Here is a 71,274-nt window from a genome sequence, read left to right as displayed (position 1 = left end):
TCTTGCACAGCATGACTAATGCAGAAATATATTTGTGTTTAATGTAATTTTACATATATAATCTGTATCAAATTGCTTGCTGTCTTGGGGAGGGGAAAAAGGAGTGGAGGGAGGGAGAAAAATTTGAAACTAGAATTCTTATAAAAACAAATGTTGAAAACTATCTCTACATGTAACTTAAAAATAATAAAATACTTTCAGGATTAAAAAACAAAAGAACTTGACAATAGCAATGACAATCACTCTGATGCATATAAAGCACTTTGAAAGAGTCAAGCACTTTATAAGGACTATTCTGAAAACCTTACGAATTCTGATCAAAGAGGCAGCTAGGTGGTGCAGTGGATAAAGCACTGGCCCAGGATTCAGGGGTACCTGAGTTCAAATCTGGGCTCAGACACTTGATACTTACTAGCTGTGTGACCTGGGCAAGTCACTTAACACCCATTGCCCTGAAAAAAAAAAAAAAGAATCCATGCTGAAACATGCTACACATGTCCCGACTGAGAGGTGATGGGCTCAGGTTGCAAAATGAGATAAATATATTCTGGATACATGGCCAATACAGGAACATTTTTTTGTTTGACTATGCATATTTGGTACATGCTTTTTATTTTCTTAAATGGGGTTTAAAAGGGAGGGAAATAGGGGTTTTTTTAACTGAAAAAAGAACACCCAATGTTATAAAAAGGACAAAAGATCAAGTACCATGTAAAGTTAGTTTTCTTCAAGGAAATGAAGATACAAAGACTTAGAGAGGTGAAGGGACTCATCAAAGATCACACAACAAGTTGGTCTCAGAGCCAGGGTCCAGGTCTGATCCCTTAATTTAGTGTGAATAAGGAAACCTTGGAAAGGTCCCCCTGAAAGGCTGCCCAGCTTTGGCCTACATTAAACTGACACTGAAGCACAACTCTAGGCCTTGTGCTTGGCCTCAGCTTGAGGGAGAAGCTGGGCAAACCATGATTCAGGAGAGATCCCTGGGGCTCTCTCTGGAGCCATGAGCCTTTCCCATTCTTGAGCCCAGTTCCTAATTTCAGGGTTTCCAGGGCATGTGGTGTCATCCTCAGCTGTGGGGCAATGTGTGTGCCAAGGCCCTGATTTCCCAAAAAGTTGCAGGTATGTGGCCTAATGGAATGTACTAATCAAGTTTGATGGGACCAACCCTTCCTTCTCCATCTGCCCTTATTCCACAACCTGAGGTCAAAAGGGACTTGTGTCAGAGATAGAGAGAGAGACAGAGAGAGAAAAACAGAAGGGCTGCCAGGGAGGAGAGACAGATGGAGGGAGACAGAGAAAGTAAGAGAGAGACAGAGAGACAAAAACACAGAGAGAAAATGAACTATCAGACTGTAGTAATTAGGAGTGCCCCCACAGATGGCTACAATATGTGATCACCTACAAGCTGAGTACTGAAAACTAAGGAAGGTGCCCTTCTGCCCATAAAACCTCTGACAACCTAAGAGGTTACCTGAAGTTTTAATATTAGATCTCATTCCTTTAGCAAAAGATTTTTCCCCACCTATTAAGATGTATTTCCCAATGAGAAATTGCACCCTAAACCATTAACCATCAGTATCTCATGAACTTGGGTTTCTTAGGTCCTTTCCTGAAGGCAAAGTTTGACTGAGGGGTGGAAGGGAGGTAGGGGAGACCAGGAGAATATAACTATGGGGATGAAGAGGTAGAGGGAGGAAGGGGTAAAAAAGGAGGTTGGTCCAACCCATTACTATGAGGAAAAGGTTTAGAGAAGGGAAGCTGGAATGACAAACATTACCAAATTCTGCTTTTAGCTGAGGCTCATGCTGGTCAGAACTGTGGGGCCCATTCCCAGGTGCCTTACATATGTTATCTCATTTGATCCTCATAGCCCTGGGAAGGAGGCATTCTTATTATCCCCATTTTACAGATGAGAAAACTGAGGTTGAGATGGGCAAATGATGTTGTAGGCAAAAAAAAAAGAGCAAGATGTGGCAACAGATGGGTTATGTGGGCTAAGGGAGTGAGGTGTCAAGTACAATGCTGAGGCTGTTAACAACCATGAAAGAATATTCCAAGTCACAAATAATAAGAGAAATGCAAATCAAAACAACCCTAAGGTTTCACCTTAGATTCATAAAACAATCATAATGACCACAGATCAGAACAGTCCAATGTGGAGGGGCACATTTGAAACTGGAACATTCAAATCCGAACATGGGCACATTCATGCATTGTTAGTGGAGCTATGATTTGGTTCAACCAAATTAGAATTGTGTGAAAAGAGTGACTACAATGTCTGCATCCTTTGACACAGAGACCCCACAGCTAGACAAGTACCCCAAGGAGGCAAATGACAAAAAGAAAAGTCCCATATATGTTTAGGACAATCCTTTTTATAGAAGCAAAGGACTAGGCAGAAAGGGGAAGTTGGCCATCACTTGAGGGAATGGCCATACCCGTTATGGTATATAGATATAATGAAATATATAAGTGTGATGACGATCATAGAGCAGCATGGGAAGAATTCTATGAACTGAAGCCATGAAGTAAGGGAAGAATGAAGTAAGGAGAATCAGGAAAACATGCAATGGGAACAACAGCATAGATGGAAACAATAATAGTTATAAAATGACTGAAACTGAATGCAATGAAATTACAGTGACCAAGCTTGTCCCTAAAGAAGAAATATGATAAGACCATTTCCCTCTTTGTCTTCAGACTTGCAGGTTTATGGATGTGGAACACTGCATAAAACATCAAAATTTTGATATCTTGCTTAATTTTGATGAACTCCCTCTGACCTTTTGTAATTCTTTTTTATAAGTAATCACCTTCTGGGAGGGATTCAATGGGAAATATAGGTTATATTAAAAACAAAAAGGGGCAGCTAGGTGGCGCAGTGGATAGAGCACTGGCCCTGGAGTGAGAGGTACCTGAGTTCAAATCCGGCCTCAGACACTTAACACTTACTAGCTGTGTGACCCTGGGCAAGTCACTTAACCCCAATTGCCTCACTTTAAAAAAAAAAAGATATCAATACAATGTATCTTAAATAGTAATAATAATAATAATAATAATGCTGAGGTTGTGAGTCTGGGAGACTGGAAGGATACTGGGTGACTTCAGGATAAATAGGAAAGTTTGGATTTTGGAGAAAAGATGAGTTTATTTAACCAAGTGAGGAAGTCACTTGTAGGTATCAGTTTCCTTGTGTGGAAAAAGAGAAGACTGGACTTGCTGATTCCTGAGGTCCCATCCATCTCCAAATCTAGGAATGATCCTAAATCACTTAAACTGTCTGAGATTCCATTTCCTCATCTGCAAAATGGAGATAATGGTACCAGTTTATCTACCCCACAGGGCTGCTATGAAGATTGAATGAGAGAAAGTTTTATCTAAGTATCCACTAACCTCCCAGAACTATTGTAAGGAAAGACCTTTGTAACCATTAAAGTACTATTAAAATGTGAAGTCTTCTTCTCATCCTATCAATTAGCAAGTGTTTAGGGAATGCTTACTAAGAAGTCATCTATTAGACCAGTGGTTCCCATTTAGGAGTTTGAAAAGATGATCTAGAGGTTTGTGTTAAAAATTCTTTGATGGTGCATTAAACAGTAAATAACTGCCCAGTTATGTTACAAATACATTTTTCCTCTGTGACAACAAGTATGTGCATATCTGAAGCATGATGGGTTTGTTTCTGCAGCATTTCAAAACCTACATGCATGCAATAATACTGGTGCTCTTGCAGGGATTACAGCAAACTCTGACCACTCCTGATTAAATGAAATGTGTTATCACATTGTTTCCAAACTGCCCCAAGGGTATGGTAGAAGGCAAAGAGATTCCCAAGGGATGATCAGATACATGTTCATGCCCTTCTTTGTGTTTTATATACCAAACTAGAGCAGCTCCCTCATTCTCCTTTGTTACACTCTAATTCTACTTCATTAGCTGTGGAATCACGTGATCAAAATGTGATGAACATTTTCATTCTTGAAATGCAAATGTCAGGCTACCTGAAAACCATGCTCACTAAACATCTTGTTGTGGTTGTTGTTCAGTTGTTTCACTCATGTCTGGCTCTTTGTGACCCCATTTGGGGTTTTCTTGGCAAACATACTGAAGTGGTTTGCCATTTCCTTCCCCAGATCATTTGACATGTGAGAAAACTGAGGCAAAACAGGGTGAAGTGCCTGGGATCACACATCTTGGAACTGTCTGAGGCCAGATTTGAACTCAGGAAGATCCCTCTGCCTAACTTCAGGCCCTGCACCACCTACCTGCACTATGTGCATTATAACCATCACAGACTATCACAAATGTTCCACAGAAACAAACCTTATATTGCCTGTCATTGAAGTCTTAGGGCTGCTTTCCAATTGAGATTTAGCCTCCACTTCTGTTACTATTGTCCTTATCTGGCAGATTGTCAAATAACCTGGTTGCCAACAGTGGCCAGTCATGGAGTAGAGTTTTAGTAGAGATATTCTATGAGAGTGTAGCCATTCAGGCAGTGGCAGAAGAGAGGAAAGTCACTTCTAGAAAGCCATTTTTAGTGGCTGTCCTGTGGTACTTGTTACTTCTCCATTTGATTAAGAGAATGATTCATTTTCCTCTTCGTGGACCTTCTTGCCTGAGTGAATGAATGTACAAGTGATAGGATAAAGCTACTAAGATGAATATATAACACATATATGATTGTTTGCCACCTCAGGGAGAGGGAAGGGGAGGGAGGGGAAGGGATAAAAACTGGAACCCAAAATTATAAATAAAAATGTTTATTGTTTTTTTAAAAGATGTCTTTTCAAAAATGAACAAACTCAACACATCATTACCGAATGCAAATAAAAACACATTGATTGTGCAAGACAAAGTATAAAGTGTGATCAAGAAACTAAACTTTGGAACCACAAAATTGAGAATAGTCCTGTAACATTACAAAATTTCTTGGTGACATTACATAGTTTCTTATTAGAAAATGAACTATCTTTGGGTCAGGCTGCCAAGAAAGACAAAAATCATTATTTGAAAATTTTAGAACTGGCTTTCAATGAAGTTTCCTGAAATTTCCAGTAAATTAAGTTGGATTCAAAATTTTTTTGTTCTGCCTTTAACATCTCTGGCTGATGAATTTACAAAGGATGACATTGATATATCAATGGGTTTGGGGCATTCAAAAAGGACAGCCTTAAATATTCTCAATTAAAACTATAAAATGAATGTCCATCAAGAGTGCTTTTAGGGTGCAGCTAGGTGGCACAGTGGATAAAGCACCGGCCCCAGATTCAGGAGGACCTGAGTTCAAATCTGGCCTCAGACACTTGACACTTACTACCTGTGTGACCCTGGGCAAGTCACTTAACCCTCATTGCCCTGCAAAAACAACAGCAACAAAAACAAGAATGCATTTAAAATTCTTCTACTGGTTTCTAGCACATATTTTGATATCCTGTCATGTGAGTGACTTGGATTTAAGAGCTACACAAAGTTTTTAGTCTCATGACTTTGCCCAGCTCTGCCTCACTTAAATCCAGTTTATGTGCTAGTCAAGAACACCCTCTTCACATCATTGGTCCTCTTCAAAAATGAAGGGTGAACTATTTATATGAGAAAGTATTTTCACTTGATTCTTGTTTTAAATCAAAATACAGAAATAAAATCTTCAGGGAAAGAGATTTAAAACTGTATTGATCTAGGGGCAGCTAGATGGCGCAGTGGATAGAGCACCGGCCCTGGAGTCAGGAGCACCTGAGTTCAAATCCAGCCTCAGACACTTAACACTTACTAGCTGTGTGACCCTGGGCAAGTCACTTAACCCCAATTGCCTCACTAAAAACAAACAAACAAACAAAAAAATCTGTACTGATCTGCCTTTGAGCCCAAGATTGCAAACCTCCTTTCTTTAAATAAAAAAGTCCAACAGTGAAAGTAAGTACATAAGTCATTGCTATATTATGTTAAATATCTTCAAACTTAAAAATTATTTCATTAAAATGCTACTTATCTGTGACAAATTTTGTAAAATAAAGAAATTCAATTTGAAATTCTGCAAATAATAGTAAGCATTTGAGACCTTGCAGGATTAGTTCTTTTAAAAATCTTATAGAATGACCTCTATAATTTACTCATAATTATTTTATAATTAGTTTCATCATTTTACATTTGTGTTCATAAATATAAAAGGACAATATTTCAAATTTTATAATTCTAATTCTATATTATAAATTTTAATTTGGAGCTATGAGGGGCAAAAGTTGTCATTGCAATTATAAGCACTTACTGAATAAATCTAAAAGAATATTATGAGTAGTATACAAAATTTTGCTGAAGCTTCATAATACAGAGGTTCAAAGAACAAAAAATATTGGTACCATGCTGTGGACCATTATCTCCATTTGATCAAGAAGGGTGCCCAGAGAAAGAGACTGAATGTCCAAGGTCACACAGATAGTCAGTGGCAGAACCAGGAAGAGAAATTCCAAAGTTCCTGACTTCTAGCTCAATGCTTTTCCACCCTATGGTAGGGCCCCTCCCCCTGCCCCCAGTTCTGGAGAGAAAGAAGAGTCTGTGTGTTGATCATCTTTGTGAGAAGAAGAGAAGCAAGGATCTTAAACATGAGCCTCAAGGACATCAGCCCTCTGAGGTGACATTCCACCAACTTGCATTCACACTGACAAGTTGCATTCCCAGAGGGCAGCTGCTCCTTCTGGCTCTAGGATACTCTGTGGGTCCTCAAACTATGGCAGAGGTATTTGTTTGGGGATTCTGAAGCCCAGGATTATCCCCTCAGATTTCAGTTCTTTGCTCAGCTCCCAGTCAGAGACGACAGATAAACTTCTGTACTCCTTTCTCAACCTCTCAGAAGGCCCTGGGATGTCCTCAAGGTGAGGGGCCTTGAGCCACTGAGGTTTTTGCAAAAGGTACCTCCTTCCTCTTTGCCAAGGGATTAGGCCATGTGGTATGGAGAAAGAAAGCCACAGATGAAACCATCTGACCTGCCCACCTCTGCCCCCCAGGGGCCTTAAAAGAACATCTCAGCTGGACCCCCAGCCATGGTAAGAAATGATGGGGCCCCTGGGGAGAAGCCTTCTGGTGCTCTGTGTGGCCATGAGCATCACAACACTCTGTGCTCAGCAAGGGGAGAGGGTGAGTGACCGAGAGGCTGTGGCCCTGTTGCTGGATGCCTACAACAGAGAGTCTCATGATGACTACATCTTTGGACTCCTTGAAACCAAACCTGCCTCTGACCAGGTGAGTCCCTTCCCCACTTGTCTCCATCTCCCCAACCCCAGATATCATAGAAAAGCTCTCTGCCCAAAAAATATCCCCTGTGACTTCCTATGATATATGAGATTTCCATTTGAATCACTCTTCTTGGTGGATGTAGAGTCTCCAGAAGGCTCCTGCTAAAACACTCCTATGTCACATATTAATTCAATTTTACCTGTTGTCACATGCAGAGAGGAGGAATTGAAGGATTTTCATATTTTCTAGCAGGTCACTATTTGAGGTTGATGCTTTTGATGGGGGGTGGGGGTAGGGAGGGAGAGGAAGAAGCCTGAGCACTGGGTACAAGATCACATAAGAATTAAACGGGGAGCCAGCTAGGTGGTGCAGTGGATAAAGCATTGGCCCTGGAGTCAGGAGGACCTGAGTTCAAATCCAGCCTCAGACACTTGACACTTACTAGCTGTGTGACCCTGGGCAAGTCACTTAGCCCAAATTATCTCACCAAAAAAAAAAAAAAAAGAATTAAGCAGAAAGGGCAGCTAGGTGGTGCAGTGGATAGAGCACCAGCCCTGGATTCAGGAGGACCTGAGTTCAAATCCGACCTCAGACACTTAACACTTACTAGCTGTGTGACCCTGGGCAAGTCACTTAACCCCAATTGCCTCACAAAAATATGACAAAATTAAAAAAAAAAAGCCAAACAAGAATTAAGCGGAAAAGCTGCCTTCAAACCCAGTTCTTCTTAATTCTAAAACCCATTGTACCACACTACCTCCCAATAGGAGAATAGTGGGTCCTGAAAGCTGGGAGATGGCAAAAAGAGGGCAAAGATCTGCATCCTAAACAAACTTTGTCTATGTCACATTGCCCAGGATCATCTTCACTCCTCTCACCCCTGCCACTGATGTTTCTTTCAACTCTCTCTCTCCTAGGCTGGCCGCCGGATCCTGAGTTTCACTGTCCAGGAAACCAAGTGCCTGAAATCAGAAAATCAGAACCTTAACCAGTGTGAATTCAAAGAAGGTGGGGTAAGTAGCCCTAACTGAGCCTGGGATATCCTACCATATTACCTCTGACCCCCAAATAAAAATAATGCCAGCATTCAGGGATTCAGGAGCAAGTTTTAACCCAACCTTGCAAATAGGCTGCTAACCTCAACCATACAGGCTTGAGCAGATATCAAGGGAGTTTACTAACCCTTCTTACTTTGGGAAGGGAAGGGAAGGTTTTCAGGCAGTCAGGCTGGTAACAACTTTGCTGACCAAGGACAAGCTCTGATACAAAATGCCTTTTCCCATGCCCTGTTCTCAAATTAGTTGATTTTGAAAGGAACATAGAAAAGGAAAGGTGTACCTCTTATGGAACTAGCCCCTAAATCCTCAAAAGTAACTCATTGAAATGTCATCTGACCAATGAGAATGTCAGGATCCAGAGCCAGAGGGCAATCTAGTATCAAGACACTGGTTAGCATATCTTATATGGTCAAGCAAACAAGCAAACAAAAAACCCAGCCTGCTGTGACAGTAGTGGCAATAATTCACAATCATTAGCAATTTCTTCATAACAAACCTATGAGGAGGGTAATGCAATATGATTCTCTCCATTAAAGAAAAAAAAATCAGGGGCAGCTGGGTGGCGCAATGGATAGAGCACCGGCCCTGGATTCAGGAGGACCTGAGTTCAAATCCAGCCTTAGACCTTAACACTTACTAGCTGTGTGACCCTGGGCAAGTCACTTAACCCCAATTGCCTCACCAAAAAAACCCCAAACAAACAAACAAAAGGAAAAAAAAATCTTCCCATTTTATAGATAAGGAAATTAAGGGTCATAGAGGAGAAATAACTTACTCAAAGTCACACAGCTAAGAAATATCATGGGTAGGGTTTGAACCTGGGTGTTCTGACTCCATGTCCAAGACCTTCCCCACTCACTGTATTGCTGTACCCTGCAAGAGGACTAGTGTGACACGTGTGTGTTTTGCTCAGTTCAACACACAAGGAGAGAGCAGTCATGTGAGTTAGAATCTAGTCAAGAGGATGAGAACAACTCAGAATGCAATGGCTAAATCAATTGCCAATCAATCAACATTTATTAAGTGCCTACTATATGCCAGGTACTGTGCTAAGTAGATGTCAGGATCCAAAAAGAAGCCAAAAAAACAAAAAACAAAAAAAAAACAAAAGAAAAAACACCCATAGTCCCTGCCCTGCTCATAATCGGATGGGGGAGACAATATGCAAACAAATATACACCAAGAAAGAAGGCACTGCATTTAAGAGAAGCTAGGGAAGGCTTTCTCTAGAAGGTGAGGCATTATTTGGGACTGAAAGGAATCTGATCCCTTCTTGTCTAGACCACACTGGACAGTGAATCTTTCATTAGGCTGCTATTAGCCTTCTGGCCATTGGAGGGCAATAAAAGCTTGAGAATGATGCTAAGAAGTTTTATATATATATATATATATATATATATATATATATATATATATATATATATATATATATATATATATATATATATATATATAAGTCAGAAGAACTTGTGATGGGGATGATCATTATGTTTAATTGGTTATTTATTATATTTGTTATTATATGTCTATGCCTGCAAACACAGAGAGCAGTAAGTGGATAGTTGGTGAGCTGTCAGTGCCCCAGCCCTGAGGGCAGGTCATACTCAGCATCCTGTCTCCACCTACCAGATAGCCCAGCTCCCTAGCATGCCTAGGGGAAAGCATCTATGCCTGGGAGTCAAGAGTCTCTTAAGATGGCCTCATGAGACCCTTGAATTTGGTGCTTCTTTTTTTTCTTTTTCTTTAAAAGAATGTATTGATCCCTTTTTGTTGTTGTTGTAGTTGTTGAGCCAACTGGGGTTAAGTGACTTGCCCAGAGTCACACAGCTAGTAAGTGTCTGAGGCCAGATTTGAACTCAGGTACTCCTGACTCCAGGACCAGTGCTCTATCCACTGTGCCACCTAGCTGCCCCGATCCCATTTGTTCTTACTTGCCAATATATCCCTTCTGAATCCTCCACCAAAAGAACAACACTCTATAAGAGAGAGGGGGAAATTGAGTTTTTCAGAGTGCAGCCAAACTAACCAACTCAACTGAGCATGGCAGTCCATGCCACATTCCTTAGCCTTAGTCCTCCACTTCTGCAAAGAAGGAAAGGAAGTCCATTCATGCAGAGTCTGGCCAAGTTGGGTAACTATTATTACTCAGCATTCACCTTCCATTTCCATGGTTGTAGTCATGGTATTTGGCCTTGCCCCTCTTCTATTTACTCTCCCAGGGTTCAATTCACTTAAGTCTTCCCAGGTTGCCAATCTGAGAAAATTTGATGACCCAAGCAGCTATTTGGCCTAAGGAAATGCCCCAGCAGGCCAGATGGGAAAAGTCAGGAGCATCTGACTCCTGAGGGAGCAGAGTCCCTAATGCCTGAGTGTCCCCCTTTTTTGTTGTCCTTGTAGGTGGTGAAAGACTGCAAAGGAGAGGTTTCCTCTGAGCGACATCTCCCAGTGGTTGTGGTCTCTTGTGACTCTGTGGATGCACAGGTGAGTTTGCACAACCAGATGCTTTTGGATATGCAGGAAGAGTGTGGCCCTGAACTTGACCTTTCCACCTCACTCTTTTCCCAAGGAACTTCCTTCCCCTGAGGGCAGGAAGGAGTCTTGAAGAAGAGTGTGCAGCTCCAACTTCCTGGGATATGTTCCACTTACTTGCTGAAGGCCTACCATGGAGAAAAGGGATTAAGCTCCTTTGCTTGGTCCCAGGAGCCAGAAACAGGAGCAATGGGTTGAACATTCCAAGAATCAACTTTAGGCCCCAGGAAAAGACAGGGCAAAAAAAGCCAGGAAAAGTCACCCTAAAAGGGCTGCTTCAGGGGGTAGGGATCCCCCATCCCTGGAGCTGTAGGGGATTTCTGTGGTCCCTTCCAACACTGAGATTCTGTGTAATGAATTTTCACCATAGCAAAGAAAAGGGGATGGGGGTGGGCAGCAGGGTGGATGATCTGGCCTGGTGAGCAAAAGGGAAGAGAATTGGTTAGGTTGTGGGACCTTTGAAAATCCCATCTCATAAGTGTTTGCCTGTTCTGCCTGTCTTTAAGGTCAGGCCTTTCCACTCAAGGGAAGGGTAGGACCAAAAAGACAGGTAAGTCAACAAAAAGTCCCACCCCCTAACTCATCCTCCCATTCCTCTGAGAAGTCCCACCTATTGGCATGAAATCAGATTCCTTTCTGGGGAGGAGAGACAGTCATCCAGGACCTTCCTGGCATGCAATAGGTGCCAAGATTCATTGTTCAGTTGTAGATCCTGAAGATCTCCACTTGCACTCAGGTGACCAAAGGGCTTCTTCCTGACCAGTGGAGTCTCTCTCCTCCCCTCTTCTTGACTGGGCTGGGCTTGGGTGTTCTGCCTCAGGTGGTCTCCTAAGATCCTTCCTGGCTATGGGCTGTCATGCTGAGACTTCACTTGAAGGACTTGGATCACATACCCCATGTAGTCTTTCTGGGTCATTGTCACTACTTCCTAGGAGTCCTCCCTTGACACTAAACCCCAGATTCTCACTCCTTGCCCTAAGCCCAACATTCATTCAACAAGCATTTCAAAGCAGATCCAAAGCCTGTTCTCACACAGGAGTCTGCCATCAGTCTCTGATCTGCTCACTGTGGCTTTTGGCTTCCTTTCCCTGACATTGGCATTGCCAACCTGAGCACCAGCTGGAGAGAGAAGAATGTGCCCCCTGAAAGCATCTCAAGAACTCTAAGATCAGGAGGGATTTGTAGGGGTCGTATTTTGGGAGGAAGTCTTCCTGAAATGATGCCTCTTAAGTCTAGGCAACTTAGCTGTTCTGCCTATGAGTCAAGGGAGCCCTGGACATTGAGGATACTAGGTCCAGCCCCAGCCATACACTGATAATCCTCAGGAATTCAGCAAGTTCTCCAAGACATCCTAAAAGTCCTACCCACCTGCACACCTGGGAGGTCTTCTGCCTTCATGAACACATAACCACTGTTTGTGTGCTTTCTCCCATAGGGGGCTCAAGCCCAGGAGGAGTCAAATGATGATGTCCCACCATCAGGTGGCCCTGAAGGAAGACTTGATGAAAAGAGAAAACCACCAGAAATCTTAGCAGTCAGGTGCAGGTGGAGATGGTTTCCCCCTGGCATCTGGTGTTAGGGTTAGGTCCTTTCCCAGCTCACCCCTGGCCTGTGTCTTGTTTCTTCTGTGGCACTCACCCTGACCCCAGTTTCCATGGATCTCATCCTGGCACTAATTTCCCCAGACCCCAGCCTAGCCCCAATTTCGCTGGACCTGGCTAAGCTCCCCATTTAGGTTCCCATCTCATGCCCACAATTCCATCCTGAACCTTGCACCACTAAACCTGCTTCTTTAATGAGTTCCAAGATCTGAACCCATAAAGCCAGTAGAAGCAGAACATGCACAAATAGGGACCACATGCAATAAAAAGCCCAAGAATCAAAGGAAGAGATTAGACCATTGACTGTCACGGGGCAGGGACTGTTATACCTTTAATGTAGCATTCTAAGCAGACAGCACTTGAATAAAGGCTTTGGGATATCAAGGATTCTTTTTTTTGGGGGGGGCAATGGGGGTTAAGTGACTTGCCCAGGGTCACACAGCTAGTATGTGTCAAGTGTCTGAGGCTGGATTTGAACTCAGGTACTCCTGAATCCAGGGTTGGTGCTCTATCCACTGCACCACCTAGCTGCCCCTATATCAAGGATTCTAATGGTCTCTTGTCTGGTCTTCTGGTCTCCTGCCTCTCCTGAGTCCTCTCTGTCCTAACCACACAGTCAAACCATTTTTCCTAAAGTGCCCTAGGAGGGAAGAGAGGGAGGGAGAGGGGGACGGCATCAGCATTTATATAGCTCCTACCATGTGCTGGCTAACAAGCCCCACCTGCCCAAAGCGACTGGTTTTAAGGTGCCAGTGACGCGCCTTCGCGCCTTCGCCCCTTCTCCTGTTAGTGGAAACAGTTCCACTACAAGAAGGCCAGGAGTTTGGCTTCAGTTGTCAGAGACTATTTGAGATGCCCGCTATTGGAACATTTTATAGAGAGTGGGAGCTTATCCCCACTCCCACCTGGACATGACAAACCTTGGGGAAGGAAACCCTGATTTTAAACTTCTGCTGCCTTCCAGCTATACCTATATATGGGAAAGGCTTTGGGAGTTAAGCCCAAGGAAAAATCAGGAGTCAGAGTCCCTTAGGCAGTTGGATGTTGGACATCACATCCCTCTGGCAACTCCTGCGGCGGCACTGGTGCCAAACTGTATTGGCTCAGCCTTTCGTTTGGATCCACCAATGTCACAGAGAGGGAAAACCTGTTGCATGGGCAACAGCTTGTTTTCCAATTGATCTGCCCAGGCCAGAGCCCTGGAGAGGACACTCCAGCTTCTCCTCATGGGGTAGATACAACACAGGATGCGGCAGTTACCGGTTATAAGTCACTCAGGAGCTATGGCTCCCGTATCGGACTGCACAGCCACACTGTGGCCTGTGGCTCTTCAAGGCGCTGATCCATGGTCGTCTGCAACTGGTGGAGGCCTACTACTACCATGTTCTGGGCACTGTGCAAACCACTTTACAAATACTGATCTCATTTTATCCTTGGGAGGTAGGTGCTATTATTATCCCCATTTTACAGTTGAGGACACTGAGGCAAACACAGGTGAAGTGACTTGTCTAGGGTCACATAGCTAGTTAAATGGCTGAGGCTGGACTTAAACTCATGCCTTCCTGACTCCAGGACCAGTGCTCTATCCACTGCTGCACCATAGAAGAAATGGGATTGCACTTGAAATCCAAAGATCTGTCTTCTAATTTCAGCTCTGCCCCTGTGTTACTTTAGGCAAGTCAATTAACCTTTGAAGGCCTTCATTTTTGAAAGTCTAAGTGTTCATGTCAAAACAGAAAGTTTCAGGGGCAGCTAGATGGCCCAGTGGATAAAGCACAAGCCCAGGATTCAGGAGGACCTGAGTTCCAATCCAGACTCAGACATTTAACACTTACTAGCTGTGTGACCCTGGGCAAATCACTTAACCCTCATTGCCCCAATTGTGGTTTAAAGAGCAGATACCTAAAATAGTAACTTCTGAGCTGTAAGGGACCAAACAGAACTGGTGAGAAGGTGGAAAGCCAAGCTCAACAAATATGGTAGAAATTCTTTTTTTTTTCGGTGAGGCAATTGGGGTTAAGTGATTTGACCAGGGTCATGCAGCTAGTAAGTGTCTGAGGTCAGATTTGAACTCAGGTCCTCTTGAATCCTGGGCCGGTGCTTTATCCACTGTGCCACCTAGCTGCCCCTTCTGGTGGAAATTCTTGATAGCCTAGAAACAATTCAGAGAAATATAAGCCAGAGAGGCTGTATCTGAGAGGGCAAAGAAGCAATCCAAAAGATGTCTTCTTTCACCATAAAATTGTAGGGTTTGCAAAGCTCTTTCCTCATGACAATCCCATGAGGTTGGCAAGATAAATATTGTAGCCCAAGCTCTGAAGCCCATTGGCATGGGAATCTCTCCTCATTGATAGCGGCAAGTGCCTTTTAGCCTTCAGGAGAGCCAGGGTGGAGTTGTTAGAATTTTTCTAGTCTCCAGCATTGAGAGAAAGATGTATGGAATTTGAATCTTTCTTCAGAGCCAGAAAGGCTCTAACATAATCCAAGGGGTACAAATATAAGTGTGCAAGGGAAGAAAGAAACCATCACTCAGATACTAGCATAGTCCTTTGCCATTCCTGCTTAAAATAACGCTGTTACTAAGTAAAAGGTTCATAACATAAGAAGACATCTTTTGGATTGCTTCTTTGCCCTCTCAGACACAGTCTCTCTGGCTTATATTTCTCTGAATTGTTTCTAGGCTATTAAGAATTTCCACCAGAAGGGGCAGCTAGGTGGCACAGTGGATAAAGCACCAGCCCAGGATTCAGGAGGACCTGAGTTCAAATCTGGCCTCAGACACTTGACACTTACTAGCTGCATGACCCTGTTCAAATCACTTAACCCCAATTGCCTCACCAAAAAAAAGAATTTCTACCACATTTGTTGAGCTTGACTTTGAATCTTTCTTCAGAGCCAGAAAGGCTCCTCATGGGGTAGATACAATACAGGATGCGGCAGTTACCGGTTATTAGTCACTCAGGAGCTGTGGCACCCTTATCAGACTGCACAGCCACACTGTGGCCTGTGGCTCTTCAAGGCACTGATCCATTGTCTTCCCATTGTACACTTATATTTGTACCCCTTGGATAATGTTAAATTGTGGGAGGAGTCATTGTGTATAAATATTTGTGGAACCTGAGGCTCAGCGTTTTGGGGTCCTAGACCTGAGACCAGCTGTATTGTGAGACAGGATCCATTGCTCAATAAACCTATTTTCTTTGGCTTGGAGACTGGATTTTTCTTTGTCTAACATTGCAACTTAGAAATCTTTGCAACAATAGCCAAGTTGCAGAGCTTCCAGTTCAAAGAAAAGATGGTGCAAGTAGTTCAAGTACTAAGGAGATAGAATAAGGATCACACAAGATTTAATAGCCACCACTATAACGGAGTAGAGAAGTTGGAATATAATAGCAGAGAGGTATGGTAGTGGAGTGCAGATTGAGACATATTTTTGGACATAACCAATATAGGAATTTGTTTTGCTGAACTGTACATATTTGTAATAGGAGTATTGGTTTGTTTCTTTTCTTTTTGTCTCAATTGAGGGAGGGGTGAAAAAAGGGGAAAAGATTTAATTTTTTAAAAAAAGATTCAATGAGATAGTCATGGAAAGAGCAGCAGATATGGAATCAGAAGATTTGAGTCTGAATTTCCACTCTGACACAAGCCAGCTGAGTGACACTGAGAAAGTCTCTCAAGCTCTCAAGTCTTTAGTTTCCTCACCTGTAAAATGGGGATAATACTAACCCAAGCCCCAAAGCCATTCCAGGTTAGCAAAAGGATAAATAAAAATGAAACAATAGGCTTTGTTGAACGGAAGGCTGGAACTTTTAGAGGTCATTCGATAAAGGCCTGCAGTGCCTTGGATTAAAAAATGTACTCAAGGGACAGCTAGATGGCACCGTGGATAGAGCACCAGCCCTGGAGTCAGGAGTACCTGAGTTCAAATCCGGCCTCAGACACTTGACACTTACTAGCTGTGTGACCCTGGACAAGTCACTTAACCCCCATTGCCCCGCCAAAAAGAAAAAAAAATGTACTCAAGTAACCGCATTCAGAAAAATACTAAAGATGCACAGAAGTTTGGTTTTTTTTAAACCACAAAACAAAGGCTTTTAGAGGGGAAAATTAGCCCAAACCCACAATTTCTTACAAAACTAAGTGACCAGAAACAATATTCCTAAAGACAAAGTTCCCACATGTAGCAACGGGATGTCTTGTGTGCCTTGGAAGGAGGAAAGAATAGAATTTTCTTCTCCTACAATTACTCTTCTGGAAGGGAGAGTTTGATGGTAGCTAGAGGCCACTGCTCTGCTCTTCTCAGAGGATGGGGATACTGGGTCAGGCTGCCAAGAAAGACAAAAATGATCATTTGAAATTTTTAGAACTGACTTTCAATGAAGTTTCCTGAAATTTCCAGTAAATTAAGTTGTATTCAAAAATTATTTGTTCTGCCTTTAACATCTCTGGCTGATGAATTTACAAAGGATGACATTGATATATCAATGGGTTTGGGGCATTCAAAAAGGACAGCCTTAAATATTCTCAGTTAAAACTATAAAATGAATGTCCATCAAGAGTGCTTTTAGGGGGCAGCTAGGTGGCACAGTGGATAAAGCACCGGCCCCAGATTCAGGAGGACCTGAGTTCAAATCTGGCCTCAGACACTTGACACTTACTACCTGTGTGACCCTGGGCAAGTCATTTAACCCTCATTGCCCTGCAAAAACAACAACAACAAAAACAAGAATGCATTTAAAATTCTTCTACTGGTTTCTAGCACATTATTTTGATATCCTGTCCTGTGAGTGACTTGGATTTAAGAGCTACACAAAGTTGTTAGTCTCATGACTTTGCCCAGCTCTGCCTCACTTAAATCCAGTTTATGTGCAAGTCAAGACATCACCCCCTTCACATCATTGATCGTCTTCAAAAATGAAAGGTATGGGGTGGCTAGATGGCACAGTGGATAGAGCACCGGCCCTGGAGTCAGGAGTACCTGAGTTCAAATCCGGCCTCAGACACTTAACACTTACTAGCTGTGTGACCCTGGGCAAGTCACGTAACCCCAATTGCCTCACTAAAAAAAAAAAGAAAAAAGAAAAAAAAAATGAAGGGTGAACTATTTATATGAGAAAGTATTTTCACTTGATTCTTGTTTTAAATCAAAATACAGAAATAAAAGCTTCAGGGAAAGAGATTTAAAATTGTATTGATCTGCGTTGAGCCCAATATTGCAAACCTCCTTTGTTTAAATAAAAAAGTCCAACATCAAAAGTAAGTGTTGTAAGGGGCTAAAATTCTAGCTATACCCTCTAAAATCTAGTGAGTCATAACCAATAAATTATAAACAATGACAATATGATAAGACCATTTCCCTCCTTGTTTTCAGACTTACATGTTTATGGATGTGGAACACTGCGTAAAACATCAAAATTTTGATATCTTGCTTAATTTTGATGAACTACCTCTGATCTTTTGTAATTCTTTTTTACAAGTAATGACCCTCTGGGAGGGATTCAATGAGAAATGTGGGTTATATTAAAAACAAAAGATATCGATAAAATGTATCTTAAATAATAATAATAATAATAATAACGCTGAGTTTCTGAGTCTGGGAGACTGGAAGGATACTGGGTGACTTCAGGATAAATAGGAAAGTTTGGAAGAGAGATGGGTGTGGAGAAAGATGATTTTATTTAACCAAGTGAGGAAGTCACTTAACCAGTCTAGGTATCAGTTTCCTTGTGTGGAAAAGGAGAAGACTGGAGTTGCTGATTTCTGAGGTCCCGTCAATCTCTAAATCTAGGAACCTACCTTATGATCCTAAATCACTTAAAAGGTCTGAGATTCCATTTCCTCATCTGCAAAATGGAGATAATGGTCCCAGTTGTAGTTATCCCACGAGGCCACTATGAGAATTGAATGAGATAAAGTTTTATCTAAATATCCACTAACCTCCCAGAACTATTGTAAGGAAAGTCCTTTGTAACTGTTAAAGTACTATTAAAATGTGAAGTCTTCTTCTCATCCTATCAATTAGCAAGTGTTTAGGGAATGCTTACTTAAGAAGTCATCTATTAGACCAGTGGTTCCCATTTAGGAGTTTGAAAAGATGATCTAGAGGTTTGTGTTAAAAATTCTTTGATGGTGCATTAAACAGTAAATAACTGCCCAGTTATGTTACAAATACATTTTTCCTCTGTGACAACAAGTATGTGCATATCTGAAGCATGATGGGTTTGTTTCTGCAGCATTTCAAAACCTACATGCATGCAATAATAATGGTGCTCTTGCAGCAATTACAGCAAACTCTGACCACTCCTGATTAAATGAAATGTGTTATCACATTGTTTCCAAACTGCCTTAAAGGTTTGGTAGAAGGCAAAGAAATTCCCAAGGGATGATCAGATACATGTTCATGCCGTTCTTTGTGTTTTATGTACCAAACTAGAGCAGCTGCCTCATTCCCCTTTGTTACACTCTAATTCTACTTCATCAGCTGTGGAATCACGTGATCAAGATGTGATGTACATTTTCATTCTTGAAATGCAAATGTCAGGCTACATGAAAACCATGCTCTAAAGAATCAGCCCTGAACTGAGGAGGACCTGAGTTCAAATCTGGCCTCAGACACTTGACACTAGCTGTGTGACCCTGGGCAAGTCACTTAACCCTCATTGACCCACAAAAAATTATATAAAAAATATATATAAAAATATGAAAACCATGCTCACTGAACATCATGCTGTGGTTGTTGTTCAGTTGTTTCAGTCATGTCTGGCTCTTTGTGACCCCATTTGGGGTTTTCTTGGCAAAGATACTGGAGTGGTTTGCCATTTCCTTCCCCAGATCATTTGACATGTGAGAAAACTGAGGCAAAACAGGGTGAAGTGCCGGGGAACACACATCTTGGAACTGTCTGAGGCCAGATTTGAACTCAGGAAGATCCTTCTGCCTAACTTCAGGCCCTGCACCACCTACCTGCACAATGTGCATTATGACCATCACAGACCATCACAAATGTTCCACAGAAACAAACCTTATATTGCCTGTCATTGAAGTCTTAGGGCTGCTTTCCAATTGAGATTTAGCCTCCACTTCTGTTACTATTGTCCTGTCTGGCAGATTGTCAAATAACTTGGTTGCCAACAGTGGCCAGTCATGGAGTAGAGTTTCAGTAGAGATATTCTATGAGAGTGTAAACATTGAGGCAGTGGCAGAAGAGAGGAAAGTCACTTCTGGGGAGATGTTTTTAGTGACTTTCCTGTGGCACTTATTAACTTGCCCACTTGAATAAGAGAAGGAGTCATTTTCTTTTGCACTCACTTTGTCACCTGAGTGAATGAATGTGCAAGCGATATGATATAGGTACTAAGATTAATATATTTAGAAGATGTCTTTTCAAAAATTAACAAACAACACAACTTTAACAGGTGCAAATAGAAACATATTGACTATTCAAGACAAAGTATAAAGTATGATCAAGAAACTAAACTTTGGAACCACAAAGTTGAGAATAATCCTGTAACATTACATAATTTCTTGGTGACATTACATAGTTTCTTATCAGGAAATGAACTATCTCTGGGTCAGGCGGACAAGAAAGACATAGATGATCATCTGAAAATCTTAGAACTACCTTCAATGAATAGTTTCTTGAAATTTCCAATAAATTAAATTGTATTCAAAAACTATTTGATATGCCTTTTACATCTCTAGCTGATGAATTGACAAAGGATGACAAAAGACAAATTGACATATCAATGGATTTTGGACATTCAAAAAGGGAGAGCCTTAAATATTCACAGTTAAAAATATAAAATGAATGTCCATGAAGAGCACTTGTAAAATTCTCCTACTACTAGGGCAGCAAGGTGGCACAGTGGATAAAGCACTGGCTCTCCATTTGTGAGGACCTGAGTTCAAATCCAGCCTCAGACACTTGACACTTACTAGCTGTGTGACCCTGGGCAAGTCACTTAAGCTTCATTGCCTCACAAAAACAAAAAAATACAAAATTCTCCTACCATTTACCAGCACGTAGTTTGATGTCCTGACTTGTGAGTGACTTGGATTTAGGAAATGCACAAAGTTGTCAGCCTCATTTAAATCCAACTCATCACACCCTTGATGTCATTGTTCCTTTTCAAAAATAAAGAGTGAGGGGCAACTAGGTGGCACAGTGGATAAGGTACCAGCCCTGGATTCAGGAGGACCTGAGTTCAAATCCAGCCTCAGACACTTGACACTTATTAGCTGTGTGACCCTGAGCAAGTCATTTAACCCTCACTGTCCTGAAAAAGTAATTACAAAAATGAAGATTTACTGTGCACAACATTCTCCTGGTTCTGCTCACTTCACTATAAATCAGTTCACACAAGTCTTACCAGGACTTTCTGAAATCATCCTGCTTATCATTTCTTTCTTTTTTTTTCTTTTTTTTTGCGGGGCAATGGGGGTTAAGTGACTTGCCCAGGGTCACACAGCTAGCAAGTGTCAAGTGTCTGAGGCTGGATTTGAACTCAGGTACTCCTGAATCCAGGGCCGGTGCTTTATCCACTGCGCCATCTAGCTGCCCCTATCATTTCTTATAGCAAAATAATTTCCCAGCACCATCATATACCACAATTTATTTAGACATTCTCCAACTGATGGGCATTCTATTGATTTCCAATTCTTAGCTACCACAAAAAGAGCTGCTATAACATATATATTTTTACAACCAGGTCTCTTACTCTTTTTTGGAATGTCTTTGGGATATAAACTTGGTAGTGGTATTGTTGGATCAAAGGGTATGCACAGGGGCAGAGCCAAGATGGCAGAGGAAAGGCAGAGACTTGCCTGAGCCCCTCCAAAGGGTATGCACGGTTTGCTCACCCTCTTGGCACAGTTCCAAATCGCTCTCCAGATTGGTTGGGTGACTTAAATATTCTCAGCAGTACAGTGATCCAAGACAGTCCCAAAGAACTAATGATGAAGCATCCAATCTACCTCTAGAGAAAGAACTGATATTGATTGGACACAGACTGAAACCTACTATTTTTGCTTTCCTTCATTTTTCTTTTATGCAAGTTTTCTTACACAAAATGACTAATTAGGTAATGGTTTACATAATTAAACATATACAACCTATATCTTATTGCTTATCACCTCAGGAAGAGGGAAGGGGAGGGATAGAAGGAGGCAAAGAATTAAGAACTCACAATGCTAAGAAAAAATGTTGATTATTAATAAAAAATAAAATTAAAATGACAAAATGAAGGGTGAAAAATTTATATGAGAAAGTATTTTCACTTAATTCTTGTTTTAAATCAAAATACAAAAATAAAATCTATGTGGAAACAGATTTAAAACTGTATTGGTCCGGGGGCAGCTAGGTGGCGCAGCAGATAGAGCCCTGGAGTCAGGAGTAACTGAATTCAAATCCAGCCTCAGACACTTAACACTTACTAGCTGTGTGACCCTGGGCAAGTCACTTAACCCCAATTGCCTCACTAAAAAAAAAAAAAAAGTAAAACTTTATTGGTCCACTGTTGAGCCAAAATCTGAGAACCTGCTTTGTTTAAATAAAAAAGTTGAACATCAAAAGTAAGTTTATATGCCATCACTATATTATGTTAAAAATCTGCCAAGTTGTAATTTATTTCAGTAAAAATGCTACTTATCTACAACAAATTTTGTATAATAAAGAAATTAAATATGTATCTTTCAAATAACAGTAAGCATTTGAGATCTTGTTGGATTAATTCTTTTAAAAATCTTACAAAATATCCCCCATAAGATACTCATAATTTTTATACTTGGAGTTTCATAATCTCATATTTAAGTGTTCATAAATACAATAGAACAACATTTCAAATTTTATAATTCTAATTGTATATTATAAATTTTAATTAAGAGCTGTGAGGGGCAAAAGTTGTCATTGCAATTATAAGCACTTACTGAATATTACGAGTAGTATACAAAATTTTGCTGAAGCTTCATAACACAGAGGTTCAAAGAACAAAAAGTATTGGTACCATGCTGTGGACCATTATCTCCATTTGATCAAGAAGGGTGCCCAAGAGAAAGGGACTGAATGTCCAAGGTCACACAGAGAGTCAGTGGCAGAACCAGGAAAAGAACTTCCAAAGGTTCCTGACTTCTAGTTCAATGCTTTTCCACCATATGGTAGGGCCCCTCCCCCTGCCCCCAGTTCTGGAGAGAAAGAAGAGTCTGTGTGTTGATCATCTTTGTGAGAAGAAGAGAAGCAAGGATCTTAAACATGAGCCTCAAGGACATCAGCCCCTCTGAGGTGACATTCCACCAACTTGCATTCACACTGACAAGTTGCATTCCCAGAGAGCAGCTGCTCCTTCTGGCTCTAGGATACTCTGTGGGTCCTCAAACTATGGCAGAGGTATTTGTTTTGGGATTCTGAAGCCCAGGATTATCCCCTCAGATTTCAGTTCTTTGCTCAGCTCCCAGTCAGAGACGACAGATAAACTTCTGTACTCCTTTCTCAAACTCTCAGAAGGCCCTGGGATGTCCTCAAGGTGAGGGGCCTTGAGCCACTGAGGTTTTTGCAAAAGGTACCTCCTTCCTCTTTGCCAAGGGATTAAGCCATGTAATATGGAGAAAGAAAGCCACAGATGAAACCATCTGACCTGCCCACCTCTGCCCCCCAGGAGCTTTAAAAGAACATCTCAGCTGGACCCCCAGCCATGGTAAGAAATGATGGGGCCCCTGGGGAGAAGCCTTCTGGTGCTCTGTGTGGCCATGAGCATCACAACACTCTGTGCTCAGCAAGGGGAGAGGGTGAGTGACCGAGAGGCTGTGGCCCTGTTGCTGGATGCCTACAACAGAGAGTCTCATGATGACTACATCTTTGGACTCCTTGAAACCAAACCTGCCTCTGACCAGGTGAGTCCCTTCCCCACTTGTCTCCATCTCCCCAACTCCATGACTTTGGATGATAGACTCCAAGTCAAAGGGACATGCTTCCGTGGAGCAGAGGATAGGTATGTGGTCCATCCCTAAGGTGGAAGGTCATTCCTATGCCATGACAGAGCATGCTCTGGGTGTCTTTGAGGGGGTTCAATTGGGAATAGTTCTGGAGGGGTGGTCATTGGAACGGGTGCAGGTCTCTGGCCTCAGAACCTGGTGCAGAATAACATGGTTCTGAACTCCCCTAGAAAAACCTCCTGGGAGAAGAAATCTTAAGCTGTGGTGCTTTGTGTTTTTGTTTTGTTGTTATTTTGGTTTTTGTATTCGAGTAATTTCCAAAAATATTCCCCTGGCGCTCTCCATTCAGTGACCCTTAACTTGGGATAAGGAGAAACAATTAAGCCAAAATTGAGCTAGGTGACTCCATCTATCTCATATATTAACTAAATTTTACCTGTTGCCACATGCAGAGAGGAGGAATTGAAGGATTTTCATATTTTCTAGCAGGAGACTGTTCTGGGTTGATGGTTTTTATAGACAGGGGCAGAAGCCTGAACACTGGGTACAAGGTCACACAAGAATTAAGCAGAAAAGCTGGGCTTCAAACCCAGATCTTCTTAATTCTAAAACCCATTATACCACACTACCTCCCAATAGGAGAATACTGGGTCTTGAAAGCTGGGAGATGGCAAAAAGAGGGCAAAGATCTGCATCCTAAATAGACTTTGTCTATGTCACATTACCCAGGATCATCCTCACTCCTCTCACCCCTGCCACTGATGTTTCTTTCAACTCTCTCTCTCTCCTAGGCTGGCCGCCGGATCCTGAGTTTCACTGTCCAGGAAACCAAGTGCCTGAAATCAGAGAATCAGAACCTTGACCAGTGTGAATTCAAGGAAGGTGGGGTAAGTAGCCCTTACTGAGGCTGAGATGTCCCACCATATTACCTCTGACCCCAAATAAAAATGATGCCAGCACGCAGGGATTCAGGAGCAAGTTTTAACCCAACCTTGCAAATGGGCTGCTAACCTCAAGCCCAATCATCCATACAGGCTTGAGTAGATATCAAGGGAGTTTACTAACCCTTCTTACTTTGGGAAGGGAAAGGAATGGAAGGTTTTCAGGCAGTCAGGCTGGTAACAACTTCACTGACCAAGGGCAAGCTCTGATACACAATGCCTTTTCCCATGCCCTGTTCTCCAGTGAGTTGATTTTAAAAGGAACATAGTAAAGGAAAGGTGTACCTCTCATGGAACTAGCCCCTAAAGCCTCAAAAGTAACTCATTGAAATGTCATCTGACTAATGAGAATGCCAGGGTCCAGAGACAGAGGGCAATCTAGTATCAAGACACTGGTTAGCATATCTTATATGGTCAAACAAACAAAAACTCCAACCTGCAGTGACAGTAGTGGCAATAATTCACAATCATTAGCAATTTCTTCATAACAAACCTATGAGGAGCTTAATGCAATATGATTCTCTCCATTAAACAAACAGAAAAAACCCCTTTCCATTTTATAGATGAGGAAACTAAGGGTCACGGAGAAGAAATAACTTACTTGAAGTCACATTGCTAATAAATACCATGGGTAGGGTCTGACTCCAAGTCCAAGACGCCCCCATCACTGTATTGCTGTACCCTGCAAGAGGACTAGTGTGACGTGTGTTTTGCTCAGTTTAATGTACAAGGAGAGAGCAGTCATGTGAGTTAGAATCTAGTCAAGAGGATGAGAACAACTCCAAATGCAATGGCTAAATCAATTGCCAATCAATCAATCAACATATATTAAGTGCCTACTATATGTCACGTACTGTGCTAAGCAGATGTCAGGATACAAAAAGAGGCCAAGAAAAAACCCCACAGTCCCTGCCCTGCTCATAATCCAATCCAGGAGACAACATGGAAACAAATATACACCAAGAAGGAAGCCACTGGATTTAAGAGGAGGTAGGGAAGGCTTTCTTTAGAAGGCGAGGTTTTAATTGGAACTGAAAGGAAGCCGATCCCTTGTTCTCCAGACCACATTGGACAGTGAAACTTTCAATAGAGTGCTATCAGCCTTCTGACCATTGTAGGGCAATCAAAGCCTGAGAATGATACTAAGAAGTTTTATTTATATATATATATGTATGTATATGTATGTGTGTACACTTATATACACATATATACATGTGTGCACATAAATATACATACATACACCCAACATAGATGTGTATTTATATATATAAATGAAAAGTATAAGTACACATACACATCTACATACATAAACAGACACACACACACTCTACATTTTCTGCTGGAAAGTGGCTCTCGCTGGTGCACATGATGTTTCTGAATTCATATCTACCATACCTAAAACATGGAAAGGATGGGGAGTAAAAGGGGATAAATAAGAGGAACTTATAAATTTCCTTATTTAAAATAAAGATAATACTAAGGCATGAAGAGACAACTGAGACCGCCAATATTATTCCCTGGGAATTTCCCTAAACCGTGGGACACCTTCCTACTTCTGACCAGGTTCTCAGAACCCAGTCACTCTACCACTTAACAAACATTCCGTTTGAGGAGACTTTGGGGCTCTTGTGCTAGAGCAAGCAGCATAAGGCAATGGAAAGAACACAGGATGGGGAGTGGGAGGCTCTAGATTTGAATCTTGCCTCTATAACTTCTTACTTATATGACTGTGGCTATTTTATCCTCACAACCACGCTGGAAGGTAGGTACTATTATTATCCTCATTTTGCAGATGAGGACACCTGAGGCTAAATGACTAAATGACTTAGCCCTGCATCACAAGGCTCATTACTGTCTGAGGCTGGATTTGAATCCAGATCTTCTTCACTCAGGTCCAACACTGTGCACTGTGCCACCCTAGCTCCACCAAACTGCCTCTTCGATATGAAGGACCATAAAAGGGATACCAAAAGCCTCAGTTTCCTTTCAAACTATCAAAGACTGAGGGGTTTCAGGGATCAAAGTTATCACAGCTTAAAGCTGCACTGAGAATTTTGGGACACTCTATATAATGCCAGAAGAGCTTGTGATGGTGATGATCATTATGTTTAATTGCTTATTTATTATATTTCTATGCCTGCAAACACAGAGAGCAGTAAGTGGATAGTTGGTGAGCTGTCAGTGCCCTAGCCCTGAGGCCAGGTCATACTCAGCATCCTGTCTCCACCTATCAGGTAGCCCAGCTCCCTAGCATGCCTAGGGGAAAGCATCTATGCCTGGGAGTCAAAGAATCTCTCAAGATGGCCTCATGAGACCCTGTGGGAACCAGAGGGAAATTGGTGGTTCTTTTTCTTTAAAAAAAATGTATTGATCCCTTTTGTTCTTGCATACCAATATATCGCCTCCCTATCCTCCCCCAAGAGAACGACTCTCTATAAGAGGGAGGGGAAAATGGAGTTTTTCAGAGTGCAGCCAAACTAACCAATTCAACTGAGCATGGCAGTCTATGCCACATTCCTTAGCCTTAGTCCTCCACTTCTGCAAAGAAGGGAAGGAAGTCCATTCATGCAGAGTCTGGCCAAGTTGGGTAATTATTATTACTCAGCATTCACTTTCCATTTCCATGGTTGTAGTCATGGTATTTGGCCTTGTCCCTCTTCTATTTACTCTCCCAGGGTTCAATTCACTTAAGTCTTCCCAGGTTGCCAATCTGAGAATATTTGATGACCCAAGCAGCTATTTGGCCTAAGGAAATGCCCCAGCAGGCCAGATGGGAAAAGTCAGGAGCATCTGACTCCTGAGGGAGCAGAGTCCCTAATGCCTAAGTGTCCCCCTTTTTTTTTGTCCTTGTAGGTGGTGAAAGACTGCAAAGGAGAGGTTTCCTCTGAGCGACATCTCCCAGTGGTTGTGGTCTCTTGTGACTCTGTGGATGCACAGGTGAGTTTGCACAACCAGATGCTTTTGGATATGCAGGAAGAGTGTGGCCCTGAACTTGACCTTTCCACCTCACTCTTTTCCCAAGGAACTTCCTTCCCCTGAGGGCAGGAAGGAGTCTTGGAGAAGAGTGTGCAGCTCCAACTTCCTGGGATATGTTCCACTTACTTGCTGAAGGCCTACCATGGAGAAAAGGGATTAAGCTCCTTTGCTTGGTCCCAGGAGCCAGAAACAGGAGCAATGGGTTGAACATTCCAAGAATCAACTTTAGGCCCTAGGAAAAGACAGGGCAAAAAAAGCCAGGAAAAGTCACCCTAAAAGGGCTGCTTCAGGGGGTAGGGATCCCCCATCCCTGGAGCTGTAGGGGATTTCTGTGGTCCCTTCCAACACTGAGATTCTGTGTAATGAATTTTCACCATAGCAAAGAAAAGGGGATGGGGGTGGGCAGCAGGGTGGATGATCTGGCCTGGTGAGCAAAAGGGAAGAGAATTGGTTAGGTTGTGGGACCTTTGAAAATCCCATCTCATAAGTGTTTGCCTGTTCTGCCTGTCTTTAAGGTCAGGCCTTTCCACTCAAGGGAAGGGTAGGACCAAAAAGACAAGTAAGTCAACAAAAAGCCCCACCCCCTAACTCATCCTCCCATTCCTCTGAGAAGTCCCACCTATTGGCATGAAATCAGGTTCCTTTCTGGGGAGGAGAGACAGTCATCCAGGACCTTCCTGGCATGCAATAGGTGCCAAGATTCATTGTTCAGTTGTAGATCCTGAAGATCTCCACTTGCACTCAGGTGACCAAAGGGCTTCTTCCTGACCAGTGGAGTCTCTCTCCTCCCCTCTTCTTGACTGGGCTGGGCTTGGGTGTTCTGCCTCAGGTGGTCTCCTAAGATCCTTCCTGGCTATGGGCTGTCATGCTGAGACTTGGATCACATACCCCATGTAGTCTTTCTGGGTCATTGTCACTACTTCCTAGGAGTCCTCCCTTAACACTAAACCCCAGATTCTCACTCCTTGCCCTAAGCCCAACATTCATTCAACAAGCATTTCAAAGCAGATACAAAGCCTGCTCTCACAAAGGAGTCTGCCATCAGTCTCTGATCTGCTCACTGTGGCTTTTGGCTTCCTTTCCCTGGCATTGGCATTGCCAACCTGAGCACCAGCTGGAGAGAGAAGAATGTGCCCCCTGAAAGCATCCCAAGAACTCTAAGATCAGGAGGGATTTTTAGGGGTCGTATTCTGGGAGGAAGTCTTCCTGAAATGATGCCTCTTAAGTCTAGGCAACTTAGCTGTTCTGCCTATGAGTCAAGGGAGCCCTGGACATTGAGGATACTAGGTCCAGCCCCAGCCATACACTGATAGTCCTTGGGAATTCCATCAAGGTCTCCAAGATATCCTAAAAGTCCTACCCACCTGCACACCTGGGAGGTCTTCTGCCTTCATGAACACATAACCACTGTTTGTGTACTTCTTTCATCCATAGGGGGCTCAAGCCCAGGAAGAGTCAAATGATGATGTATCACCACCTTCTGTACTAACAGAAGGAAGACTTGATGAAAAGGGAGAACCACCCATCTCACCAGCCAGGATTAGGTGCAGGTGGAAGTGGTTTCCCCCAGGCATTGTTTGTTTGTTTTAGGTCCTTTCCCAGCTCACCCCTGGGCTGTGCCTTCTTTCTTCTGTGACACTCATCCTGGCCCCAATTTCCATGGATCTCATCCTGGAACTGATTTCCCCAGAACCCAGACTGGTCCCAATTTCCCTGGACCTGACTAAGCTCCCCATTTGGATTCCCATCTCATGCCCACAATTCCATCCTGGACCTCGGACCACTAAACCTGCTTCTTTAATGAATTCCAAGATCTGAACCCACAGATCCAATGGGAGCAGAGCATGTACAAATAGGGACCACATGCAATAAGCAGTCCAAGAATCAAAAGAAAAGATTAGACCATTGACTATCACAGGGCAGGGACTGTTAGACCTTCAATGTAGCATTCTAAGCAGACAGCACTTGAATAAAGGCCTTGGGATATCAAGAAGGAGTCTAACAGTCTCTTGCCTGGTCTTCTTGTCTCCTGCCTCTCCTGAGTCCTCTCTGTCCTAACCACACAGACAAACCATTTTTCCTAAAGTGCCCTAGGAGGAAAGAGAGGGTGGGAGAGGGGGACGGCATCAGCATTTAAATAGCTCCTACCATGTGCTGGGCACTGTGCAAACCACTTTACAAACACTTGTATGGGGCAAACTGCCTCAGTTTACCCAAATAACTCGAGGAGACCACCAAGTCAAGCAGAGATAGATTTATTACATTCCCATGGGAATGGGCAAACTCAATGTCTGAGCCGCAACATCTAATACATGCCTTGACCTTTTATAGGGGAAGTCCCCACGCACACTAGGGCGAGCTCACAATCTAACATCCAATCCTGTCTCACCCAGGGTGCGTGTTTAGCTCGTGATCAATGTATGGAGACATGCATACGTGTTCCAGGAACAAGGGGGAAAAGGGGAGGGGGAACAAGGTCAAACCAGAGGAAGAGGAAACGGGGGAGTGACAGTCAGATGTTTCAGATCTCACAGTTCCCACTGACTCCCCTCTCCCTGCCCCTGTCTCTAAAGATATTCAACCTGAATAACAGGAAGAGTCACTCGGGTGCTTCAGCATTGTTCTGTAGTCGTGTTAATTCTAGAAGGATGACAGCGTTAAAATTTATCTTCAGCTATGTTGGGAAGGAAAGAATAATCCATTGTTGGGACCCCAGGGCCAAGGGGATTCTGCTCTGAGAAAAAGAGACATGTCACTTAACATCTGGTCTCAACTTAATTGCTGCATCCTGTGCCGAGCCCTGTCCTTTCTTCTTGAGTCCCGAGTACTGAATTGGTGGGCAAACTCCCTGACCCACTCAACAGGGACTGGGGTTCTGACACATGATGGATTGCAGACAAAACTAATATGTAGCTGACAAGTGGGGAGACTGAGCAGAAGTAAAAATACTGTTAATTGACAATAAAACTTAAAGGAGACAGTGAGAATTTGACAAGCAATAAATTTTTAAACGAACTATACTGGGGCAGGGCTGGGTACCTTCCAGACCCCATCCTCAGAGTTTAATCTGACTCAAATCCATAATCATCTCATATACACTGAACTCATTTGATCCTTGGGAAGTAGGTGCTGTTATTATCCCCATTTTACTTGTGTAATTTAAAATTCTAAATGTGGGTTCTAATCTGTATCCCCAGTTTGGGGGGGGGGAACTGACTAAAATCACTGATAAACAAATTTAGGTTTTTGTTTTGTTTTGTTTTTTATTTTGGTTTTTTTTTTTTTGGTTTTTTTGCGGGGCAATGGGGGTTAAGTGACTTGCCCAGGGTCACACAGACAGTAAGTGTTAAGTGTCTGAGGCTGGATTTGAACTCAGGTACTCCTGACTCCAGGGCTGGTGCTCTATTGACTGCTGCACCATAGAAGAAATGGGATTGCATTTGAAACCCAAAGATCTGCCTTCTAATTCCAGCATTGCCCCTGTGTTACCTCAGGCAATTCAATTAACCTTTGAAAGCCTTCATTTTTGAAAGCCCAAGTTTTCATGTCAAAACAGAAAGTTTCAGGGGCAGTTAGGTGGCACAGTGGATAACACACCAGCCCTGGATTCAGGAGGACCTGAGTTTCAATCCAGCCTAAGACATTTAACACTTAGTAGCTGTGTGACCCTGGGCAAGTCACTTAACCCTCATTGCCCCAATTGTGGTTTAAAGAGCAGATACCTAAAATATTAACTGCTGAACTATAAGGGACCAAGCAGAGCTGGTGAGAAGGTGGAAAGCCAAGCTCAGCAAATATAGTGGAAATTCTTGATAGCCTAGAAACAACTCAGAGAAATATAAACTAGAGAGGCTGTGTCTGAGAGAGCAAAGAAGCAATCCAAAAGATGTCTTCTTATGTTATGAACCTTTTACTTAGTAACAAGGTTATTTTAAGCAGGATATATAGAATGGCAAAGGACTATGCTAGTATCTGAGTGATGGTTTCTTTCTTCCCTTGCACACTTATATTTATACCCCTTGGATTATGTTAAATTGTGGGAGGAGTCATTGTGTATAAATATTTGTGGAACCTGAGGCTCAAAATTTTGGAGTCCTAGACCTGAGACTGGCTGTATTGTAAGACAGGATCCATTGCTCAATAAACCTATTTTCTTTGGCTTGGAGACTTTGGAGTTTTTTTCTTTGTCTAACATTGCAACTTAGAAATCTTTGCAACAATAGCCAAGTTGCAGAGCTTCCAGTTCAAAGAAAAGATGGTGCAAGTAGTTCAAGCACTGAGGAGCTAGAATAAGGATCACACAAGATTTAATAGCCACCACTATAACGGAGTAGAGAAGTTGGAATATAATAGCAGAGAGGTATGGTAGTGGAGTGCAGATTGAGACATATTTTTTGGACATAACCAATATAGGAATTTGTTTTGCTGAACTGTACATATTTGTAATAGGAGTATTGGTTTGTTTCTTTTCTTTTTGTCTCAATTGAGGGAGGGGTGAAAAAAGGGGAAAAGATTTAATTAAAAAAAAAAAGATTCAATGAGATAATCATGGAAAGAGCAGCAGATATGGAATCAGAAGATTTGAGTCTGAATTTCCACTCTGACACAAGCCAGCTGAGTGACACTGAGAAAGTCTCTCAAGCTCTCAAGTCTTTAGTTTCCTCACCTGTAAAATGGGGATAATACTAACCCAAGCCCCAAAGCCATTCCAGGTTAGCAAAAGGATAAATAAACATGAAACAATAGGCTTTGTTGAATGGAAGGCTGGAACTTTTAGAGGTCATTCAATAAAGGCGTGCAGTGCCTTGGATTAAAAAATGTACTCAAGGGACAGCTAGATGGCGCAGTGGATAGAGCACCAGCCCTGGAGTCAGGAGTACCTGAGTTCAAATCCGGCCTCAGACACTTAACACTTACTAGCTATGTGACCCTGGGCAAGTCACTTAACCCCAATTGCCTCACTAAAAAAAAAAAAATGTACTCAAGTAACCCCATTCAGAAAAATACTAAAGAAGCACAGAAGTTTTTTGTTGTTTTTCTTTTAAACACAAAACAAAGGCTTTTAGAGGGGAAAATTAGCCCAAACCCACAATTTCTTACAAAACTAAGTGACCAGAAACAATATTCCTAAAGACAAAGTTCCCACATGTAGCAACGGGATGTCTTGTGTGCCTTGGAAGGAGGAAAGAATAGAATTTTCTTCTCCTACAATTACTCTTCTGGAAGGGAGAGTTTGATGGTAGCTAGAGGCCACTGCTCTGCTTTTTTTCAGAGGGTGGGGATACTTGACTAGAATTATATTTACCTGTTCCCTTAAATCTTGTTAGTCCAGGGGATTGTGATAAAATAATGGGATTTGGCAGACACCCAGGGGCCCCAACAGAAGATTGATTTGGAATTGGGTAAAACTGAAAAACTGACTGAGAACCTACTTAAGATTGATAAAATTGAGAGCATGCTTGGACAGCCCTGAGTGGGGTGTTGTTTTCAGAGGCTGTGGACTACTGAAGTCAGCAAGAGACCACCCTCAACCAGTTTGAAGGACCTCCCCTTTCAGGGAGGGAGACAGGAAGTAAGAAGGTGAGGGTGGCTCACTGGATTGGTCTATATTTTGTGACAGACTGCAGCTTGATGGAAGAACTTCATGTGTGCTGCTAGGGAAAGGCAAGGTTTTCTCTCTGGCTATACCCAATAGCTTAAAGCTAGGGTTTACCATTCTATAAGAGATCTGTTCTCACCCTCTCTCTCTCTTCACTAACTTCTAATACACCTTAATAAATACTTTGTTTGTTTGGGGGTTTTTTGTGGGGCAGTGGGAGTTAAGTGACTTGCCCAAGGTCACACAGCTAGTAAGTGTCAAGTTTCTGAGGCCGGATTTGAACTCAGGAACTCCTGAATCCAGGGCTGGTGCTTTATGCACTGCGCCACCTAGCCGCCCCCTTAATAAATACTTAAAAGCCTAAACTCTTGCTGAATTTATCAGTAAATCTTAGCTAGTTTCCCCCAAAAAACTGGGTGGGAGGGCAGGTAAAGATCCACATTAGATTTTAAACATTACAGGATGTAATATTTAGATTCAAGCTAAATTCTTAATTACTCTTCCTTCATGGGAAAAGGAAAACCCCAAACTTTATATCCCACTTGACTCAGTTCCCTCTAAATCCTACAGACTTAGCAAATGTCAGTGAAGTCCATTTACCCAAATCAATAGCAAAACAGAAATCAGAGAAAGTATACATATGAGAATATATACCAAGCAAGCAGTTTGAAGGAGCTCTCCCATTGGGAGTAAAGTAACTCAACCCAACCAAGAGAGAGTTTCAGATCTCAGTCAAGGTGGGGGGGAAATCCCCAAAGTCTCTAGTTCAGCAAGCTGAGAATGAGGATATGATCAAAGTTTGGCTTTCTCCTAGAGTCTTTATGCCTTTCTGGCTCTGAAGAAAGATTCAAATTCCATACATCTTTCTCTCAATGCTGGAGACTAGAAAAATTCTAACAACTCCACCCTGGCTCTCCTGAAGGCTAAAAGGCACTTGCTGCTATCAATGAGGAGAGATTCCCATGCCAATGGGCTTCAGAGCTTGGGCTACAATATTTATCTTGCCAACCTCATGGGATTGTCATGAGGAAAGAGCTTTGCAAACCCTACAATTTTATGGTGAAAGAAAAATTGTTCATACAATGATAGAAAACTGTTAATATCCCTCTTATTGATGTATCAAGGAATTTGGGACTATTAAAGTTTAAACTGGCCAGCTAAACTGAAGGAAGAAGAAACCTAGAGAAGTAAGGAAGATAAGCCCATTAGGTGTGCCTGCTACCTGATCAGCACCAGGAGATAGAGAAAACTGAACCCCCACCTACCCACAAAGGGAACTTTCCATTGTCAGGTGGCGGCCTCATCCAGTCACCCCATCTACCATCTATAAAAGCTTTTGTCTTTCTCCAGTTCAAGGAGATAGATATCTCAGAGAATGTCTCTGAACCATCTCTCCTTGAGAGAAGTCCTTGACTTTTCTCTTGGGCTCCTTTCTCTAGTGCCTAAATAAAAGGTTATTTTATTCTAATTGGATTTTTGTGCAAGGAGGAGTAATTCTTTAAAGAGAAATACCTAAAGACCCCCCACAACCAATTTCCCCATGACTCTAGTAATATCAGAATGCCATTAATCTCCTTGCATTTCTACTTTCAAAATGTTTTTGATTAGGTTGAGTTGAGCCACACCCTAAGTCCCACCCTGGAACTCTACCTTCTAAACAAAGCCAGGCTTGAGCCAGACCAGCTCCCAAAGTAGCTTCTGATATCTGTACCCTCTTCCATTGGGACTCATGGCATGAAGGGCAAAACAGCCAGAATGAAGTGATTTTCCTTGCTCAGACTGTCAAGAGCAGCTGGCATCTCGTGATCAGGCCTTGATACTTAATACAATTCCTGCCCCCCGACCCTCCCACCCTGCTTTTTCTCCTAAAAGTATAACAATCTTTCCTGGTCTCCTAGTGGGACATCCCTCAGGGCAGCAGCTCCTTTTAGAATTTGACAATAGCTGTGCTGTAAGAAATGATGAGCAGGCAGATTTCAGAGAAACCTGGAAGGACTTACATGAACTGATGCTAAGTGAGATGAGAAGAACCAGGAGAACATTGTACACAGTATCAACAAAATTGTGTGTTAATCAACTGTAATAGACTTGATTCTTCTCAACAACACAATGGTCCGAGATAGTTCCAAGGGACTCATGATGGAAAATGCTCTCCAAATCCAGAAAAAAAGAACTGTGGCGGGGCAGCTAGGTGGCACAGTGGATAGAGCACCGGCCCTGGAGTCAGGAGGACCTGAGTTCAAATCTGGCCTCAGATACTTGATACTTACTAGCTGTATGACCCTGGGCAGGTCACATAACCCCAATTGCCTCACACAAAAAAAAAAGAAAAAAAAAGAACTGTGGCATCTAGATGGAGATTGAACCATACTATCTCTATTTTTTTGTTTCTTTTTCTTTTTTGAGGTTTTTCCCTCTTGCTCTGATTCTTCTTTTACAACATGACTAATGCAGAAATATGTTAAATGTGATTGTACATATATAATCTATATCAAATTGCTTGCTGTCTTGGGGACAGGAAAGGGAGGAGAGGGAGGGAGAAAAATTTGAAACTAGAAATCTTATAAAAACAAATGTTCAAAATTATCTCTACATTTAACTAGAAAATAATAAAATACTTTTATGATTAAAAAAAAAAGAACTTGACAATAGCAATGGCAATCACTCTGATGCATATAAAGCACTTTGAAACAGTCAAGCACTTTATAGGGACTATTCTGAAAACCTTAAGAATTCTGACCAAAGAGGCAGCTAGGTGGCACAGTGGATAAAGCACCAACTCTGGATTCAGGAGAACCCAAGTTCAAATCCAGCCTCAGACACTGGACACTTACTAGCTATGTGAGCCTGGGCTAAAGTCACTTAACCCTCACTGCCCTGCACACACACACACACACACACACACACACACACACACACACACACACACACACGCACACACGCACACACGCACACACGCACACATGCACACAAAAGAATTCTGATCAATACCATGACCCATGATAGTTCTTAAGGATCCATGCTGAAACATGCTACCCATGTCCTGACTGAGAGGTGATGGGCTCAGCTTGTAAAATGAGATAAATATATTCTGGATACATGGCCAATGCAGGAACTTTTTTTGTTTAACTATGCATATTTGGTACATGCTTTTTATTTTCTTAAATGGGGTTTAGAAGGGAGGGAAAATAGTTGGGGTTTTTTTTTTACTGAAAAAAGAACATCCGATTTTATAAAAAGGACACAAGATCAAGTACCATGTAAATGTTAGTTTTCTTCAAGACAATGAAGATACAAAGACTTAGAGAGGTGAAGGGACTCACCAAAAATCACACAGCAAGTTGGTCTTAGAGCCAAGGTCCAGGTCTGATCCCTTAATTTAGTGTGAATAAGGAAACCTTGGAAAGGTCCCCCTGAAAGGCTGCCCAGCTTTGGCCTACATTAAACTGACACTAAAGCACAACTCTAGGCCTTGTGCTTGGCCTCAGCTTGAGGGAGAAGCTGGGCAAACCATGATTCAGGAGAGATCCCTGGGGCTCTCTCTGGAGCCATGAGCCTTTCCCATTCTTGAGCCCAGTTCCTAATTTCAGGGTTTCCAGGGCATGTGGTGTCATCCTCAGCTGTGGGGCAATGTGTGTGCCAAGGCCCTGATTTCCCAAAAAGTTGCAGGTATGTGGCCTAATGGAATGTACTAATCAAGTTTGATGGGACCAACTCTTCCTTCTCCATCTGCCCTTATTCCACAACCTGAGGTCAAAAGGGACTTGTGTCAGAGACAGAGACAGAGAGAGAGAAACAGAAGGGCTGCCAGGGAGGAGAGACAGATGGAGGGAGACAGAGAAAGTAAGAGAGAAACAGAGAGACAAAAACAGAGAGAAAATGAACTATCAGACTGTAGTAATTAGGAGTGCCCCCACAGATGACTACAATATGTGATCACCTGCAAGCTGAGTACTGAAAACTAATGCCCCTTCTGCCCATAAAACCTCTGACAACCTAAGAGGTTACCTGAAGTTTTAACATTAGATCTCATTCCTTTAGCAAAAGATTTTTCCCCACCTTTTTTTTTTTGCAGGCAATGAGGGTTAAGTGACTTGCCCAGGGTCACACAGCTAGTTAAGTGTCAAGTGTCTGAGGCCCCATTTGAACTCAGGGAGTCCTGAATCCAAGGCCAGTGCTTTATCCACTGCGCCACCTAGCTGCCTTAAGGTGGCATTTCTTTTTTTTGTTTGTTTTGTTTTGTGAGGCAATTGGGGTTAAGTGACTTGCCCAGGGTCACACAGCTAGTGTTAGGTGCCTGAGGCCAGATTTGAACTCAGGTACTCCTGAATACAGGGCCAGTGCTCTATCCACTGCGCCATCTAGCTGCCCCCTTTTCCCCACCTTTTAACATGTATTTCCCAATGAGGAATTGCACCCTAAACCATTATCAACCATCAGTATCTCATGGACTTATGTTTCTTAGGTTCTTTCCTGAAGGCAAAGTTTGACTGAGGGGTGGAAGGGAGGTAGGGGAGACCAGGAGAATATAACTATGGGAATGAGGAGGTAGAGGGAGGAAGTGGTAAAAAAAAGAGGTGGGTCCAACCTGGGTCACTATGAGGAAAAGGCTTAGAGAAGGGAGGCTGGAATGACAAACATAACCAAATTCTGCTTTTAGCTGAGGCTGGTGCTGGTCAGAACTGTGTGACCCATTCCCAGGTGCCTTACATATGTTATCTCATTTGATCCTCATAGCCCTAGGAAGGAGGCACTCTTATTATCCTCATTTTACAGATGAGAAAACTAAGGTTGAGATGGACAAATGATGGTGTAGGCAAAGAAAGAGCAAGATTTGGCAACAGATAGGTTATGTGGGGTAAGGGAGTGAGTAAAATGCTGAGGCTGTTAACAACCATGAAAGAATATTCCAAGTCACAAATAATAAGAGAAATGCAAATCAAAACAACCTTAACGTTTCACCTAAACATGGGCACATTCATGCATTGTTAGTGGAGCCGTGATTTGGTTCAGCCAAATTAGAATTTTGTGAAAAGAGTGACTACAGTGTCTGCATCCTTTGACACAGAGACCCCACAGCTAGACAATTACCCCAAGGAGGCAAATAACTAAAAAGTAAGGTGTTATATATGTTTAGGGCAACCCTTTTTGTAGAAGCAAAGGACTAAGTGGAAAAGGGAAGTTGGTCATCACGTGAGGGAATGGCCACACCTGTTATGGTGGATAGATATAATGAAATATGCCAAATATGATGATTGTCATAGAGAAGCATGGGAAGAATTCTATGGAGTGAAGTCATGAAGTAAGGAGAATCAGAAAAACATGCAATGGTGACAACAGCATGGATGGAAACAATAATAGTTATAAAATGACTGAAACTCAATGCAGTGAAATTACAGTGACCAAGCTTGTCCCCAAAGAAGAAATATGATAAGACCATTAACCTCCTTGTTTTCAGACTTACATGTTTATGGATGTGGAACACTGCGTAAAACATCAAAATTTCGATATCTTGCTTAATTTTGATGAACTACCTCTGATCTTTTGTAATTCTTTTTTACAAGTAATGACCCTCTGGGAGGGATTCAATGAGAAATGTGGGTTATATTAAAAACAAAAGATATCGATAAAATGTATCTTAAATAATAATAATAATAATAACGCAGAGTTTCTGAGTCTGGGAGACTGGAAGGATACTGGGTGACTTCAGGATACATAGGAAAGTTTGGAAGAGAGATGGGTGTGGAGAAAGATGATTTTATTTAACCAAGTGAGGAAGTCACTTAACCAGTCTAGGTATCAGTTTCCTTGTGTGGAAAAGGAGAAGACTGGACTTGCTGATTTCTGAGGTCCCGTCAATCTCTAAATCTAGGAACCTACCTTATGATCCTAAATCACTTAAAAGGTCTGAGATTCCATTTCCTCATCTGCAAAATGGAGATAATGGTCCCAGTTGTAGCTATCCCACGAGGCCACTATGAGAATTGAATGAGAGAAAGTTTTATCTAAATATCCACTAACCTCCCAGAACTATTGTAATGAAAGTCCTTTGTAACCATTAAAGTACTATTAAAATGTGAAGTCTTCTTCTCATCCTATCAATTAGCAAGTGTTTAGGGAATGCTTACTAAGAAGTCATCTATTAGACCAGTGGTTCCCATTTAGGAGTTTGAAAAGATGATCTAGAGGTTTGTGTTAAAAATTCTTTGATGGTGCATTAAACAGTAAATAACTGCCCAGTTATGTTACAAATACATTTTTCCTCTGTGACAACAAGTATGTGCATATCTGAAGCATGATGGGTTTGTTTCTGCAGCATTTCAAAACCTACATGCATGCAATAATACTGGTGCTCTTGCAGGGATTACAGCAAACTCTGACCACTCCTGATTAAATGAAATGTGTTATCACATTGTTTCCAAACTGCCTCAAAGGTTTGGTAGAAGGCAAAGAAATTCCCAAGGGATGATCAGATACATGTTCATGCCCTTCTTTGTGTTTTATGTACCAAACTAGAGCAGCTGCCTCATTCCCCTTTGTTACACTCTAATTCTACTTCATCAGCTGTGGAATCACGTGATCAAGATGTGATGTACATTTTCATTCTTGAAATGCAAATGTCAGGCTACATGAAAACCATGCTCTAAAGCATCAGCCCTGAACTGAGGAGGACCTGAGTTCAAATCTGGCCTCAGACACTTGACACTAGCTGTGTGACCCTGGGCAAGTCACTTAACCCTCATTGACCCACAAAAAATTATATAAAAAATATATATAAAAATATGAAAACCATGCTCACTGAACATCATGCTGTGGTTGTTGTTCAGTTGTTTCAGTCATGTCTGGCTCTTTGTGACCCCATTTGGAGTTTTCTTGGCAAAGATACTGGAGTGGTTTGCCATTTCCTTCCCCAGATCATTTGACATATGAGAAAACTGAGACAAAACAGGGTGTAGTGCCTGGGAACACACAGCTTGGAACTGTCTGAGGCCAGATTTGAACTCAGGAAGATCCTTCTGCCTAACTTCAGGCCCTGCACCACCTACCTGCACAATGTGCATTATGACCATCACAGACCATCACAAATGTTCCACAGAAACAAACCTTATATTGCCTGTCATTGAAGTCTTAGGGCTGCTTTCCAATAGAGACTTAGCCTCCACTTCTGTTACTATTGTCCTGTCTGGCAGATTGTCAAATAACCTGGTTGCCAACAGTGGCCAGTCATGGAATAGAGTTTCAGTAGAGATATTCTATGAGAGTGTAGCCATTGAGGCAGTGGCAGAAGAGAGGAAAGACACTTCTGGGGAGATGTTTTTAGTGGCTTTCCTGCGGCACTTATTAACTTGCCCACTTGAATAAGAGAAGGGGTCATTTTCTTTTGCACTCACTTTGTCACCTGAGTGAATGAATGTGCAAGCGATATGATATAGGTACTAAGATTAATATATTTAGAAGATGTCTTTTCAAAAATTAACAAACAACACAACTTTAACAGGTGCAAATAGAAACATATTGACTATTCAAGACAAAGTATAAAGTATGATCAAGAAACTAAACTTTGGAACCACAAAGTTGAGAATAATCCTGTAACATTACATAATTTCTTGGTGACATTATATAGTTTCTTATCAGGAAATGAACTATCTCTGGGTCGGGCGGACAAGAAAGACATAGATGATCATCTGAAAATCTTAGAACTACTTTCAATGAATAGTTTCTTGAAATTTCCAATAAATTAAATTGTATTCAAAAACTATTTGATATGCCTTTTACAACTCTAGATGATGAATTGACAAAGGATGACAAAAGACAAATTGACATATCAATGGATTTTGGACATTCAAAAAGGGAGAGCCTTAAATATTCACAGTTAAAAATATAAAATGAATGTCCATGAAGAGTACTTGTAAAATTCTCCTACCACTGGGGCAGCAAGGTGGCATAGTGGATAAAGCACTGGCTCTCCATTTGTGAGGACCTGAGTTCAAATCCAGCCTCAGACACTTGACACTTACTAGCTGTGTGACCCTGGGCAAGTCACTTAAGCTTCATTGCCTCATAAAAACAAAAAAATACAAAGTTCTCCTACCATTTACCAGCACATAGTTTGATGTCCTGACTTGTGAGTGACTTGGATTTAGGAAATGCACAAAGTTGTCAGCCTCATTTAAATCTAACTCATCACACCCTTGATGTCATTGTTCCTTTTCAAAAATAAAGAGTGAGGGGCAACTAGGTGGCACAGTGGATAAGGCACCAGCCCTGGATTCAGGAGGACCTGAGTTCAAATCCAGCCTCAGACACTTGACACTTATTAGCTGTGTGACCCTGAGCAAGTCATTTAACCCTCACTGTCCTGAAAAAAAAATTACAAAAATGAAGAGTTACTGTGCACAACATTCTCCTGGTTCTGCTCACTTCACTATAAATCAGTTCACACAAGTCTTACCAAGACTTTCTGAAATCATCCTGCTTATCATTTCTTTCTTTCTTTTTTTTTTGCGGGGAAATGGGGGTTAAGTGACTTGCCCAGAGTCACACAGCTAGCAAGTGTCAAGTGTCTGAGGCTGAATTTGAACTCAGGTACTCCTGAATCCAGGGCCGGTGCTTTATCCACTGCGCCATCTAGCTGCCCCTATCATTTCTTATAGCAAAATAATTTCCCAGCACCATCATATACCACAATTTATTTAGACATTCTCCAACTGATGGGTATTCCATTGATTTCCAATTCTTAGCTACCACAAAAAGAGCTACTATAACATATATATTTTTACAACTAGGTCTCTTACTCTTTTTTGGAATGTCTTTGGGATATAAACCTGGTAGTGGTATTGTTGGATCAAAGGGTATGCACAGGGGCAGAGCCAAGATGGCAGAGGAAAGGCAGAGACTTGCCTGAGCCCCTCCAAAAGGTATACACGGTTTGCTCACCCTCTTGACACAGTTGCAAATTGCTCTCCAGATTGGTTGGGTGACTTAAATATTCTCAGCAGTACAGTGATCCAAGACAGTCCCAAAGGACTAATGATGAAGCATCCAATCCACCTCTAAAGAAAGAACTGATATTGATTGGACACGGACTGAAACCTACTATTTTTGCTTTCCTTCATTTTTCTTTTATGCAAGTTTTCTTACACAAAATGACTAATTAGGTAATGGTTTACATAATTAAACATATACAACCTATATCTTATTGCTTATCACCTCAGGAAGAGGGAAGGGGAGGGATAGAAGGAGGCAAAGAATTAAGAACTCACAATGCTAAGAAAAAATGTTGATTATTAATAAAAAATAAAATTAAAATGACAAAATGAAGGGTGAAAAATTTATATGAGAAAGTATTTTCACTTAATTCTTGTTTTAAATCAAAATACAAAAATAAAATCTATGTGGAAACAGATTTAAAACTGTATTGGTCCGGGGGCAGCTAGGTGGTGCAGCGGATAGAGCCCTGGAGTCAGGAGTAACTGAGTTCAAATCCAGCCTCAGACACTTAACACTTACTAGCTGTGTGACCCTGGGCAAGTCACTTAACTCCAATTGCCTCACACACACACACAAAAGTAAAACTTTATTGGTCCACTGTTGAGCCAAAATCTGAGAACCTGCTTTGTTTAAATAAAAAAGTTGAACATCAAAGGTAAGTTTATATGCCATCACTATATTATGTTAAAAATCTGCCGAGTTGTAATTTGTTTCAGTAAAAATGCTACTTATCTGCAACAAATTTTGTATAATAAAGAAATTAAATATGTATCTTTCAAATAACAGTAAGCATTTGAGATCTTGTTGGATTAATTCTTTTAAAAATCTTACAAAATATCCCCCATAAGATACTCACAATTTTTATACTTAGAGTTTCATAATCTCATATTTAAGTGTTCATAAATACAATAGAACAACATTTCAAATTTTATAATTCTAATTGTATATTATAAATTTTAATTTGGAGCTATGAGGGGCAAAAGTTGTCATTGCAATTATAAGCACTTACTGAATAAATCTAAAAGAATATTATGAGTAGTATACAAAATTTTGCTGAAGCTTCATAACACAGAGGTTCAAAGAACGAAAAGTATTGGTACCATGCTGTGGACAATTATCTCCATTTGATCAAGAAGGGTGCCCAAGAGAAAGGGACTGAATGTCCAAGGTCACACAGATAGTCAGTGGCAGAACCAGGAAGAGAACTTCCAAAGGTTCCTGACTTCTAGTTCAATGCTTTTCCACCATATGGTAGGGCCCTCTCCCCCTGCCCCCAGTTCTGGAGAGAAAGAAGAGTCTGTGTGTTGATCATCTTTGTGAGAAGAAGAGAAGCAAGAATCTTAAACATGAGCCTCAAGGACATCAGCCCCTCTGAGGTGACATTCCACCAACTTGCATTCACACTGACAAGTTGCATTCCCAGAGGGCAGCTGCTCCTTCTGGCTCTAGGATACTCTGTGGGTCCTCAAACTATGGCAGAGGTATTTGTTTGGGGATTCTGAAGCCCAGGATTATCCCCTCAGATTTCAGTTCTTTGCTCAGCTCCCAGTCAGAGACAACAGATAAACTTCTGTACTCCTTTCTCAACCTCTCAGAAGGCCCTGGGATGTCCTCAAGGTGAGGGGCCTTGAGCCACTGAGGTTTTTGCAAAAGGTACCTCCTTCCTCTTTGCCAAGGGATTAAGCCATGTAATATGGAGAAAGAAAGCCACAGATGAAACCATCTGACCTGCCCACCTCTGCCCTCCAGGGGCTTTAAAAGAACATCAGTTGGACCCCCAGCCATGGTAAGAAATGATGGGGCCCCTGGGGAGAAGCCTTCTGGTGCTCTGTGTGGCCACGAGCATCACAACACTCTGTGCTCAGCAAGGGGAGAGGGTGAGTGACCGAGAGGCTGTGGCCCTGTTGCTGGATGCCTACAACAGAGAGTCTCATGATGACTACATCTTTGGACTCCTTGAAACCAAACCTGCCTCTGACCAGGTGAGTCCCTTCCCCACTTGTCTCCATCTCCCCAACCCCATGACTTTGGATGATAGACTCCAAGTCAAAGGGACATGCTTCCGTGGAGCAAAGGATAGGTATGTGGTCCATCCCTAAGGTGGAAGGTCATTCCTATGCCATGACAGAGCATGCTCTGGGTGTCTTTGAGGGGGTTCAATTGGGAATAGTTCTGGAGGGGTGGTCATTGGAACGGGTGCAGGTCTCTGGCCTCAGAACCTGGTGCAGAATAACATGGTTCTGAACTCCCCTAGAAAAACCTCCTGGGAGAAGAAATCTTAAGCTGTGGTGCTTTGTGTTTTTGTTTTGTTGTTATTTTGGTTTTTGTATTCGAGTAATTTCCAAAAATATTCCCCTGGCCCTCTCCATTCAGTGACCCTTAACTTGGAATAAGGAGAAACAATTAAGCCAAAATTGAGCTAGGTGACTCCATCTATCTCATATATTAACTAAATTTTACCTGTTGCCACATGCAGAGAGGAGGAATTGAAGGATTTTCATATTTTCTAGCAGGAGACTGTTCTGGGTTGATGGTTTTTATAGACAGGGGCAGAAGCCTGAACACTGGGTACAAGGTCACACAAGAATTAAGCAGAAAAGCTGGGCTTCAAACCCAGCTCTTCTTAATTCTAAAACCCATTATACCACACTACCTCCCAATAGGAGAATACTGGGTCTTGAAAGCTGGGAGATGGCAAAAAGAGGGCAAAGATCTGCATCCTAAATAGACTTTGTCTATGTCACATTACCCAGGATCATCCTCACTCCTCTCACCCCTGCCACTGATGTTTCTTTCAACTCTCTCTCTCTCCTAGGCTGGCCGCCGGATCCTGAGTTTCACTGTCCAGGAAACCAAGTGCCTGAAATCAGAGAATCAGAACCTTGACCAGTGTGAATTCAAGGAAGGTGGGGTAAGTAGCCCTTACTGAGGCTGAGATGTCCCACCATATTACCTCTGACCCCAAATAAAAATGATGCCAGCACGCAGGGATTCAGGAGCAAGTTTTAACCCAACCTTGCAAATAGGCTGCTAACCTCAACCATACAGGCTTGAGCAGATATCAAGGGAGTTTACTAACCCTTCTTACTTTGGGAAGGGAAAGGAATGGAAGGTTTTCAGGCAGTCAGGCTGGTAACAACTTCACTGACCAAGGGCAAGCTCTGATACACAATGCCTTTTCCCATGCCCTGTTCTCCAGTGAGTTGATTTTAAAAGGAACATAGTAAAGGAAAGGTGTACCTCTCATGGAACTAGCCCCTAAAGCCTCAAAAGTAACTCATTGAAATGTCATCTGACTAATGAGAATGCCAGGGTCCAGAGACAGAGGGCAATCTAGTATCAAGACACTGGTTAGCATATCTTATATGGTCAAACAAACAAAAACTCCAGCCTGCAGTGACAGTAGTGGCAATAATTCACAATCATTAGCAATTTCTTCATAACAAACCTATGAGGAGGGTAATGCAATATGATTCTCTCCATTAAACAAACAGAAAAAACCCCTTTCCATTTTATAGATGAGGAAACTAAGGGTCACGGAGAAGAAATAACTTACTTGAAGTCACATTGCTTATAAATACCATGGGTAGGGTCTGACTCCAAGTCCAAGACACCCCCCATCACTGTATTGCTGTACCCTGCAAGAGGACTAGTGTGACGTGTGTTTTGCTCAGTTTAATGTACAAGGAGAGAGCAGTCATGTGAGTTAGAATCTAGTCAAGAGGATGAGAACAACTCCAAATGCAATGGCTAAATCAATTGCCAATCAATCAATCAACATATATTAAGTGCCTACTATATGTCACGTACTGTGCTAAGCAGATGTCAGGATACAAAAAGAGGCCAAGAAAAAACCCCACAGTCCCTGCCCTGCTCATAATCCAATCCAGGAGACAACATGGAAACAAATATACACCAAGAAGGAAGCCACTGGATTTAAGAGGAGGTAGGGAAGGCTTTCTTTAGAAGGCGAGGTTTTAATTGGAACTGAAAGGAAGCCGATCCCTTGTTCTCCAGACCACATTGGACAGTGAAACTTTCAATAGAGTGCTATCAGCCTTCTGACCATTGTAGGGCAATCAAAGCCTGAGAATGATACTAAGAAGTTTTATTTATATATATATATATATATATATATATATATATATATATATGTGTGTGTGTGTGTGTGTGTGTGTGTATATATATGTATGTATGTATATGTATGTGTGTACACTTATATACACATATATACATGTGTGCACATAAATATACATACATACACCCAACATAGATGTGTATTTATATATATAAATGAAAAGTATAAGTACACATACACATCTACATACATAAACAGACACACACACACTCTACATTTTCTGCTGGAAAGTGGCTCTCGCTGGTGCACATGATGTTTCTGAATTCATATCTACCATACCTAAAACATGGAAAGGATGGGGAGTAAAAGGGGATAAATAAGAGGAACTTATAAATTTCCTTATTTAAAATAAAGATAATACTAAGGCATGAAGAGACAACTGAGACCGCCAATATTATTCCCTGGGAATTTCCCTAAACCGTGGGACACCTTCCTACTTCTGACCAGGTTCTCAGAACCCAGTCACTCTACCACTTAACAAACATTCCGTTTGAGGAGACTTTGGGGCTCTTGTGCTAGAGCAAGCAGCATAAGGCAATGGAAAGAACACAGGATGGGGAGTGGGAGGCTCTAGATTTGAATCTTGCCTCTATAACTTCTTACTTATATGACTGTGGCTATTTTATCCTCACAACCACGCTGGAAGGTAGGTACTATTATTATCCTCATTTTGCAGATGAGGACACCTGAGGCTAAATGACTAAATGACTTAGCCCTGCATCACAAGGCTCATTACTGTCTGAGGCTGGATTTGAATCCAGATCTTCTTCACTCAGGTCCAACACTGTGCACTGTGCCACCCTAGCTCCACCAAACTGCCTCTTCGATATGAAGGACCATAAAAGGGATACCAAAAGCCTCAGTTTCCTTTCAAACTATCAAAGACTGAGGGGTTTCAGGGATCAAAGTTATCACAGCTTAAAGCTGCACTGAGAATTTTGGGACACTCTATATAATGCCAGAAGAGCTTGTGATGGTGATGATCATTATGTTTAATTGCTTATTTATTATATTTCTATGCCTGCAAACACAGAGAGCAGTAAGTGGATAGTTGGTGAGCTGTCAGTGCCCTAGCCCTGAGGCCAGGTCATACTCAGCATCCTGTCTCCACCTATCAGGTAGCCCAGCTCCCTAGCATGCCTAGGGGAAAGCATCTATGCCTGGGAGTCAAGAATCTCTCAAGATGGCCTCATGAGACCCTGTGGGAACCAGAGGGAAATTGGTGGTTCTTTTTCTTTAAAAAAAAATGTATTGATCCCTTTTGTTCTTGCATACCAATATATCCCCTCCCTATCCTCCCCCAAGAGAACGACTCTCTATAAGAGGGAGGGGAAAATGGAGTTTTTCAGAGTGCAGCCAAACTAACCAATTCAACTGAGCATGGCAGTCTATGCCACATTCCTTAGCCTTAGTCCTCCACTTCTGCAAAGAAGGGAAGGAAGTCCATTCATGCAGAGTCTGGCCAAGTTGGGTAATTATTATTACTCAGCATTCACTTTCCATTTCCATGGTTGTAGTCATGGTATTTGGCCTTGCCCCTCTTCTATTTACTCCCCCAGGGTTCAATTCACTTAAGTCTTCCCAGGTTGCCAATCTGAGAATATTTGATGACCCAAGCAGCTATTTGGCCTAAGGAAATGCCCCAGCAGGCCAGATGGGAAAAGTCAGGAGCATCTGACTCCTGAGGGAGCAGAGTCCCTAATGCCTGAGTGTCCCCCTTTTTTGTTGTCCTTGTAGGTGGTGAGAAACTGCAAAGGAGAGGTTTCCTCTGAGCGACATCTCCCAGTGGTTGTGGTCTCTTGTGACTCTGTGGATGCACAGGTGAGTTTGCACAACCAGATGCTTTTGGATATGCAGGAAGAGTGTGGCCCTGAACTTGACCTTTCCACCTCACTCTTTTCCCAAGGAACTTCCTTCCCCTGAGGGCAGGAAGGAGTCTTGGAGAAGAGTGTGCAGCTCCAACTTCCTGGGATATGTTCCACTTACTTGCTGAAGGCCTACCATGGAGAAAAGGGATTAAGCTCCTTTGCTTGGTCCCAGGAGCCAGAAACAGGAGCAATGGGTTGAACATTCCAAGAATCAACTTTAGGCCCCAGGAAAAGACAGGGCAAAAAAAGCCAGGAAAAGTCACCCTAAAAGGGCTGCTTCAGGGGGTAGGGATCCCCCATCCCTGGAGCTGTAGGGGATTTCTGTGGTCCCTTCCAACACTGAGATTCTGTGTAATGAATTTTCACCATAGCAAAGAAAAGGGGATGGGGGTGGGCAGCAGGGTGGATGATCTGGCCTGGTGAGCAAAAGGGAAGAGAATTGGTTAGGTCGTGGGACCTTTGAAAATCCCATCTCATAAGTGTTTGCCTGTTCTGCCTGTCTTTAAGGTCAGGCCTTTCCACTCAAGGGAAGGGTAGGACCAAAAAGACAGGTAAGTCAACAAAAAGCCCCACCCCCTAACTCATCCTCCCATTCCTCTGAGAAGTCCCACCTATTGGCATGAAATCAGGTTCCTTTCTGGGGAGGAGAGACAGTCATCCAGGACCTTCCTGGCATGCAATAGGTGCCAAGATTCATTGTTCAGTTGTAGATCCTGAAGATCTCCACTTGCACTCAGGTGACCAAAGGGCTTCTTCCTGACCAGTGGAGTCTCTCTCCTCCCCTCTTCTTGACTGGGCTGGGCTTGGGTGTTCTGCCTCAGGTGGTCTCCTAAGATCCTTCCTGGCTATGGGCTGTCATGCTGAGACTTCACTTGAAGGACTTGGATCACATACCCCATGTAGTCTTTCTGGGTCATTGTCACTACTTCCTAGGAGTCCTCCCTTGACACTAAATCCCAGATTCTCACTCCTTGCCCTAAGCCCAACATTCATTCAACAAGCATTTCAAAGCAGATCCAAAGCCTGTTCTCACAAAGGAGTCTGTCATCAGTCTCTGATCTGCTCACTGTGGCTTTTGGTTACCTTTCCCTGACATTGGCATTGCCAACCTGAGCACCAGCTGGAGAGAGAAGAATGTGCCCCCTGAAAGCAACCCAAGAACTCTAAGATCAGGAGGGATTTTTAGGGGTCGTATTCTGGGAGGAAGTCTTCCTGAAATGATGCCTCTTAAGTCTAGGCAACTTAGCTGTTCTGCCTATGAGTCAAGGGAGCCCTGGACATTGAGGATACTAGGTTCAGCCCCAGCCATACTCTGATAATCCTCAGGAATTCAGCAAGTTCTCCAAGACATCCTAAAAGTCCTACACACCTGCACACCTGGGAGGTCTTCTGCCTTCATGAACACATAACCACTGTTTGTGTGCTTTCTCCCATAGGGGGCTCAAGCCCAGGAAGAGTCATCTGATAATGTATTAGCAGCCTGCCGCCGTGACCGCCATGGCCGCTGCCGTGGCCGTGGAAGACGAAAGCGAGGACAAAGGGGAGGAAGACGGCGAGGAAGACAGCGAGGGAGACAGCGAGGGAGACGTGATGTAGAGAGGGAACCATCAGATACCTTTCCATCCAGGCATGGGAGGACTTTTTCAGAAGATTCTTTTGCTCCTTCCTTCAGGCGTCGGCCTAGGCCCTTTCCCAGGCCACGGCCTGGGCCCTTCCCCAGGCCACGGCCTGGGCCCTTCCCCAGGCCACGGCCTGGGCCCTTCCCCAGACCCGGGCCTGGTCCTCAGCCTGGTCCCAATTTCCCTGGACCCCAGCCTGGCCCCAATTTCCCTGGACCCCAGCCTAACCCCGATTTCCCTGGACCCCAGTCTGACCCTGATTTACCTTGACCCTAGCCTGGGTCTGATTTTCCTGGGCCTGGTTTTTAGCCTAGGCTCATCTTTGGCTAAGCTCCCCATTTAGGTTCCTGTCTCATGCCCAGAATTCCATCCTTAGCCTAGGTTTACTAAACCTGCTTCTTTAATGAGTTCCAAGATCTGAACCCATAAATCCAATGGGAGCAGAGCATGCACAAATAGGGACCACATGCAATAAAAAGTCCAAGAATCAAAAGAAGAGATTAGACCATGGATTGTCAAAGGGCAGGGACCGTTAGACCTTCAATGTAGCATTCTAAGCAGACAGCACCTGAATAAAGGCCTTGGGATATCAAGAAGGAGTCTAACAGTCTCTTGCCTGGTCTTCTTGTCTCCTGCCTCTCCTGAGTCCTCTCTGTCCTAACCACACAGACAAACCATTTTTCCTAAAGTGCCCTAGAAGGGAAGAGAGAGAGGGAGAGGGGGACGGCATCAGCATTTATATAGCTCCTACCATGTGCTGGGCACTGTGCAAACCACTTTACAAATATTGATCTCATTTGATCCTTGGGAGGTAGGTGCTGTTATCATCTCCATTTTACTGTTGAGGACACTGAGGCAAACACAGGTGAAGTGACTTGTCTAGGGTCACATAGCTAGTTAAATGGCTGAGGCTGGACTTAAACTCATGCCTTCCTGACTCCAGGCCCAGTGCTCTTTCCACTGCTGCACCATAGAAGAAATGGGATTGCATTTGAAATCCAAAGATCTGCCTTCTAATTCCAGCTCTGCCCCTATGTTACCTTAGGCAAGTCAATTAACCTTTGAAGGCCTTCATTTTTGAAAGTCTAAGTGTTCATGTCAAAACAGAAAGTTTCAGGGGCAGCTAGATGGCCCAGTGGATAAAGCACCAGCCCAGGATTCAGGAGGACCTGAGTTCCAATCCAGCCTCAGACATTTAACACTTACTAGCTGTGTGACCCCGGGTAAGGCACTTAACCCTCATTGCCCCACATAAAATAAAAAATATTTTTAAAAACCAGAATGTTTCTCTCTAAATTCTCATTCAGATGTAAAACCCATGAACCTACAGATCTGATCCTGTCCCTCCCCTGCTCAAACTCCTCTATTAAGTAGGCTGTGTAAACTCCAAAGCCTTCATCCTGGATTGAAAACCCTCCCCACTTTATCTCTCACTATACTTTTTCATAGTTATACATGTATTATCTCCCTGAATGGAATGGAATCCCCTTGAGGGCAGAGACTAATTAATGTTTTGTCTTGCTGTCCCTAATGCCTAGCCTAGAGCCTACACATGGTAGACACTTAACAAGAGGATGCAAGATGATGGATTGGAGAGTCAGAAAGACCAACATATACATTAAAGTCACTTAATCCTGTTGGCCTCAGTTTCCTCTTCTGTAAAATGAGCTGGAGCAGGAAATGGCCAAACACTCCAGAACCTTGGCCAAGAAAACTCCAAATGGGTCACAAAGAGTGGGACACAACTGAAATGACTCAGCAACAACATTTAAAATAGTCAATGTGTCTATGGAGCTTTAAAATCTACTGTAAGGGTTGGAATGACGCTATCTGCTGAAGACTTACTGTAGCAAAGCTCCACCATGAGGAGCACGAGGGCAAGACATCTGGCTCTTTGGCGTCAGGAAGTGACGTTTGGTTGTGGGAGGAAGAGGGGGTGAGGCTGGGGCTCTCTCTCTTTCATCAGGAAGCTGGTGGAGAGTGGAGCTAGAAACGTGCTCTTCCTTTGATAGATAGATGAATCTAGGCTTTTCTCTCTCTCTTCACCAAATTCTTATTCTCCTTAATAAATGCTTAAAAGTCTAACTCTTGCTAAAGCTTATAATTTATTGGCGACCACTCATTAGATATTTTAGACAGACTAGCTAGAATTTTAGCCCCTTACACTACAAAGCACTTTGCATATATTATCTTGAACCTCACAACTACCTTGTGCTGTTCTTGCTACAGTTATTATTGCAACATGTAGCCAGCTGAAAATCTCCCATGTGAACTCTGACAGATCAGCATCTCAGGAATTATATTCTTTCCTACCCAACCTCCTCCCTCCTTCTTTGTTGGGGACAGTGGCCAGAGACAAGAGAGAGAAGGGGACCCAGTGGCAGCTTGATAGTACTGAGCACTGAGCCGTTTATTGATGAAACAAGCTAGCTTAAATAAAAAAAAAACAAAACCACAAGCCAGGTATATACTTTCTCAAGGGAAAGAACCTTTGTTCCCAACAGACAACTTTAGCACCTCCTTGTATTTTTGCATGAGAATTGTGAGTGAGCCAAGACAAAACAACTTAGTCCTTGGGCCTTGTCACTTTCCTGGCAACTGCTAAAGCTGCCTGTTCTTAGACCTCTATGAGGCCCCTAGAGGGGTGAGGAACACTGCCTCATGCTGTCTCTGAAGCAGTAGAGGGGTTCTCTACAATTCCCCCTTTTTTTTTTTGAATCAGGCGAATATTATATACCAAAGCATTAGCTATAGTGCGTCCTGCCTTTATAAGAGCAGGAAGGCAAGCACAAAGGACTATGATGCCTGTGAGGGAAAAACTCATCCTCTTCTCAACTCAGCAGCAAAGTGACAAAAGCTCTTTTATTTCCTTCTCTCGAGGAGGCACCCTGGTGTGCAGCTAAATGGGTGCAAAGAAAAGGGGCTCACAGGCCCTGTTTTATACCCTAGACCCTAGCGCAAATGGGCCCTCCCCTTTTTCATCATTGGTCTGATTACTCAAGGGTTACAATCTACACGCAAAAACTAGCTAATCAGAACACAGTATTCCCATCCCTCTTCCTTATATAGGCATGACTTGGGAATGGACCTTATTTTCCTTATATGGATACAACTCCAGAGGACCTTGTTGAGAACAGGGCTCTTTGAACCATGTGACTTTAGCCTGGGGGGAGGAGGAGGGGATCTGAGACCTTTGTCCTTCAAGCAGGTCAGGAGGGGTATGATTGACTGTTGTATCCACATTGAGAGGAGGCAAATACCTATTTTCTCACAATGCCCAAACCCAGAGCACCAAGGGACATTATAGGTCCCAAGACTCCTGGCAATAGCTCCGCAACTCCCTTAAACCAATTTACAAACTGTTGAGTAGTGTCTGTGGGAAAAAGATCCCTCTGATCAAGATGTTGTATTTTTTCAATAATTCTTCCCAACTCATCTATCCCAAGGGACACATTATCATGATTCCACAAGCCTCTCAAACTATTTTGAATAATTGTGAAATTATACTGAGTTTCATTATATTCAAATGGCAATAAGCAAAAGGAGGAATATCTATAATCACACTTTAATCCAGGCATCATACTTAATAGCTCTATCTCTTCATTCATAGCTATTACATCTTTTCTCAACGTTTCTATAGCACTATAAAAGCTAAAATCTAGTTCCTTTTGTTTTTCCAACGCTTGATAAATTTCCCTAGATAAATTTACCAAGTAACTGGCTTGATTGATTTGAGTCTGGACAGTACCTACAGATAAAACAATGCTAGTAACACTAGTAATAGCAGTTACAAAAGCCATTATTCCAAGCACTACACAGGATATACATCTTTTTGATCTATATAGTTGTTCTATTATATCATGGAACTTTTTCTCTGCTGCATTTGGATACCAATCTTCATTTTTTATAGGCAAGGCTGTGAGGGCAGTCTTTCTTATAATGAATATTGTATGCTGTGTCTTTGGCCCTACACAACTTTGTACCAAACAATTTGTACAATTTACTTCCCAATAAGAATTCCTTCCATGTCCCTTCTTGGTTATATTATGAATACCATTCTTATTTACCAAAAATGCAAATTTCCCCCCAAACATGCTCTCATAGTAGAATGATAGATATCAGTCCCCTGCCCATAACTCCTCTGGAAATTACCCTTCCATGTACTATTTGCTTGTATTGGACCCAAAGCAGCCATATCTTCCATAATTGATCATTTAAGGCTCTAGAGCCATTCCCACTCTACCATGGTTTACTATAAGCAGCTACGTGACAATCACTGTCATTACAATAGGAAGCATTATGCCAAGAAACCCAAGTCCATCCCTGCCAGTTCACACATTTCAGTCTTGATAACCTAAAGTCCAGCAGCAGAGGATCATCTGGTCCGGGACCTCCCCACAGATGCCAAGTAGGTTGCCATGGACAGGAAGGTTGAGCTTCTTTGCCTTGAGTAGTGTTGCAGTCTTCTCCTTTCCACCCCAAAAGCCGGAGCCAGTCATGCCCTGCGATATGTCCCAGTTCTTTATGGCGTTGGCTGTCTCCGGGTGGTGATGTCCAATTCTTAGAGGCCCACAAAGAGGGATAAGGTCCATGTTGATAGGTAAGATTTGCCATGGATAAACAGTCATTATGAACAGTCTGATTAGGTTGAAAGCAAATGGGAGGAGTTTCTTTTCTTCTTCCAATTTTCTGGTGAGTCTGATGGGCACCCACTCTTGTCCTTGACCTGTGGAAACACAAACACAGCCTCTTCCCCGGTGTATTACCGGATGAGGTCCTTGCCATTGATTATTATGATCTTTCCATATATAAAAGGTTAGATTATTCATAGCATATACTGCTATAGCAAGTCTTCTTTGAGGAGTAGTATATTCTCCCCCTTTTTGTTTTATCAGAAAAGTTTTCAAAGTTCTGTTTTTTCTTTCTACAATAGCTTGACCTTGGGGATTGTATGGGATACCTGTAATATGTTGTATTCCCCATGACAGACAAAATTCCTTAAATTTGCTAGAACAATAAACAGGTCCATTATCAGTTTTCAAGACAAAGGAGGGGGGAGGTAGAGGAAGTTCAGGATATATCTTTTCTATCTTGCGCTCTGGAGTCCCGTCCAGCCGGCCAGAGTGCTTCTCTTCCTTTACTTCTTCTTCCTGTACTTCTTCTTCACTCCCACTACTTTCTTCCTCACCTTCCATCAACATAATAATTTTATGACCCAGTTGCTGGTCAGTAATACACATTTTTACTATATTAAATATAGTGGCATATCTGGGATGTAACTCTCTTCCTGATCTTATCAAAGCTTCCCCTACAGATTCCCAAGCTTCTGGAGTAATAATGGGTCCCTCCGGGAACCAAGGAGCATTTGCGAAAACTTCAACTAAAAAATTCTTTAAAACTTTCCTTTTTATTTTTACCCCTTGAAGGGCTAAGGCTGTTTGCAGAACTTTAAGCCCTTTGTCTTCTGATCTTAAACCTTGTTATAGAATTCCCCATTTCGCAGTCAGTTGCTTCTCTCAGTATGAGCCCGAATAAAACTGAACTAAGTTCAAGTTAAACCGCAAATAAACGAGAAACCTCCTTTCCTCGTTTTCCTGAGCTCACTACCCCCTCCCTCCGCCTTACTTACGATTGAAGGCTCTCCTCCGGGGATCTCCTGCTGGCCACCCGTCGTTCTCGGCAGTGAGGACCGGGCTCCTTTCATTGTGGTCCCTGTTCCGGGGCCATTTGTTGGGGACGGTGGTCGGAGACGAGAGAGAGAAGCGGACACAGTGGCAGCTTGATAGTACTGAGCACTGAGCCGTTTATTGATGAAACAAGCTAGCTTAAATAAAAAAAAAAAAAAACACAAGCCAGATATACACTTTCTCACGGGAAAGAACCTTTGTTCCCAACAGACAACTTCAGCACCTCCTAGTATTTTTGCATGAGAATTGCGAGTGAGCCAAGACAAAACAACTTAGTCCTTGGGCCTTATCACTTTTCCTGCTAAGGCTGCCTGTTCTTTTTTTTTTTTTTTTTTTAGTGAGGCAATTGGGGTTAAGTGACTTGCCCAGGGTCACACAGCTAGTAAGTGTTAAGTGTCTGAGGCCGGATTTGAACTCAGGTACTCCTGACTCCAGGGCCGGTGCTCTATCAGCTGCGCCACCTAGCTGCCCCAAGACTGCCTGTTCTTAGACCTCTATGAGGCTCCTAGAGCGGGGAGGAACACTGCCTCATGCTGTCTCTGAAGCAGCAGAGGGGTTCTCTACACTTCTTGAGCCCAGGAGAAGATGGAGGAAACATCAAATGGGATTTGGGGCTTGGATCAACATGAAGAGCTTTTAGCAGAAGAGGGCCAAGTCTTCATCTTACTGAAGAAGGGGAGCCACATCCACAGAGTCAGGAACCAGGTCAGAGACTATTTAATAGGATGGGGAGTGATCAGACTCCCCCCCAGGCATGGCCAGCAGTCTAGTCCCATGGAAGGAGATGGAACTGGAGCGATCTAATTTCAAGAAGGGCCTGAGCTCTAGATGTCTCTCTCACCCTTGGCTGCAAATCCAAGTGACTGAAGGGCACCTCATCTCTCTTCCCCTGAAAACATAACAAAACAGTCTGTATCCTATTTTCCTATCCCTCCCCTACTAAAGGGAGTTTGTAAACTTGATTCTGTTTTCATAAATGAGTTTGTCCCCATTGTGAACATGTTATTACCTAAAATCAGACAATGTTTGAAGGTGATGGTCCTGAGGGGTTTTGCATTTGATAGACTACACTAGGATCCTGTAGTCCTGGCATGGGAGGTTATAAGACTTCACTGGGGGATAATAAGCTCCAATTCAATTTTAGGAATAATCCTATAACTCTCTTTAAAACTTGAACTAGGCCCTCATTTGGATTTCCTTTTAAAGAATGAGCTGATTGGGGGCAGCTAGGTGGTACAGTGGATAGAGCACCGGCCCTGGATTCAGGAGGACCTGAGTTCAAATCTGTACTCAGACACTTGATACTTACTAGCTGTGTGACCCTGAGCAAGTCACTTAAGCCCAATTGCCTCACCAAAAAAAAAGAATGAGCTGATTGGAGGATGATGCTGCTGAAGGTGTGCATCCCAGTTAAAAATCTACTCCTTTAACCAAAAGGGATGAGAAGCACTAGAGGGACTACAGGAAAAAGTCCCACCTCCAAGATGACCCATTAGTCTATAAGTCCATGTAGTCTATGAGGATTTCAGTTGCATTCCCTAATTTGATTGGGAGGTAAAAGTTAGTCCCCCTTGTGCTCCACAGTGACATCTAGTGGAGTTATAGAATTATGTGCATTTTATCTATGAGAAAACAGGTTCAGAGGGGTTACATAACCTAACCATTGTCACACACATATCTAATAAGCATCGGGCAGGATTTGGATGCAGGCTTTTCTTCCTCTTTCCTGTTTCTTCTTGTCCTCCTATGGCACTACTACCTTTACTTTCTCTATTGAGAATCTTACCTAATTCTTCACTGGAAAAAATAGAGTCCATTCCCTAAGGCCCTGCCCCCAGCAATTTCACATCATTCAGACATCTTTTTTTTTTTTTTTTTTTTTTTGCGGGGCAATGGGGGTTAAGTGACTTGCCCAGGGTCACACAGCTAGTAAGTGTCAAGTGTCTGAGGCCGGATTTGAACTCAGGTACTCCTGAATCCAGGGCCACCTAGCTGCCCCCTGTAGTTACTTTCAATGGAATTACTTTTTTCTATCTCTTCCTGCTGAGTATTTTGGTAATATCCTGAAAGGCTGTTAACTTTTGAGGTATTATTATTTTATATATTGTAGCTTATTAATTGGTTTGACTAATTTTTGTCAAATCTCTAGGGTTCTCTAGGTAAACCATCAAAATATCTGCAAATAGTGAAAATGAAGTTTTTTGCCTATGCATATTTCTTTAATTTCTTTTTGTTGTCTCATTGTAATAGTTAGGGTTATATCAAATAAGAGTGGTGACAATGGACACATTTGCTTTATCCCTGGTCTTACTGGAAAAGCCTCTGAGGTTTCTCCATATCAGGTGGTTTTATTTAACTACTGTACTTTGTTTCACACACACACACACACACACACACACACACACACGATTACACTGTTAAATCAAGAGGTATCAATAAAACTTAATGTAACCTAGATCCCAGGACCCTATAAAACCCAAGTCATACACACTGGATTGATCTCAGAGACTCACTCAAACGATCGTATTTTCTTTTTTGTTCATAAACACCCAGCAGTAATCAGAGGAAAATTTATATTCCCAAGTGCTTATATCAGTAAAAAAAAGAGAAAGAGCAGACCAATTAATTGAGTATGCAATTAAAAAAACTAGAAAAAGAATAAATTAAAATCCCCAATTAGACACTAAATTGGAAATCCTAAAAATTAAATGTGAAATTAATAAAATTGAGTGTAAGAAATGTAACTGGGAGTTGGTATTATGAAAAATCAATAAAATACATAAATCATTGGTTAATGTGATTTTTAAAAAGAGAAAAGAAAACCAAAAATGAAAAGAGGGAATATGCCACTAAAGAAGATGAAATCAAAGCAATTACAACAGTTATTTTGCCTAATTATATGCCAATAAATTTAACAATTTAAGTGAAATGGAAGAATGTTTACAAAAAAACAAATTGCTTCCATTAGCAGAAGAAGAAATATCTAAATAGATCTATTTTAGAAAAAGAAATTGAAGAGGCCACAAAGGAGCTTAGGACCAGACAGGTATACAAGTGAATTCTATCAAACATTTAAAGACCAACTAATTCCAATATTAAATAAATTATTTGGAATGATAGGTGAAGAAGAGATCCTACCAAGCTCCTTTTTGGAACAAATATGATACTGTTACCTGAACCAGGAATAGTAATAACAGAGAAAGAAAAGTATAGACCAATTTCATTAATAAATGCAAAATTCTAAATAAGATACTAGCTAAAAGATTACCACAATATATCACAAAGATTATACATTATAACCAAGTGAAATTCATACCAGGAATGCAGGGATGGTTTAACATAAGGAAAACTATTAACATAATTGATGATATCAATAATAAAAGTAACAAAAATTATATAATATCAATAGATGCAGAAAAATCATTTGATAAAGCACAATGCTCATTTCTATCAAAAACACTTGAAAGTGTAGGCATAAATGGACTTTTCCTTAAATTAATAAGAAGCATTTACCTACAATTATCAGTGAACATTACTGGTAATAGGGATAAGCTGGAAGCCTTCCCAGTAAGATCAGGTATGAAACAAGGATGCCCATTGTCACTAATATTATTCGATATTGTACTAGAAATTCTAGCAACAGCAATGAGAGAAGAAAAAGAAAGAGAAGAAATCAGACTAGGGAATGAGATAATAAAACTATCTCTTTTTGTAGATGATATGATATACATACACACAAACACATATATACTTGGAAAATCCTAAAGACTCAACTAAAAGGTTGATTGAAATAATTAAAATTTCAGTAAAGTAGCAGGAAATAAAGTAAACCCACAGAAATCATCAGCATTCCTATATATAACCAACAGAATCCTGAAGGAAGAGATAACTAGAAATATCCCATTTAAAATAACTCTAGACAATATAAAATACCTGGGAATATACCTACCAAAACAAAGCCAGAATCTACGTGAACAAAACCATAAAAAACTTTGTACACAAAATCAGATTTAAATAAATGGATAAATATAAATTGTTCATGGGTAGGCAGAGCCAATTTAACAAAAATGACAATTTAACCAAAATTAATCTATATATTCAATGCCATCCCAATTAAATTCCCAAAAAATATTTTACTGAGATAGAAAAAAATAGTAACAAAATTCATTTGGAAGAATAAAAGGTCAAGAATATCAAAGGAACTAATGGAAAATGTAAAAGAAGGAGGTTTCGTAGTACTAGATCTTAAAACTATATTAGGGGGGCAGCTAGGTGGCGCAGTGAATAGAGCACCGGCCCTGGAGTCAGGAGTACCTGAGTTCAAATCCGGCCTCAGACACTTAACACTTACTAGCTGTGTGACCCTGGGCAAGTCACTTAACCCCAATTGCCTCACTAAAAAAACAAAAACAAAAACAAAAAAACTATATTATAAGGCAAGAGTTATCGAAACTACCTGGTACTGGCTAAGAAATAGAAAGGTAGATAAGTGGCACAGAGTAGACATACAATCTACAGCACCAAATGAATATAGTAACCTAGTGTTTGACAAGTGTATAGACTTAAGTTTTGGGGATAAGAATTCATTATTTGGTAAAAAATTGTTGGGAAAGCTAGAAATCAGTCTGGCAGAAATTAGGCATAGACCAATATCTTACACCATTCACCAATATAAGGCCAAAATGGATACATGACCTATATATAAAGGGATATATTACATGAAAATTTGAAGAACATGGAACATTAACTATCAGACTTGTGGATAGGTGAACAATTTATGAACAAACGAGATAGAGAGCATTGTGAGATACGAAATGGATAATTTTGATTACATTAAATTTAAAAGGTTTTGTACAAATAAAACAAATGTAACCAAGATCAGAAGGAAAACAGAAAACTGGGGGAAAATTTTTATAGAAAGTTCCTCAGATAAAGGTCATATATATCAAATACATAGAAGCTTGTCAAATCTATAAGAATGCAAGTCATTCCCCAATTGATAAATGGTCAAAGGATATGAAGAGGCAGTTTTCCAATGAAGAAATCAAAACAATTTATAGTCATATGAAAAAATGCCCTAAATCACTATTCATCAGAGAAATGCAAACTAAAACAACTCTGAGGTACCACCTCACACCTATCAGAGTGGCTAATATGACAACAAAGGAAAATGTTGGATGTTGGAGGGTACAGGAAAACTGGGATGCTAATCCACTTTTGGTGGAGTTGTGAACTCAACCAACCATTCTGGAGAACAATTTGGAATTATGCCCAAAGGGCTATAAAACTGTGCACCAGCAAATACCACTGCTGAGTTTATAGCCCAACAGCATCCAAAAGAAGAGAAAAGGACCTATTTATACAAAAATATTTATAGAAGCTCTTTTTGTGGTGGCTAAGAAAAGAAAATCAAAGGGATCCCCATCAATTGGAGAATGGCTAAGCAAGCTGTATATGATTGTAATGGAATATTATTGTGCTATAAGCAATGATAAGCAAGATGATTTCAGAAAAAACCTGGAAAGACTTACATGAACTGCTGTATAGTGAAGTGAACAGAACCAGGAGAGCATTGTACACAATAACTGCAATACTGTTCAATGAAGAACTGTGAATAACTTAGCTATTCTCAGTAATACAATGATCCAAGACAATCCCAAAGGACTAACAGCAGTATTGTCTTAATAACAACTTTGAGCAACTAAGTCATTCTTTTTTCCTTAATAATATTTTATTTTTTTCTAATTACATGTAAATATTGTTTTCATCATTAATTTTTTTCATAAAAGTATTTTATTTTCCAGCTACATGTAGAGATAGTATTCAACATTTGTTTTTATAAGATTTTTAGTTTCAAATTTTTCTCCCTCTCTCCCCTCCCTTTCCCCTCCCTAAGACAGCAAGCAATCTGATATAGGTTATATATGTACAATCACATTAAACATATTTCTGCATTAGTCATATAGTGAAAGAAGAACCAGAGCAAAAAAGAAAAAAAAAAAGAAAAACAACAAAAAAATAGAAATAGTATGGTTCAATCTGCATCTAGATTCTATAGTGTGTGTTTTTCTGGATTTGAAGAGCATTTTCTATCATGAGTCCTTTGGAACTATCTTGGACCATTGTATTGCTGAGAAGAGTCAAGACTATCACAGTTGATCAACACATAATGTTGTTGATACTGTGTTCCATCATTTTTTTTTTTAATTTTTTGGTGAGGCAATTGGGGTTAAGTGGCCTGCCCAGGGTCACACAGCTAGTAAGTGTCAATGTTCTGAGACCAGATTTGAACTCAGGTACTTCTGACTCCAGGGCTGGTGCTCTATCCACTGTGCCACCTAGCTTCCCCCCATCATTTATTTTTTGTTTTGTTTTGTTTTTTCAGGGCAATGAGGGTTAAGTGACTTGCCCAGGGTCACACAGCTAGTGTCAAGTGTCAAGTGTCTGAGGCTGGATTTGAACTCAGGTCCTCCTGAATCCAAGGCCAGTGCTTTATCCACTGCGCCACCTAGCTGCCCCCCATCATTTATTTTTGTAAGATTTTGAGTTCTAAATTTTTCTCTCTCTCTCCCTTCTCTCCCCCCTCCTGAAGACAGCAAGAAGTCTGATATACAGTACAAGAATGTTAAACATATTTCCACATTAATCATGTTGTGAAAGAAGAACCAGAACAAAAGGGAAAAACACAAGAAAGAAGAAACAAAGAACAACAAAAGTGAAAATAGTATTTTTTGATCTACATTCAGAATTCACAGTTCTTTTTTCTGGATATGGAGAGCATTTTCCATCATGAGTCTTTTGGAATTGTCTTGGATCATTGTATTGCTGAGAAGAGCAAAGTCTATCATAGTGGATCATGGTACAGTGTTGTTTTTACTGTGTACAATGTTCTACTGAGAGAAAAAATGAATGGGGATAATTTGTTCATTTTTAAATGACCAATAAAACTGATAAAACATTAGCTAATGGGATTCTTTTTTTTTAATTTAAAAAATTTTTTTTGCGGGGCAGTGGGGGTTAAGTGACTTGCCCAGGGTCACACAGCTACTGTCAAGTGTCTGAGGCTGGATTTGAACTCAGGTACTCCTGAATCCAGGGCCAGTGCTTTATCTACTGTGCCACCTAGCTGCCCCAAGCTAACAGGATTCTTAAAGGAAAAAGAAAAAAATGTAAATATAAAATGAAGTTTAAAGTTGTGGTAAAAAGTTTTTTAACAGTCGGTTAGTGAATACGGAAAGAAGCCAGTTGTTTTTTTTTTTTTTTAGAATAACAAAAAATATTTTACTAAAACATAAGATTTACAGAAGTTTCCAGACAAGCCATACAAAATGGTCACAAGCTTTTCTTAAAGGGAGGTTTCTACACTTGACAGCAGAATCACGATATTAGTGAGGGCTGTGATGTTTAATGTTCCCATTTTTGTTCAAACAACCAAGCTTGTCCATCTACAGCGTCTAAGGAGTTAGACTTGGCTAGAGGGCATATTCTAAAGTACAACTGGTTAGCTGCTTTAACCAATGCAATTAGCGTCACCATAAAAAGGGAAAAGGAGCCCACAAAACTTGAAGGAAAAAAAGACATACCCCTGCAGCTAACCGACAACTACTTTCATTCACAGTGCTGATACTTAAACCATGATGGGAGAAATGAATAAAAGCAGAGCTGGACCACTGCTTTTAAACAATTTCACAACAATCCAGATGATACTTCTAGCCTCTGCTCATGCGTTACAACAGTGAATCAGGACAAGACAGAGATTTGCTAATGTGCATTTAATCACCAAAGGACTGAAGATGGTCTGGGTTTTTATTCTGTAATGTTTCTAAGACTGTGTCCATTAAATGCAAACAAAAAAGGAAGAGGTCTTGGCAGAACAGGAGAAGTGATGCACACTTGATGTTGAGATTGAATTTAAATATTATTCATGGCATATAGCCTAGTCCATGCTCTGGCTGTTTCTATGGCTTGGGCTTCATTGGTCTTCCACTGCTCAGCTACATCATTTGCTAATGGATCATCTGGATTGGGAGCACTTAACAAAGCTTGGATTAAGAGCAGCACTGTACAGATCTGCAATGCTGGAGACCATTTATCTTTCAAAATATCTAAACATATTCTTCCCAACTTGTCTACATTAGGGTGATAAATTTTGGTCATGAAACGTACTTTAGGAGCTGCCATTGGGTATTCTTCTGGAAGAAATAGTTCAAGTTTAAAAGTCCCTCCCTCAAAGGGGGAATCCTGTGGGCCTGCAATGACCACATGAAAATAACGTGCGTTGCTTTCATCTGGTTCTGCTTTTATCCCAGGAACTGGTTCTGCCAGCAAACGCTGGGTTTCCTTAATAATCCTGCGGGGCAGCCCGGCCATCTTGTCTGATCCGGAATTCAGCCTCAGGGTCTCGTCTCCGGCTCCAAGAAGCCAGTTTTTTAAAGGACCACCCTTTCGGGGAGGAGACCGACGGCCGTGCATGGGCTACGCACCTCAGTCCGGCTGCTAAGCACTCCACTTCCGGGGTGTGAGCTTAAAAGGCAAGGAGAGAACAGAAGTGGGATCTCTTTCCTGCTCTCCTGGTCCGATGACTGCGACACACAGACAGATGCTGACTGGAGTTGGACGCAGCCCCGTTCGCCATTAGCAGCATGTGCCTGACGCGGCTCTCCCCACCAAAGGTGGCCATGGGCTTTTGGTGAGTTTTATACGGAATATAGACTAAGCTTAGACTTAAGACTATTTGTTTTGTATTTCTATTTTCCTATCCCTCTAATCAACATCACCTTGTAACTACCACGCAATAAAAACTCTAACTAGAGACCAGAAGCTTCTTCCATTTACTAGTCTGGGAGATAAATTAAGGGAAAGGTTAAAGAGGGGAAATTAAGGCTCTAGTATCCAATTTTAAATCTCACAAAGTAAAAGAAAAGGAAGTGCCTACTATATGTCAGGTACTATGCTAAGCACTTTACAAATATCTCATTTGACCATCACAACAACCCTGGAAGGTAGGTACTATTATTTTTATCTCTATTTTACAGTTGAGGAAACTGAGATAGACAGAGGTTAAGTGACTTGCTCAGGATCACACAGGCAGTAAGTGGTCTGTCTGAGGTCACACTTGAACTCAAGTCTTCTTGACTCCAAGGCCAATGTCCTCAATACACTGTACCACCTAGCTGCTTGTAAGAGAAATAAATAAAAAAAGAAAAAAGAGAAATGAATAAAATTGTAAGAAATTTACTGTAGTTGATTTTGAGGCAATAAAACTGAACTTTTAAAAGAAATAGATGACTCCCAAAAAAATCCTACCAAAAAGAATAAAATAGGAAATAGATAAGTTAATAATAACAATCTCAGGAAGCAAAATTAAGCAAGTCATAAATGAACTCTTATGGTAAAAACAAACAAACAAACAAAAAACAACCCTCCAGATGCAGACAAATTTGCAAATGAATTTATTAAGCACATAAAAAGACAAAAATATTTTTAAGATACCAAACTCTTTCTTTTAGACAAACATGATTCTGCTTTCCAAACCAGGGAGGAATAAAACAGAAAAAAAAAAAAAAGAACTAGACACCATTATCATGAACATATATTGATATTTAGAATATTAAATAAAATGCCAATCAAAAGAATACAATAATGCATCAACAAATTATTCCTTAAAATCAGTTATAATCTAATAGATACTGATAGTTTGGCTGAGAAGGACTTTCTCCCACTGCCTTGGGTAGAAATTATTTTCCCCCAAAACACCTATAAATGAGGCTGATTCACCATATGACCTTCCTATGAAGTCTTTACCCCATCCCAAAACTCTTTTGTAGGGACAAGAGAAAAATAAATGGTCCCTTATGCAGAGTGACCTGTCTGCTGGAAGATAACAAGATTAATTCATAAGAATATTAGCTCATGAGGTTGTTAGCCTATGGCAAAGACCCCAGTTCTACATAACTTCTTATTTCTATAAATATAGAAAGTTTGAAAATACAGATTATTAATAGAATTCATAAATCCCATCACTTCCCAAGCTATCCAAAGATCACTAGGCTAGAAATGAGGTAACCCAGTCAGCTAAATTATGTGTAGTGCAATGACTGGAATGATGCCACCTGCAGGAGACTTACTGTAGGAAAGCTTTGCCATGAGGAGAAGGCGTCTGAGGGCAAGACATGCAGCTTTTCTTTGGCATCAGGAAGTGATGTTTGTTTGTGGGAGGGAGAGAGGGACAAGGCAGGCTCTCTCACTCTCTTTTGCCAGGACTCTCATGGAGAGCGGAGCAGAACTGTAGCTCCCCGAGATAGATAGCTGAATCTAGGCCTTTCTGTCTTCACCAAATTCTTATTCTCCTTAATAAATGCTTAAAAGTCTAAACTCTTGCTAATGCTTATAATTTATTTGTGACCACTCATTAGATATTTTAGACAGACTAGCTAGAATTTTAGCCCCTTACAGTAGTCAGCTTATCCACTGGCTTTCCCTCCTATTCATGATCTCTACAGCAAAGGCCCTAATTTTATGATGTATTTTTAATTGGCTTACTTTCATCTAAAAAAATCATAAAAATAAAACTACTAGTAAACAAATTTAGAAGAGCAGAGAAATGCTTGACAGAACAATGATGACTATATATAGTTAATAATAAAATAAATGGGTTGTCCTAAATGAATTCTCTCTTCAGAGAAAGGAGTAAATTAACCATTGCTCTAGCAGCAGCACAATGTAGGCATAGTTCAAAAACTCTATCTGAAATATAGGGGGAGGAAAAAAATATAGGGGGAAGGGCTTCTGCCACTTTATTTATTTATTTATTTATTTTTAAGTGAGGCAATTGGGGTTAAGTGACTTGCCCAGGGTCACACAGCTAGTAAGTGTTAAGTGTCTGAGGCCGGATTTGAACTCAGGTCCTCCTGAATCCAGGGCCGGTGCTCTATCCACTGCACCACCTAGCTGCCCCACTCCTGCCACTTTAATACTTAGAGTTGTGATTGCTTCTATGCATCTGCTGCTAGTGCTTGCTGCTGCTGCCATCTCCCTCTGTCTTCTTCAAAACACTCTTTAAAAAACTTCCTAGGACAGCATAAGCTTTACCTTCTACAAAATCACACTGCATAATAATTCCATCTCTTCTTGGGCTGGGAAAACATTACAAATACAATTACAAATCTTTAGTGACTTAGTCTCCTTTGCAAAGAAACCAGTTTGAGACTGTTACACAAGTAAGACAATGAATGACGGGTCAACAGTATGAAAATAAGTACTATAACAAATAATATTTATAACAAAATAAGAAAATCATGTTATTATGTCAATAAACACTGAAAAAAGGCTTTGTTTAAAATACAGCACTTGGGGGCAGCTTAGGTAGCCCAGTGGATATAGCACTGGCCCTGAATTCAGGAGGACCTGAGTTCAAATCCGGCCTCAGACACTTGCCACTTACTAGCTGTGTGACCTTGGGCAAGTCACTTAACCCTCATTGCCTGCCCCCCTCAAAAAAATTACAACACTCATTTATATTTTTAAAAAAACGCACTAAATAGGAAGATGGTGGAGTAAAGGCAGTAAGCTCTCAGAACTCATGACATGATCACTCCAAAAAACCTCCAAATAATACCATAGGACAATTGCTGGAGCAGCAAAACTCACAAAAGCATAGGCTGAGATCATTTTATAGCCAAAGACGGCTGAGAAGGTCAGGAGGAAGAGGCTGCTGTGACAGGGCAGGAGTGGAGCCAACCCCACGGTCATGCTGAAACAGATCCAGCCCCAGACAGGCCAAGCCAGGAAAAGAGATCCCCGGAGCCCCTGAATCAGCTGCAGCACCAGAGTCATCTGGAACTAAGCTCATGGTCTGGGGAGAGGGCTGAGCGGTTGGAAGGGGGAGATTACAGGGGTCTCTGCTGGTGCTGAGGCGGAATTTGGGTGTTTCACCTCTGCTGGGAACCAGGAAGTAGGCCTGAGTAGCAGTGGCCCAGATGGGGGAGGGGAGCAGGCTCATCAGAGCCAACAACCACAGTGTAAGGGGCTAAAATTCTAGCTAGTCTGTCTAAAATATCTAATGAGTGGTCGCTAATAAATTATAAGCTTTAGCTAGAGTTAGACTTTTAAGCATTTATTAAGGAGAATAAGAATTTGGTGAAGACAGAAAGGCCTAGATTCAGCTATCTATCTCGGGGAGCTACAGTGCTCCTGCTCCACTCTCCATGAGAGTCCTGGCAAAAGAGAGTGAGAGAGCCAGTCTCGCCCCCTCTTCCTCCCACAAGCAAACGTCACTTCCTGATGCCAAAGAAAAGCCGCATGTCTTGCCCTCAGATGCCTTCTCCTCATGGCAGAGCTTTCCTACAGTAAGTCTCCTGCAGGTGGCATCATTCCAATCATTACAACAGTACACAAAGTTTTGCTGTCTGGTTAATTAGCAAGTTAGCCTGGGGTTATCTATGGACCAGGGAATAGGCCAGGTGAGAGAAAAACCTGCCCTTCCTCAAACCAAAACACCTGGGACCCTCTAAAGCTTGGGACAGTGTAGCTTGGAAGTAGGGCCCACTGTAAGAGGCAGTTAAAAGTCAAGTAAAAGACAGGGAAGATGACCAAACAGAGAAAGCTGAGAACCACAGAACATTTCTTTAGCGACAAGGAAGATCAAGGTGTACCCTCAGAAGAGGATATCAATGTTAGGGCTCATATGTCCAAAGCTTCTCAGGCCATAGAGGCACTCAAAAAGGAATTTGAAGACAAAGTAAGAGAGGTAGAGGAAAAAATGGAAAGAGAAATGAGAGTGATGCAGGAGGGTCATGAAAAAAAAGTCAACAGTTTGAAAAGTCAAATTGGCCAAATGGAAAAGGAGGTACCAAAGCTCTCTGAAGAAAATCATTGCCCAAGAACTAGGATTGAACAAATGGAAGCTAGTGACTTTATGAGAAACAAGACACAACAAAGCAAATCCAAATGAATAAAAAAAATAGAGGGCAATGTGAAATATCTCCATGGAAAACAGCTGACCTGGAAAATAAATCCAGGACAGATAATCTGAAAATTATTGGACTACCTGAAAACCCATGATCAAGGAAAGAGCTTAGACATCATCTTCCAGGAAATTGTCAGGGGAAATTGCCCTGATAGTCTAGAAGCAGAAAGTAAAATAGAAATTGAAAGAATCCACCAACCACCTCCTGAAAGAGATCCCAAAATTAGAACTCCTAGGAATATTATAGCCAAATTCCAGAACTCCTAGGTGAAGAAAAAATATTGCAAGCTGCCAAAAAGAAATAATTCAAATACTGTGGAGCCACAGTCAAGATAGCACAAGATCTAGCAGCTTCTACATTAAAGGATCAGAGGGCATGGAATATGATATTCCAGAGGGCAAAGAAATTGAGATTACAACCAATAATCACCTATCCAGCAAAACTGAGTATAATCTTTCGGGGCGGGGGGGGGAGGGGGGGAGGGAACGGGACTTCAATGAAAAAGAGGATTTTCAGGTATTTGTGATGAAAAGACGTGAACTGAATAGAAAATTTAACTTTCAAATACAAGACTCTAGAGGAGCATAAAAAGGTAAACAGGAAAAAGAAATTAAGAGCAATGTTAAAAGATTAAACTGTTTACATTCCTACATAGGAAGATGATACATCTAACTCATGGGAACTTTATCTTCCAAATACTTATATTTTTTGTTTATCTTTTTTTTTGTGGGGTGGTTGGAGTTGGGTGACATGCCTGGGGTCACACAGTGGGTGAGTGTCTTGTTTCTGAGGCCAGATTTGGGATCAGGTCCTCCTGGGTCCAGGATGGGTGCTTTGTCCACTTTGTCACCTAATTGCCCCATGATGACATCTTTAGGGTAAAATTGAGGGGTGAGAGGAATGCACTGGGGGAGGGGGAAGGGGAGAGGTAGAATGGGATGAAATCCCCCATGAAAGAAACAAGAGGGGGAAGCTAGGTGGTGCAGTGGATAAAGCATTAGCCCCGGATTCAGGTGGACCTGAGTTCAAATCTGACCTCAGACTCTTGACAAGTACCAGCTGTGTGACCCTGGGCAAGTCACTTAATGCTTATTGCCCCACAAAAGAAAGAAAGAAAGAAAAAGAAATAGGAAAGGGTTTATGGAGTGGGGAGTGAGAAGGAGGAGGAGCAGGGCAGTAAATGAACCTTATACTCATCAGAATAGGCTCAAAGACCTTAATCTCAAGGAGGCTTAAGGAGAGATTAACATACACACACAATTGGGTGTAGTAATCTATCTAAACTAGACAGTGAATGAGTCTTATACTCACCAGAATTGGCTCAAAGACCTTAATCTCATCAGAGTTGGCTCAGGGAGGGAATAACATACACACTCAATTGGGTGGAGTAATCTATCTAACCCTGCAGGAAAGTAGGAGGGGAAGGGGATAAGGAGGGAGGAGTAAAAGAAGGGAGGGTAGATTGGGGGAGGGGCAGTCAGAAGCAAATCCCTTTTGAGGAGGGATAAAGTGAAAGAAGATAGAAAATAGAGTAAATATCATGGGGAAGGGAATAGGATGGAGGGAAACAGTTAACAATAGTAATGTGATGTGGGGACCAATTTTTAATTTTTGATTGGGGAGTGTTAGCTAAGCAGCTCACTGCAATATTGGGGCAAAGAAGGAGACCAGCAGCCTCCCTCAAAACAGAACAGGATTTATTTTAACAAGAATGAACTTAAAAAAAACCAAAACACAAACAGGATCAGTAATATCAAGGGAAAGGAAATAAAATGGGGAAAGGGAAATTATACAACCTGAAAAAATACCACCACCCAGGAATCAGCTGAGAATACACAGCAGCGCTCCTGTCGCCTTCCAGCTTCCAGCTAGAATGGCGAATTCTCCTCCCCATTCCCAGAAAACCCCACACAGTCCCCAGCCAATTGGCTGGCCGCTCTGACAGTCATATGACTGCCCTCACTAGGCTTCCAATCATTATAATTTTGCCAGGCCCATGTAGGCGTTGGTGAGTGGTGATGATGTGAGGTGCCAGTGCCTTGGCAATGGCTACAACTAGTGGGTGGAGCACCTTGCAGTTTGCGGAGCCCCAGGCCAGTGCATGCTGAGGCATAAAAACCTCAAATAACAATTAATTCTTTACAGTGAAAAGGAGAAAAGGAAAAAAAATTGTACAAAAACATTTATAGCAACTCTTTGTGGTGGCTAAGAATTGGAAATTGAAGGAATGTCCTTCAATTGGGGAATGATTGAACAAGCTGTAGTATATGATCATAATGACAAGCAGGACGATTTCAGAAAAACTTGGAAAGACTCCTATGAACTGATGTATAGTGAAGTGAGCAGAAACAGAAGAACATTGTGCACAGTGATAGCATTATTGCTCTATGAGCAATTGTAGATGACAACTACTCTCAGCAATGCAATGATCCAAGACAATCCCAAAGGAGTAATGATGAAGTATACTATACACCTCCAGAGAAAGAACTGATATTGATTGAACACAGACTGAAGCATGCTATTTTGCACTTTCTCTTTTTATTTTACTAGAGTCTTTTTATGTAAAATGACTAATATGGTAATGTTTTACATAATTGCATATGCATAACCCATACTGATTGCTTGCAACCTTGGGGAGGGGGGAGGGGAAGGAGGGAAGGAATGAGAGAGGGATAGAATTTGGAACTCAAAACTTTAAATAAACAAATAAATAAATGATTTTTTTAAAACACTAAAAAGTATAGGAATGAAAGACCATTTCTTAATATGATCAAAATCACTAATCTAAAACCAAGACATAACAATCTCTGTAATGGAAAAATGTTGGAAGCATTCCCAGTCAGGTCAGAAGCAAAGCAAGGATGTCTATTATCACTATTATTATTTTAAATATTACAAGAAAATATAGTTATAGCAAAAGGGATAGGAACTGGAAATATGACTTAATCAGTAGAGAGAACTCCTACACTCCCACTACCAATATAAGTCAGTACTTTCTCTTCAAGATTTAAACCTAAGTCTTCTTGGCTCTGAAGCCAGTTTTCCACCCAGTATACTTTGCTAATTTTTAATTCAATAGCAATTAGACAGGACCTAATAAGAAATTAGACATGAAAAAAAGAAATTAAGCAAATAAGGCT

General features: G+C 41.6%; 4 protein-coding genes across 5 annotated transcripts; 3 read left to right on the top strand and 1 right to left on the bottom strand.

Annotated features, from left to right (window-relative positions):
- The first annotated feature begins 7,024 nt into the window (after positions 1–7,024).
- LOC122754202 (cathelicidin-related antimicrobial peptide Bf-CRAMP-like) lies at positions 7,025–12,802 on the top strand. Its single transcript, XM_044002445.1, has 4 exons — positions 7,025–7,236; positions 8,148–8,243; positions 10,686–10,769; positions 12,253–12,802. Exons 1-4 carry the CDS (start codon positions 7,048–7,050, stop codon positions 12,394–12,396), a joined length of 513 nt encoding a protein of 170 aa, XP_043858380.1. The 5' UTR covers positions 7,025–7,047; the 3' UTR covers positions 12,397–12,802.
- A 10,288-nt stretch (positions 12,803–23,090) lies between these two features.
- Positions 23,091–29,255, top strand: LOC122739317 (cathelicidin-related antimicrobial peptide Bf-CRAMP-like). Of its 2 annotated transcripts, none has more exons than XM_043981106.1 (4): positions 23,091–23,305; positions 24,139–24,234; positions 27,142–27,225; positions 28,855–29,253. In XM_043981106.1, exons 1-4 carry the CDS (start codon positions 23,117–23,119, stop codon positions 29,080–29,082), a joined length of 597 nt encoding a protein of 198 aa, XP_043837041.1. In that variant the 5' UTR covers positions 23,091–23,116; the 3' UTR covers positions 29,083–29,253. The 2 variants fall into 2 exon arrangements, with proteins under 2 accessions (XP_043837041.1, XP_043837046.1); XM_043981111.1 differs by having other exon boundaries at positions 23,092–23,305; positions 28,699–29,255.
- A 14,395-nt stretch (positions 29,256–43,650) lies between these two features.
- Positions 43,651–50,079, top strand: LOC122753393 (cathelicidin-3-like). Its single transcript, XM_044000779.1, has 5 exons — positions 43,651–43,836; positions 44,670–44,765; positions 47,730–47,813; positions 49,297–49,564; positions 49,613–50,079. The coding sequence occupies exons 1-5, from the start codon at positions 43,651–43,653 to the stop codon at positions 49,747–49,749; spliced, it is 771 nt and encodes a 256-aa protein (XP_043856714.1). The 3' UTR covers positions 49,750–50,079.
- A 12,817-nt stretch (positions 50,080–62,896) lies between these two features.
- Positions 62,897–63,575, bottom strand: LOC122734488 (ubiquitin-conjugating enzyme E2 N). Its single transcript, XM_043975356.1, has one exon. The coding sequence runs from the start codon at positions 63,534–63,536 to the stop codon at positions 63,078–63,080; it is 459 nt and encodes a 152-aa protein (XP_043831291.1). The 5' UTR covers positions 63,537–63,575; the 3' UTR covers positions 62,897–63,077.
- Positions 63,576–71,274: the final 7,699 nt, after the last annotated feature.

The sequence above is a fragment of the Dromiciops gliroides genome, chromosome 1 (assembly GCF_019393635.1).
Source record: "Dromiciops gliroides isolate mDroGli1 chromosome 1, mDroGli1.pri, whole genome shotgun sequence".
NCBI lineage: Eukaryota > Metazoa > Chordata > Mammalia > Microbiotheria > Microbiotheriidae > Dromiciops > Dromiciops gliroides.
The sequence above is the reverse complement of the archived record's forward strand: the minus strand, read 5'-3'. Positions and strand labels throughout refer to the sequence as shown.

Bases quoted from the DNA above. Each gene is read 5' to 3' on its own strand.
- LOC122754202 (XM_044002445.1), top strand. From the start codon at position 7,048: ATGATGGGGCCCCTGGGGAGAAGCCTTCTGGTGCTCTGTGTGGCCATG. The intron at 7,237-8,147 runs GTGAGTCCCTTC...TCTCTCTCCTAG, and splicing joins CCAAACCTGCCTCTGACCAG to GCTGGCCGCCGGATCCTGAG. The intron at 8,244-10,685 runs GTAAGTAGCCCT...TTGTCCTTGTAG, and splicing joins GTGAATTCAAAGAAGGTGGG to GTGGTGAAAGACTGCAAAGG.
- LOC122753393 (XM_044000779.1), top strand. From the start codon at position 43,651: ATGGGGCCCCTGGGGAGAAGCCTTCTGGTGCTCTGTGTGGCCACGAGC. The intron at 47,814-49,296 runs GTGAGTTTGCAC...TTTCTCCCATAG, and splicing joins GTGACTCTGTGGATGCACAG to GGGGCTCAAGCCCAGGAAGA. The intron at 49,565-49,612 runs CTGGGCCCTTCC...CCAGGCCACGGC, and splicing joins GCCCTTTCCCAGGCCACGGC to CTGGGCCCTTCCCCAGACCC.
- LOC122739317 (XM_043981106.1), top strand. From the start codon at position 23,117: ATGATGGGGCCCCTGGGGAGAAGCCTTCTGGTGCTCTGTGTGGCCATG. The intron at 24,235-27,141 runs GTAAGTAGCCCT...TTGTCCTTGTAG, and splicing joins GTGAATTCAAGGAAGGTGGG to GTGGTGAAAGACTGCAAAGG. The intron at 27,226-28,854 runs GTGAGTTTGCAC...TGTTTGTTTTAG, and splicing joins GTGACTCTGTGGATGCACAG to GTCCTTTCCCAGCTCACCCC.
- LOC122734488 (XM_043975356.1), bottom strand. From the start codon at position 63,536: ATGGCCGGGCTGCCCCGCAGGATTATTAAGGAAACCCAGCGTTTGCTG.